Genomic DNA, 62,411 nt, shown 5'->3' on the forward strand with positions numbered 1-62,411 from the left:
CTTTGTTCGCTATTAACTGTAAAAATTACACTTACAAATGTATTAAGTTAGAACTCCAATTTATGATCCTCGCTGCTAGTGATTACTCAAAATCCTCCACCATCCTCCACCTTCTACCTTGCTGACTGAACCCTGATTTGGTTCAGAGAAGCGATGTACCCAGGAGTCTCAGGTGGATCAAAATTGGCCTAAACGAATCATTATAATCTTTTCTTCCTCTTCTACCTTCCTATGCAAGTGGAGGGGCCATATGACCCACTTCCGGCCAATGAGGCATAAGCAGAAATCTGCTTGGGAGCATGGTGTGAGAAAGATTTGGCTTTCTGGATAAAAAAGTTTGGACATAGCTGGTCCCCCCTTTCCCTGCTTCTTCCTGCCTTGTATTTAGCCATGCTGACTACTATTTGATGTATTGCAACGATGAGGGAAGGCCAAGAGATTTATCAGGACAGTGGCCACCATCTTTAGCCACCAAAACACCACCAGATGCCTACTTCCAGACTTCCTGTTGAGTAAGAAATTGAAACTCGGAGTTCCCTGGTGGTCTAGTGGTTAGGATTCCGGGCTTTCACTGCTGTGGTCCAGGTTCAATCCCTGGTCATGGAGAACATCCTGCAAACCACACAGCCAAAAAAAAAAAAGAAATTGAAACTCATGTGCTTAAGCCTCTGTAAACTGGGTTTTCTGTTACTTGTGGCCAAATGAATTTTTAACTGAGACACTAAGTCACCAATATTCTAGGGAAATAAAATGCCCATTATTATGATGTAATCTAAAATGAACAAAGTATACCAGTCCAAGTTCAGTAATAATTGGGAAATATCGATGATACTATAAATCCCTTCAGGATATCATCAAGGAGCATCTATCCTGATCTTTCAGGTTTCTCTTAGATTTGTTTTGGTTTAATTTTTTTAAGTGTCTTTTGGGAAAGATAGCTAACTATAGGGAGAATTTGAATAGGGAGGGGGTGAGTACCTGGTGTAAAGGGATGGACAAACCCAGAAATGAACTTTCATCTGCTTTGACTAGGTCGGCAAGTTCAAGTCCCAGGACTTTGACAGCAACTAGTCACATACCAGCCCCTCTAGATGCTTGGAATTCCGAGTCTGATTCTAGATTTGTGAAGAAAGAACCTCCAGGACACAGATGTCCACTTTGATTAGCTCGGAACTAGGATGAAGAAGCACAGAAATCTTCTGAATAGAAAACATATGTTACATATAGTCTACTACTGTCACTTGTGCCAAGTGAATAAATACTCAAGAAGGATTCTAGTGGACATGTGGTTTATTAGCATTTGATTCGTTTTACCTGGTTGATGTGGAAAGTGAAGAGGTGTGCCCTGGTTCAAGACTGCCTTTTCCTCTTTTCTTTTTCTTTTCTTTTCTTTTTTTTTTTTTTTGGTGGCATCTGTAAAGCATTTCACTTTTTAACTGTGGATCACACAGTGCTTTCATGGCTCATATTACTGTCTTCAACCTCGAGCCCCTCTTTCCACCTCCACTCTTAATGAGAAATAAAAGAAAATGAAAAAGGAAGTCAGTTGGAATTTATTTTCCTCTCTCTGTAGCAGATGTTAAACTCAAACTTTTAAAACGAAGGAATATTAAAAGAGGCCTCTTTTTATCCCAGAGCAACTGCCCCCACATCCTAAGTCCCAGCCTCAGGAGGAAGCCTCGCCAATGTGATTTTTTATCCAGGGTGCAGACAGAGGCCTGGAGCGTGGGCTAGCTCAGCCCCTTTCCTGTCGTGGGCCTTGGGTGAGATTTTGAATCTCTCTGGGTCTCAGTTTACTCATCTAAAGGGGGTTGGATGAAAGAATCTCTGAAATTATTCCAACTCCTAAGAGTCAATGAATTTTCTCAAAAATTCGAATGTAAAACCACTGACCAGGGCTTCGCTGGTGGCACAGTGGTTAAGAATCACCTGTCAATGCAGGGGACACAGGTTCGGGCCCTGGTCTGGGAAGATCCCACATGCTGCAGAGCAAAAAGGCCCCTGCGCCACAACTCCTGAGCCTGCGTGCCGCAGCTACTGAGCCCAAGTGCCACAACTACTGAAGCCCACATGCCTAGAGCCCGTGCTCCACAACAAGAGAAGCCACCGCAATGAGAAGCCCGTGCACCGCAACAAAGAGTAGCCCCCATTCACCACAACTAGACAAAGCCCACGCAGCAATGAAGACCCAACGCAGCCAAAAATAAAGTGAATTAAATAAATAAAAAAACAACACTGACCATTCCTATGAGAAAAGTCACTTTCCCTCTTTTTTCCAGTTCCTTTTCTCAATAACCAGGAATCATCTCAATTTGATTTTACGAGGGGTTTGTTGCTAATCTCAGTCACGTGGGGTGAAAGCTCTCTATTAAAGTAGATGTTTGAGAAGCTGCCCCTTTAATTCAGAGATGTAGTTTTCATCTGTTTAGAGAGCTTCACATGACAAATATCAGTACTTCTCCTCTGCTTCAGTATTTTTGATGTGAGAGCTATTTTTTGTTCATGCCTGATCATAGCACCTGTATGCTATTAAAATTTTCTCTCTTCCCGGAACCTCTCTCTCTCTTTCTCTCCCCCACCCCCATATACATGCACACATGTGTTATGATCCTTCTAGCTAATTCAGTTTCCCAAACTGAGGTCAAAAATCTTTTGACTTCCGTCCTGCCTAGTAGCTCCATCCGATTCACTAGTATCCATTCTGTTTTCTTTATTCACAGTCTGATAAACATCATTACCTTGCATCCCTCAGACTATAGATCTTTACAGATGGAAGTTCTTGAGTGTGCCTTTCTAGACAACCTAGCCAGATGCTTCCTATAACAGTGGGTGGGGGGGAAAATGATGGGTTAAAAAGAACTTGCTTTGCTCTTTCTCCTTAAAGACTAGAATTGTAAGCGTGAGCTCTTTTGCATACAGTCATGGCCCCCCTAGTAGAGGATGGTAAGAAAGAGCAAGATTCACGGTCACACAGTTCCTCTTCTTTTCAACTCAAGGAAATGCCCGAGGCCAATTCACTTAAGACTTATTTAAATTTTATAGCTCGTTTTTACAGCACCCTGAGCCTCTGATTCTGCCCAATTTTGTCATATTTCAACAAATGAAAGGTGATTTTGCTGTTAAGCTGCCTCAAGAACAGAAACATTTGCTCAGGAGAAATACAAGAAGCCAAGGAACTCAGGCTGGGTTCATACTCTCCTCGTTATCACCCAAGAACATCTAGCATGCTCTTTTCTCTTCTTCCTTGTGGGGAAGCTTGAAGCTTCAAGGCCCAACGCAGAGCCACATGGTTTTCATTTCCTGGCCCCCTCCCTCGGGCTCTGCAACATCCGCAGCACACACAAAGGCCCCATCCTCTGTTTGCAGACTCAGGACATCGTCACTTGTACATTTTTCACAGAAGCAAATGAAGCATAAAAAGTCCATACTCTGCATACATATCAGCCCACATAATAAATGGCTGCCTGCCGGCCCCATTCGTTCCCTTGATTTGTACGAACGCTTACGTTTGTTCAGAACTTCACGGCTTACAAAGCACGTTCACATTCATTAATCTCAGAGTCCTCGCCGTAAGCCTGAGAGAAGTGTACACCTTTCTCTTCAAGTTACAGATGGCAAATGACTGTGTGAAGAGGTGAGGTGACTGGCCAAGGTCACACAAGTCAGGAGCAGAGCCAGGACTCAAACCCAGCCTCTGACCCTGAGTCCAGAAATCATTCTTCTCCCCAACAGCTATAACCTATGCAATGTTCTCTCTTGTTAGATTGGAGACATACATGAATGAGGGCCTGACTGGGCAATGCTGGCTTCCAGAAAAGGTTGTCTGGAAAATGCAGTATGAAGAGGTGCTAAGAACCTGGGCTGTGGAGCCAAACAGCCTAGGTGTGAGCTCTGCCTTCTAATAATTCCAGGGGGCTTGTTCACATGGCACTTCATGTGAATGGAGTTCCTAGAGGTCTTCAGTGCAGCTATCCTGGGAATTACTTGGCCTCCCTGTGACTCTGTAGTCCCAGCTGACAAATGGGCATAACAATACTTCCAAGGCTGTTGTGGCAACAGAATAAAATAAGGCTTGGCCTGGCCCAATAGAAGACACCCCAAGATCCCCTGTTCCCCTGGAAGAATATTCCCCTGATCACCATCTCCTTGGGTATGTCTCCACCCATATCCCTTTCTGTGGAAATGTTTGCCTCCAGTAAAAGCCTTCCCCTTGGGCTTCCCTGGTGGCACAATGGTTAAGAATCCACCTGCCAATGCAGGGGACATGGGTTCGAGCCCTGGTCTGGGAAGATCCCACATGCTGCAGAGCAACTAAGCCCGTACACCACAACTACTGAGCCTGTGCTCTAGAGCCCTTATGCCACAACTACTGAAGCCCGTGTGCCTAGAGCCCATGCTGCACAACAAGAGAAGCCATCGCAATGAGAAGCCCGTGCACTGCAATGAAGACTAGCCCCCACTCACAGCAACTAGAGAAAGCCCGTGCTCAGCAACGAAGACCCAACGCAGCCTAAATAAATAAATAATGTAATTAAAAAAAAAGCCTTCCCCTTATATCCTCCACACTGTCTACTGCTTCCATGGCTGGGCCACCCCATGATCCCCCTCATAGCAGTCTACCATGTACTGAAGACAGCACTGAGCCAGACACTGTGCTAAACCTGAATACGCATGCCCTCCCTTAATCCCATGTTTCAGGATCTCCCCTGTCCCATCACTAAACTAGGCCCCACTGATGAATGAGCATGATGAGCTGTTCCAGGGGAGGCTGGATGAGATGATTCTCATCCAGGTTCTGCCAGTAATAATCTAGGTGACCAACAGGGCCAGGATTTCCCCTCTCTGAGTCTCATCTAACTCTTCTAGTAGGAGAGGTTTCCTAATACCTGTCCTGTCCCTTAAGAGAATGGCTGTCTTCTACAAACAGTATGAACCATGAAAGCCAATGTAAAAGCCTCTGAGTTATTATGAAAAGAAATGGCCAGGCAGGCTTTCCTGGTGGCGCAGTGGTTGAGAGTCCGCCTGCTGATGCAGGGGACACGGGTTCGTGCTCTTGTCCGGGAGGATCCCACATGCCGCGGAGCGGCTGGGCCCGTGAGCCATGGCCGCTGAGCCTGCGCGTCTGGAGCCTGTGCTCCACAGCGGGAGAGGCCACAACAGTGAGAGGCCCGCATACCACAAAAAAAAAAAAAAAAAAAGGCCAGGCTCTTATTACTTGCCAAGAGCCCAGCTTTCAAATCTGCCTCCAAGAAGTACAAACAGAACTTAGCAGACAGGGATGGGGAAGAGGTCTAACTACCAACATAATAAAAAATTGGGAAGCTCCAATTAACAAAGGTACTACAGCAATGCTGGAAAGAGGGACATGAGGGAATTAGAGCTGAACTACCCAGGATTTCTAGACTAAAAGGGAGAAGGACAGCACAGAACCTTAGGGTACACGGCCAATTTCTTTTGTGTTCCTAGTTTCAAGCTGACCATGTGGACTGAGCATCAACTTTCTGACAACCAGACCCAGCCCACCTGCATGTTTCTTACCTGTGCACACCCATCTGGCAACCACATGGAATCTCGCTCCTTTTATTTCCCCCACTCTGCTTTTCATGATTTTAAATAACAGAACATTAACAGAGTCCCTGAATTTAGACCTAGGGTGATCACGTTTCTGAATGCAAATTCCTCACCTTGTGTATTTATGGGACAACTAGATGTGAGATACAACTCAGAAACTCCCCTGGAGAACTTACATGTGATCAGGCCAGAGATGCTTGTTCAGTTCCACACGTTTGCTGGGCACCTGCCTGGCCCTGTACTGGGCACTAGACATAAAAAGGCCCTGTACCGGGCACTAGACTTAAAAAGTACGTGAGGCATGAGACTGGCCCCCATGCCATGATGGGTGGGGGAGGGATGATTTAGGCTCCGGCTATTTGCTTTAGTTATTACTTCAATTGCTTTCATTGTTTGTTTTCTTCTTTACTTTATGTCTTTTTTTCCCAAGGCAGGGAAAGGGAAGGTAACCCCAGCATCTGGTAATAATTTGCAAATCTTGACACTCTCCCTAAGACCAACTGGAAATATCTCATGCTCTAGCATCATTTTACAAGTCACTAGCAAAAAAATAAGCACCTGGGCTTCCCTGGTGGTGCAGTGGTTGAGAGTCCGCCTGCCGATGCAGGGGACACGGGTTCGTGCCCCGGTCTGGGAAGATCCCACATGCCGCGGAGCGGCTGGGCCCATGAGCCATGGCCACTGGGCCTGCGCGTTGGGAGCCTGTGCTCCGCAACGGGAGAGGCCACAACAGTGAGAGGCCCGCATACTGCAAAAAAAAAAAAAAAAAAAAAAAAAAATAAGCACCTATCTTTTTAAAAATTTTGTAATTATGAAATAATAGAAAATAAATATATTGACCTTTGCCCCCAGATCCTGACACAGAATCCTAAATCTCTTGGAATTTCCTGGGTGAAAGAAGGCAAAGCTTGGAGGGCTCCTGGATGGGTGATGGTCACACCAGAAAAGTCAGCCATGGTTAGAAGCTTGGAAATTTCAGCCGCATCCCTCTCTAGGAATGGGAGAGAGACTAGAAATGCAGTTAATGGTTGATCATGCCCGTGTGATGGAACCTCCATAAAAATCCCAAATGTAAGTGGGGTTCGGGAAGCTTCCAGGCTGGTGACACATGGTGTTAGGAGAGTGGTGCACTCAGAGGGAGCATGGTAGCTCTGCATCTCTTCCACCTGGATGTTCATCTAGATCCTCTATCATACCCTTTTATAACAAACCAGTAAATGTAATTGTTTCCCTGAATTCTGTGAGCCATTCTACCAAATTATCAAACCCAAGGAGGGGGTCATGGGAACAAAAATTTATAGCCAGTCGGTCAGAAATACAGGTGACAACATGGGACTTGAGATTGGCACCTGAAGTTGGGAGCATGCCATCAGTCTTGTGGGGACTGAGCTCTTAATCTACAGGTAGACAGCGTCAGCATTGAATTTATAGGACACCCAGCTGGTGTCATAGAGAATTGCTTGGGGGGAGGGAAAAAAACGCACACACATTTGGTGACCAAAAGTATCAGAAGTGAAGTGCTCTGTGTGAGTGGTAAAAGGGAAACACATATGAGGAAGAGAGTTTTTCCTACTCAGTAATAAAACGAGGGAGATGATTATTTGCATTAAAAATAAATTATTTTTTCTTTTTAAAAAAAACCCTGTACGGCTTCCCTGGTGGCGCAGTGGTTGGGAGTCCGCCTGCCGATGCAGGGGACGCGGGTTCGTGCCCCGGTCCGGGAGGATCCCGCATGCCGCGGAGCGGCTGGGCCCATGAGCCATGGCCACTGAGCCTGCGCGTCCGGTTGCCGCAGCGGTGAGAGGCCCGAGTACAGCTAAAGAAAAAAAAAACCTGTAAATTATTTATATTGCCTTCAAGGAATATTATTAATAAAAGCCAGTCTTTACCTTAAAGTCTTTATTCCACAGTGAGGTTTGTCCGCTATCATGGGCTAGTTCCTGCTGAAAGTTGTTAAAAGGTCTGGCTCCAAAATTTTGTAAGCTACCAGTTGAAGGGCCAGCCTTTGTTTTCATGGTCTCTGCTGCCCCCTATCAGAAGCTAAGGATGTTACAGGAAATAGAATTTTTTGAACAAAGGTTTTCTCAATCACATGATAAAATAGGATATGCCCTTGCCTTGTGAATTAAGACCAAAGAATTATTTGCTTTAAAATGCACCTGCTTGCTTTGCTGTCTAGAAGTTCTTGCACAACAGTAATAATAATCACAGCAGTAATAATCTGTCTGAAATAATTTGGGGTGGCTGTCACTAATGGAGTCCCTCAGCCTGTGGGCACTGAGTAGCAGACAGGTGCTGGGCCCAGTCCACAGGCTCATGCCTTTCACAGACCACTGGGGAAGACACCCGAGTGAACGGACAACTTCAACACGGAGTGAGGAGAGGTGTGTGGGTACCAGGTGCTGAGGAAGCACACCGAGGCAGCACCTTAGCCAGTGAGTTCCAAACAAAGTAAAAGGACCCATTCTCAAAGAAAGAGCAGGAGCCAGCCAAGAGAAGAAAGCAAAGGGCTTTTCCAGATAGTGGCAACTGTGTCTGCCAGGGCAGGGAAGCCTAGAAGAGGGTGGCGAGTTCAGGCCACAGCAAGAAAGGAACTGAATTATGTGATGAGCTTACTCCCAGCAGCCCAGCTGTCACTCCTCTGCCTGATGACTGCTGGCTGCGAAGCCACTTTATCTCATTGCCTCAGAGTATGGCTGGGTCAGAGCTCAAGACAAAGGAGAGCAAGAGGGATTCCAAGGAGGTCAGTTGAGCAGGATATCCAACCAGCATCTGCCTTGTGTTCTGCATGCATTTGATTTACATCCACAAGAGGTGAAATATTCTGTTAGCTAGCTAAGGACAGTCTCAAGACCTGAGTCGGGAAAGGAAGCCATTAAATTGTCAATAAAGACTTGCACATGATCAGAGATACTGTTCGCAAGACAACCGAAAGCAAAACCAAGGGAAAAAAAAAAAAAACAGTGATCATCTATGGGATTTGAAAACAACCTATGGGAGACACTTACAATTTAATGCTCATTTCCGCTATTTCCTTTCAGTGCTGGGCATATTGCTTCACCTCGTGAAAGCAGTTTTGTCTTTGTCAGAATACACATGTACCAAGGCATTAATCATTTACAGTTTTCCATTATTTTTCTCATTTCCATTTAGTGCATCATCTTTCAGTGAGTCATATGTTTTCCCTTTGAGAAGTCTTTTGGCAAAATTTTTCCATTATTCTTTCCTTTTCCTTTAGTTTACTCTCTATCAAATATTAAATATACATTTATTTCTATACTCTTTAATGATGTTTTCCATTCTCCTGGTCTTCTAGTGACTTATTTGACTTTATTGGTCCTAAAGGATTTTGGTGAAAAAAATGATACCCTTCCAAAAAAAAGTGTATTTCTCATTAGTCTAAAAGAACAGGGTCAAAAACTAATTTCAATAGTTAAAATCATTAAAAATAACACTGAATGGGAATGTAAAATGTAAAACAGCATGGACATTTCTAAAAATAGAAATACCATATGACCCCACAATTCCACTCCTGGGTATATATCGGAAAAATAACAAAAACACTAATTCAAAAAGATAAATGCACCCCAATGTTCATAGCAGCATTATTTACAATAGCCAAGACATAGAAGCAACCTAAGTGTCCAACAACAAATGAATGGATAAAGATGTGAGATGTACACACACGCACACACGCACATAAACACACAGTGGAATACTATTCAGCTATAAAAAATAACAAAATTTTGCCATTAGCAGCAACATGGATGGACTTAGAGGGCATTATGCTAAGTGAAGTAAGTCAAACAGAGAAAGACAAATACTGTTTGATATCACTTATATGTGGAATCTAAAAAATACAACAAACTAGTGAATATAACAAAAAAGAAGCAGACTCACAGATATAGAGAACCAACTAGTGGTTACCAGTGGTGGGTGGAGAGAAGAAATATAGGGGTGGGGGAGTGGGAGGTACAAACTATTGGGTGTTAGATAGGCTCAAGGATGTACTGCACAACACGGGGAATACAGCCAATAACTGTATTTAAAATTTTTAAATTAAAAAGAAAACAAACACTGAATACATGCACCAGTGGAGAGAGCACCGGCTTGGGGTCAGACCAGCCATGGTTCAAATGATAGCACTACCACTAAACCTCTCTGACCTTTAATTTTCTCCTCTGAACAACTGGCATAATAAATACCTACTTCATAAGGCTGTTGTGAGAAACAAATGAAGAAACTGATGCTAAAGCACTTTGGAAATTATGAAATATTAATCAAATGTAAGGCTTGTATAATTGTTTATTCAATAAATGCAGGTTTCATAATTTTTCCTTTGAACACCAAGGTTCTAATCATGACAACATTCTTTATTTGCCCATATCTCACTGTTTTAGAACCTTGCCAAGATCAGGAATGATTTCCTTCTCTCTTCTAGGCCCCAGTTAATTAATTCTTGTTAAAACTAGCACAACAAAAATTTCAGCACATAAGAAAACAGCATTGCATTCAAAAAGGATTTTCCTTCATGTTTTATTTAATCCAAAGTAATATTAAGTAGTAATTACTATCCATCCCTTTTCAGGCCACTTTTTTGTTTTGCAGAAGTCCAAATTGTTTGGGACTCTTTAAGACAGATAACTCTGGTAGGCCATGGCAAACATCCATGGACTAGACTCAGTAACTGCAATAAAGGGATTAAGTAGCTTGATCCCCTTTAATAACATTTCTTGGGCAGAGATGACTGATACCATTAACAGCTAATTACAAACTTATTTTTCTTATTAGAGCAAGAAGAGGCTATTTTTTTCCTCTAAGAAAAATACTAAAAAGTAGGATCCATGTATAATTTCAAGGTGGAGACAGAGAAATATTAAAATTTGCAGAGCATTAACTGCTTCTGTTTCCTTACCCTGTTATGACATGTGTACATGATCTTGTGGGGTGGCTGGCTAGAGCACCTCAGTGCCCCGCTCCAGGAATAACAGTGACAGCTCATCAATCCCAACTCTCCTGTGGAAAATGTCCAGGAAGCCGCTCAACATGCAAGTCAAATTAGCCACAGTCTTTCGGAAGGTTCACTATTAATTCTTCCTGCCTGAAAGATACAGAATATTCTAGATATTTTGTGGTATAAAAAAATCATTTTTCTAACACCCTCCAGACCCCTAAAGATTGGACATCTAGAGAAAGTAGCAAGCAAGTAAGCAACTGAAAAACATGAAACCAGCTTGTATCAATTCCTTCCACAACTGGCCAATTTCTTCTGCTGTGGTTGGCTAGCGATGAGACAGCGACCTGCAGGGCCACAGTGTCACAGTAAAGGAGGTGGGAGAAAGGTGTTGAGTGGGGTCTTTGATTTAATCAGTCTGTCTTCATTGAACTAACTCTGCCCTGAGAATGTTTCTTGGACAAACTCTTTATATACATCTATGCTGTAGATCCAGGAAGTGAACCAGGAATATCGATCTTCCTGCAGCAGAGTTCAAATTTATGCCATTTCCCTACATGAAAACCTTCAGTAAATATTTGTTGAATAGTCAGTGTGCCCACTGCCTATAAAGTTTAAAGAACGGCCTTGGAAGTTCTCCCTAAACTGAAATAAAATTCACCTCATTCATTCATCTGTTCAATAAATATGTATTGGGTACCTGGTAAGGAAGGAACTATACTTGGTGCTGCAGACATTATCAGATACTGGCCCAAACCTCTTGGGGCTACATCTGATCTTCCACTATTTCGTATCACTAGAGCCGTCCAATGGCCCACACTTTCTTCAACACAACCCAGACTTCCACTACTTTGTTAAACCTTTTCATCCTTCCTTCCAACACCATATGTGCAATTCTAACTTCTCCTCAAATTTAAGGTCAAGCACTCCTCTCTCTCCCACATGAAGGAAGCTCTGTCCTCTGAACCCACTGAGAACTTGATGGGCAGCTTTGTTTTGGCATTATCTTCTCTATTACCATTATATCAATATTTTCTTCACCATCTTTAAGGGAAGGACCTTTTCAACTAGAGCAGCTGGCCTTGTAATAGTTGGCACTTAGTAAATGTTTGTCAAATGAATGAATGAATGAATGAACTCGTGACTTAAGTTACAGATACTTCTTTTACACCGCTGAGAATACATTTCTCAAATCCCCTTAAATCCATGCTTTCATAAACTTAAAAACCAAATAGGTCATTTGTTCAAGGTTATTTAATGCAATGAATATATAAAAATGCCCATCAGAAAATGAAAATGTATTGCACTGCATATCTCATCAGTTAAGTATCTGAGGCAGAAGCATGTCACCGTCTCCAAAGAATTAAAATTTGATAAGTGGAGTGTGATTCTAACCACTGAGTGACACCAGTTCCTTCTAAAATGATTTGAAGACTTGAACAGTAAACCTATGCTTTCAGGCCTTCAACTGCACTCAGGCCAATACTCTAATCCTCTCGCTTTTTCTGCCGCACCTGAGATCAACCCAACCAAATACCTTCGCCATCCACCTGGGCTGTTGAGCAACGCTAGAGAACATTCTGCAATTCCGTGGGACTATCAGTTAAATCCTAAAGGTCTCCATTCTCCCTCAAGTGTTCTCCAAAGTCTTCTCCTCAAGACACCTACCAATCTCCATCCCCTCCAATTTTAGCAATGACAAAAGAGGTCTCCTCCCTCGTGATAATAAAAATAATAAATTATATCAACATCAACAGCTGTTACATTTATTAAGCACTATGCTTAGGCATTTTACCTTAAAGGCATTATCTCAGTTAATTTTCACAAAGTCCACCACTTATTGAACAGGTACTATTATCATCCCCTTTCTACAAATTAGGAAACTGAATTTGGGAAACTGAAGCATAGAGAGGTCAAATAACTTGCCCAAAGTCATAGAGCCACTAAGTATCATATCCAGGTTATAAATCCAAGTCCCAGTATAAACTCCAGAGCCAACTGTAAATCTGTACTATGTTGATTCCCTGTTCTACTTTTCCCATAGAATATGGTAAAGGTAGCAAGAGGATTCTCAACAGGCTGTCTGGCTCTTGTGCCAGTCCAGCTCATATGGGCCTCTAGAGAGTGAGCCTCCATCTCTTCAGGTCAAGATTCTCCTACAATGTCAACCAGAAAGTAGGAGAAGCAATATGGATATACACCTATTACATTGACCTAACCGGCTTGTCTTAGTCAGTTTATGTCATTCTAGCAGAATATCATAGACTGGGTGGCTTAAACAACCAACATTTGTTCCTCACAGTTCTAGAGACTAGGAAGTTCAAGATCAAGGTGCGAGCAAGGTTCAGTGTCTGGTGAGGGCATGCCTGCTTCCTGGTTTACAGATAACCATTTTCTCATTGCATCCTGACAAGACAGAGAGAGGGTCAGCTCTCATATCCCTTATTTTTTATTTTTTAATTTATTTTATTGAAGTAGTTTATTTACAATGTTAATTTCTACCGTACAGCAAAGTGATTCAGATATATATATACCCATACACACATATTCTTTTCCATTACAGTTTATCACAGGATATTGAATATAGTTCCCTGTGCTACACAGTAGGACCTTGTTGTTTATCCATTTTGTATATAATAGTTTGCATCTGCTAAACCCAAACTCCCAATCCATCCCTCCCCGCCTCCTCCCGCTTGGCAAGAAGTCTGTTGTCTGTGTCTGTAAGTCTGTCTCTGTTTCGTAGATTTGTGTCATCATATCCCTTCTTATAAGAACACTAATCCCATTGATGAGGGCTCCACCCTCATGACCTACTTACCTCCCAAAGGCCCATCTTCTAATACCATCACATTAGGGATCAGGGTTTTAACACATGAATTTGGGGGGACACATTCAGTCCATAGCACAGCCTTATTAGAAAAAGCAATTCTCTACCATAAAAAACAAACATTTCTCCTTCTTTCTTTCCCTCCCTTTTGATTTCACCCACGTTTCAGCAAGGTACCATCGTGGGGTTGTTCTGACCACCTCTTGGCTATCTGTGTCTATAGGCCAACTTGCTTTCATACCTATAATAGGAACTTTGGCCCTTATTTCCATATCATTACCACATCAGGAATGGAGTGGTACCCTAGACTATGGCTTCTCAAACTTTAATGTACATGTAAGTCACCTCAGGATCTTACTAAAATGCAGATCCTTTCAGGAGGTCTGGGGTAGAGTCTGTATTTCTAAAAAACTCCAAGGGACACTGATACTTCTGATCTCCAGACTACACTTTCAGTAGCAATGACCTAGACATCTGGCATCCGAAGTCTTCCCTTGGTGACCATATTGGAGCTGATTTTCTTCCCAAGTGTGTAGATTATGCTTCGGTGATCAAAAACTATACAGAGCATCCAGTTGCATATTACACAGTATACACATTATATACTACAGACACCAGTTGTTAAACTTCACCAGGTTTTAAAATTTGGGGGGCTTTGAATTTTTTGTAAGTCTGATTTTCCTTACTATGTCTACTTGTTTCTAAAATAGCAGTAAAACTTCTTCTATATTTCAATGCTCTCTGATACGCCATGGACAAACTTTTCATGCCTACATCCCACCACATCGCTGTCTTCCTTATGGACTCAGGGAAAGATGTTTCTCTTCCTGTCCAAGAAAATTCCTCCATCTGTGCTCTGACTTCCAACTCATCAGAAACTCATTCAGTTACCTGTTTTCTTTTGCTAACCAGCCTCCTTTTTATCTGGTCCCAAATTTCTCTGCAGTAATACTGACAGAAAATTGTTTCATGAAATTACATTACTTAAAAAAGGAGAGCAAATGCAGCAAAATTTTAACTACTGAATTTACATGGATATACAGGTGTTCATTGTACTATTCTTTCAACTTTTCTCAATACTTGAAAATTTTTAAGCCTGGCAGGGAGTTAGATACAGGAACAATTAACAATTTCTCCTATTTGTTTTTTCCTAGCACAAAGATACTCCACGATAACACAAATTCCCTCCAGAGCCTGTTGCCCGTTAAAAATTTCCTTCCACAAAAAAACAAAAAAATTTACTTCCAAAAAAATTTAATAAGTCTATTGTCTAACCTGACATGCAAGCTGTCCTTTTATGATCTTTTTGTATTATAAAATGATAAAACCATTAAGAATAAATTTTTAAAACTTAGCTTTTCTAGCACGAACACTAGAAACGTCATTGACCTACTCTCTCGCATTTACTAAATCTTCATGACCGCATCGCAAATCTAAGTTCACCATGAGTCACCTTACATTCCACAGCTTCCTATCCATTTTCTTAACAAGCAGAGCCAAGGGTCTCCGTTTCCTGCCTGCCCTCCTCCTCCAGCCATACCACACACCCCACCTCTCACAGGTGATAACCAGGGCGCTGAACAACTGCATTCAAAGTAGAGCACCGAGAAGCTGACGCTCCTGCCCCAGTGCTGTGCACCTGGCTCCAACTCGGCCACAAGATGCTCTGAGGACCAGAAAGCAGTCAACATTTTACGTTTTCAGCTTCTTGGTCCCAGGTCTGATGCGGAGATTTGCCCAAGGTAGGTGTTTAAGTATTTGTGAAATACTAAATCTAGTTCCTTCCTAGGTAACTGCTGCCGAAAATGAAACACCTTTTACATTATGCTTTGTTGTTTACCAGACATATTTGAGTCCTGCTTAAACAAGTTTCAAAATGGTTTTCAAGCTAGGGAGATTTTGTCCTCCCAGAGTACATGAGACAATATCTGGAGGCATTTTGGGTCATCACTACTGGGGTGGGAGTGCTATTAGCATCTACTGGGTAGTCAGGGATGCTACTCAACATCCTACAATGCCCAGGACAGTGACCCACGATGAAGATGTGTCTGGCCCAAAATGTCAATAATGCCAAGGTTGAAAAACCCTGTGACAGCTGTAGTTCCTGCTTTATGTAACCTTGTGGGATTTAAAAAGCACTGAACACCAAAGAACCCAACAACTGAGCCTACATGACTGCAATTGTCTTTTTCAGTTTCTTTTAAAGAAAAAGTTCTTCGGTTTTTCCATACTAAGTTCCCATATTTGGAAAACAACCCAAAGAGCTCAATATTATTAAAATGGCACAACCACAACAGAGTGTAGTACAGGAACAATACAAAGTCAACTAAGATTAAAAACTGCTCTAAGACTTTAGATATAAGAAGTTTTATTCATCTGGTGGTACTTGATGCTCACAGGGCACCATACAACAAATTTAAAAAATACAATAAGAAAAAAATTGAACAGCCAGAGAGATCATTTCCATTAGAGGGCCCACAGAAAAACCAGCAAAAGCCCACAGAAAGACCCACCTACTGTCCCCTTAAGAACATGAATTTCTTCCTGCTTAAGTTTGGCTTTAAGAAACACCAAAGGAAAGTGCTAAAGAAAAAGTCTTTGAAAGATAGTTACAACTTCACATAGCGTCTTTCACATGAGTATCTCACAAAATGCTTTCCTTATTCAAATAAGTATGTAAAATAATCCAAACATTTGTGAGCCTCGATTTGGTCCCAACTTTCAAGATCGTAGGCCTCAGTATTTGCCTCACCTCTCTGTCCTCAAATTTGTATCAGTAAAAAGTCACTTACAGGTAAAGTCTCCTTTGCTCCACACTGCCACTACAAAGCACAGATGTTTTACATAAAGAGCAAGGGCCCAAGCAAATTCAAGTTATATAAGTACCTGAAGCGAAAATGTAACTAAATTTCCCCAAGACTGGTTTAAAACCAAATTTTCCCTTTGAAATCCATTGTATTCAATTTTCATGATTAGTAATTACTGAAGGTCATCTGACATCGAATACAGAGAAAAGCAAGATTTAAAGTTGTATGGGGGCTCTTATTACAAAAACTTCTAAAAAGATAATTTTGGAAATTTAGTACACATTACCACGTTGTCACAAAGTTATGTCACACAAGAAACGAGTTACAAATTCTGCCTGGAGGGTCAGCTAACGCTCAACATCAATTCTGTACAAGTCAGCCAATTATAAGCTGTCTCTCAAGTAAGCCTCCACAACAAGGAGCCCTAAGTATTAACAGTTCAATCAATAAACCTCCTAGTCTCAGTATATTGGTTTTACTTACTGTGGCAGTCATCCTATGCTCAGGCTGCTGCAGAAGCTCATTTCCCATTAGACTGCACAGAAGTATTCAATACTATTACAGAAGGAGACAAAATAAAATAGCTATGGGAAGTGAAGGACTAAAAAATTTTTAGTGAAGGACTAAGAAATTTTTGACCAGAAAATTAGGGAAAACTGAAGATATACTTTATTATATATAAAAAATTACTGCCTTAATGCTCGGTTCCTCTAGATTTAAATGGCATTTCAGTTTATGCTTGACACCTACAGATCAATTCATTATCTGATTACTAAATGCAAAACTAAGCAAACCTAGACATTTCAGCTGCTACCATTGTATAATATCAGTACATAACTAATCTGTAACTAGATGTCTCCCCTTTTCCATTATACTGCATTTCTTAAGGGCAAGGGGCATGTCAAAAGCACCTTTGCATCCCTACAACTAGGCACAGTGGCTGGTATACAGTAGGTGCTTAACAGGTATTTACTAAATATATTGTTGAATAGTGGCTTATGACATGGGAAAAGAGCCCAAAGATTGTCTTATTCTAACTAGCATTACTTAGGTAGTAGCCTCACTCCCAATAGGTACAAGGCAGTTTTAAAGTAAAGACACTTTCCCCACGTTCTACACAGAATCGTCAAGAGTTGGGTATGACTTGAATCACTTCCCTTAAGCATGTTCATAAAGCATTTTGAGAAATCAAGAGATGAAAGGCGCTATGTAAGTGCAAAATAATATTATTCAAGACAGTTCAGCAAAGATGCTATAGTTTCTATGGTAATGGAAGGGTTGTGCTAGTTTGAGGTGAACACCCCCAAAGCTACTCTTCTCAATGTCATTATCAACAGAACAATGGAATTTTGACAAAGATGCCATCACTTTATATCACTTGTATTCTGCTACTTTCTATAAACCAGGTGACAGAAAATGATATAAAGCCACTTATTCTACACAAACCAGTACTTTATCAAAGTTCCGTATTTTACAAGTCATGTTCAAAAAACACACACAAGTTAGCATTTTGTACACAAATGTTTATTTCTCAATTAAACATTCCCTTTAAACACAAGGAATGAATTCTAAATCTTCATAAAGATGAATTAAAAATGAAAGCCCTCCAGAATAGTGTGTGCAATCACTGTGTTCTTGGTCACTACTGGCGTTTACTGTTTAACATCAAAAACAAAGACAGGTTATTTAAAAATCATGCTACTGGATTTCTAGCTCTTCCTCTATGACCAGTTCTATGCTGATCTGCAATGTTTAAAAGTTTACATCACCAAATCGAAGCAAGTTTAAGGTGTGAAACAGCTGTGCATTAAACACAAACAATAAAGTTACAAGATATAGTCAAGTTCATAACGAATATAGGTGTTCTTATCATCATTGTAGATTCTTGGGTAATGTGCTATGAGAGCATCCTGTGAACCAATGTAGATGGAGTTGTAAATTTTCCAATACACATCTCTGACTTTCCGGGCTGGGTGAAACAAACCCTAGAATAATTAAAAGGCTACATTACTTCAAGAAATACACAACCTTAACACAACTAACAAACCATAAAGAAATGGTTGCAAGCATTTCCCTTTGAGAGAGAAAACAAGATGGCAATTGCACAAAACTGCAGTGGGCAAAGACAAAATCTAATCCTCCCTCCCCTCACAACTGTTCTCCCGTATGGCACAAATACACCCTACTGATAATTAGGAACAGTGACTTAATTCAACTAAAATTACTTTTTTCAATGAGTACTCTTTTAAAAATCTTTGACCTACCTGTAAACAATACTGCAGCATTCTACATGGTCCAATAGCAACTCTCAGACCCTCCAGGGCCCCCATAACTGCCTGAATTACATGGGGAGATGTCTCAAACACATTGGGCCATACATAGTTCAACAAGTGATTCAGTGAATCTTCACAACCAAATCCATAAACCCCAAGTGACATGTGTTGCACCACTGCACTAGCCGTCTGTCTGTGTACAAGGTCCCTGTAACAGAGGGAGAGAAAGCTCTTTGTTAAGATACAATCTTAGTTTCACAGAAGATACGTGCCTGCCCGTTAGAAACTAAATCACAAATTCAGTGCATGGAATGGATGCAGAGTCATCCCCACACCTTATGTATCTGATTCAGAATGCTTTTAGAGTGACTAATGATTCTACTTGAGAACTTTGCTTTAACGACTCAAACCTCACTCTGGCTCAAAAATAAACCATATTTTTCTTTGAAAGTAATATAAGCAAGAAAGCCGAGCACAGTGTACATTTTATATGCTACTAAAAATGAGAGAGAATACATGATTCTTACATACGAGTGATTAACAGTAATATCTCATTTTAAACTCTGTAAACTTAAAACCTTTGAAAGTAATTCAATACAACAGATAACTAAATTGAGACTAAATCTCTTCCCTTGTCAATTTTTTTTAAAGGTTCATTCAAGAACTCAATTTAGGGAAAGGAAGAGAAGGACCAATAATTTTTTCAAACCCAGAAATAAGAACTCTTATCACCTCCCATGTTTTAAATGAACTTATGTTTATGACACGTCATTGAGTTATTTATTCCACAATTATTCAACTGACTACAAGCATCAGATAACGTGTCTATGAAGGGTATAAAAACAAGTTCACACTCTTTACCCTCAAAGGCAGGAAGAGTACCTTAAAGGTATAAGAGAAAAAAAATCTGAACTTAGTTACTAGCATCCTTATTTCTCTTATTTATTGTAATAATCTATTAGGCATAGACTGAAGTGAAGCCGTATTCCCCCTTAGTAAATTTCCCAACTAAAGTAATGTTTCTTGGTATCAGGACTCTATCAATCACTTCAAGCAGTACTTTATCGGTGGTCACCACCTGAATAACTGGGAGCCTGCAGTGGGAACAGTGTGCCTCTGGCAGGCTATGTTCAGTAGTTCAAAAGCCTTACAGAAACCTCTGCTTCATCTGCCATAACAACAAGCTAAAAAGATCAGGTCTCTTTGCCATACCGATAAGCTCATGCTCAACATTTCCTCTAATTATATTTGACTTTAATTTTTAAAACAAAAGTTGATCAGGAATTCCCTGGTGGTCCAGGGGTTAGGACTCAGCACTTTCACTGCCGGGGCCCGGGTTCAATCCCTGGTCAGGGAACTAAGATCCTGTGAGCCGCGCGCATGGCCAAAAGGCGGGGGGCTGTTAAAACAGGGAGGGGCACTTGGAAAAAAAATTGGGGGAACCACTATAGCATCTATCTTATTTAGAGATAATAGTCATATTTATTTATAGTTTCATAAAAATCCAGGCTAGCAGTCCCTTCTTTAACTACATCACAACAAATAGGTCATGTAATAATTACTTCCATAAGTTCTAAAATAAAAGAAGAATTATAACTATTTTCTTGCATTTAGTTCAAGTCACTTACCTATCCATTAAAGCATCTTCAAGGAGTGGTGTTACAGCATAAATGTAGTCCTTTCCCATCTCACCAATATATTCAAACAAGAAGGAAAGTGATTTTAACACTCCATTTTGAACATTCAGTTCAGGAACTCTGTATTCATTCATTAAGGCAGGTAGTACTGTGAAGGGTGAACATGTTTCAGCGACAATAGCTATTGCTACAGTGGTACAAACTCTGTTCTGCCTTTCCTGAACTTTGAGGTTGTTTAAAAGTGTAGCCAATACATCATGAGGGCTGGAAAAAAATAAATGTGTCAGCAAACTGTTAGTTTACAAGTCAAAATTTTTTTGGAGGGAAGAAAAATAATCAAAGGAATGGAACTTCATGCTAAGTAATTACTGGAAACTTAGTAATTTTATGCTAAAATGCAATACTTTCAAGTCACTGGCATTACGGTTTCTACTTAAGAACTTCATTTAAATTAAAGTGTTCATTTTAATGAAAAAATTCAAATGGCTTCATTTTCAAATATAATTTACAGTCTTTAGTATATTTCCTGAAACAAAAAGAAATTTCATTAAATGTTTAGACTGAATAATTCTTTGAGTGGTCAGAACATGGCCACCAGAGCAGGCAACCTTACAGTAGTACATAAACTGTGGTCTCCCATGCCACAACACACAAAATCTGTTTTCCAAAATCTTCCCTCCCACACACCTTTACCACATTTATTCTCCTTCTTTAAGCATTTATTCTACCACAAATTTAAAGGGACACAGGAACTAAAAAGTTAACAACAGCTATTCATTGCCAACTTCTTAACTACATCACAGATGAAAAAATATTATTGCTACCAAAAGGCAGGTGGGGAGACTCTAATTAAATAATCCAACTTTTGTTATGTTTTATTGCTTGAAAATATTTAGTTATTAAGCCACATATACATAAGTATCTCATTTTCTACAACGACTGTTTCTTCTAGTTTGGTTCTGGTGGAGCAGAAGCAAATAACCATAGGTTATCTAATAAAATAGCTATCATTTAGTTGTCTGTGGATTAATTTTAGAAAAATATGTTTAAAACACATAAAGCATTAACATGAAAACTGAATTATGTTAATTGTTTTACTAAGAACTGGCCTTAATATTTTAAGCAATATCCTAAAAGGACCAACAAAATTTGAAATTATTCTGAAATGGTACTGTTTCCCTCTTCTGAAAATAGTGAAGTGTGACTAAATGAAATTTTAAACTGTTCCATCTATTTTAATTCAATTTAACATTTAAGAAAACATTTCAAAAATTGAAGGTCAGTGGTTGAAGTCTATTCTAAAAAACATAAGTCTATTCTAACTGCATTACTCATACCTTGCCTTAAAAGAGATTCTACAGAAATAGAAGCACCTTTTAACACTACAATGGGTCTATTACAAAGAAAAAAAAAAAAAAAAAAAACACAGAAGTAAATAATACTCACCCAATGGCCTTTGCAATATAACCAAATGTGTTGACTGTGGCTCTACGAATAGCTTTTTTGTGAGCTTTTAAGAGCTCTAAAAGCTCAAAGCAAATCCTCATCCATTCTCTTGCAGACACATATTCAGCTCCCCTAGTTTAAAAAAAAAAAAGTTAAATTTTTTGTAACAATAAGTTTTAAAAGGTAAATCTGCAAATTCAGTTCTCAAAACATGATTACCAATTCATTTTAAGCATTAAATAAAATTATTATTACTGCTCAGAAAGGATGGTTTAGTTTTAAAAATATACTGCCACTCCCTCATTACCATTCAAATTTGAAAATATTACTGAAATATTAGCCTGACCATATATACTTACATTAGAAACAATAAGCAAATTTGCAAAGTGAATAAAAAGTGGTTAAATGTGAAAAACAATACTGCTTATTAAATTGTTTAGGTAATCTGCTTACCTATCAGCAATACGTCCAACAAGATCAATACAATTCTCTTGTACTTTTTCATGCCTATTCTTTAAGATGGGGGTGAGTCTAGGCAGCAGATCTTTAATTGGTGGAGTCATCTTATGCATACCTATTTAACAGAAGTCAAACACACTATCAATTAACACATGAACTGCAACCTTTGTTCATTTTACCCTTTTATTTAACAATGTAATATACGTGACTAGGCATAAATACAAACTTACAGCTGCCTATGGAAAGAAAAAGCCCCAGCTTCAGATCAAACGCAGAATTTTTAATTTTATTAACGACTTCTGATTATGCATAAAAATGAAAGAAATTAGTGAAGTGATTTAAAGAATGATGGATACTCAACAACAAAAAAAAGTTTTATTTGGTTCTGAAATGTATTTGTACACTGACATTTAAATATGGGGACAGCTTATGTTCCGGCCATACACAACAATATAAGCCAGAGGTAGACATGTAAATTAAAGCAAAATTTTCCAGAAAGGGCCCCCTTACCCTTTAACTGCAAAACAAACAGATCTCCAGTCTCCCTGCAATGCAGGGCATACTTGGATGGTATTTACACCTATGAAGAGAGAAAAAAGGAGGCAGCTGGCAGGGGCTCTTGCTCTAACTAGAACTGCTTGCTCTGATTCTCTCTCCATTGCTTTTCCCATGTTTCTCTGACCAACAATATGGTTTACAATTCCCTGCAAACCAAAGCCCCACAAGTGGCCAAGTAACTGATTTTTGGCAAGTATCTCCAAGTAGAGAGAGAGGAAAGGGCTGAACTGGGGATTATATGTAAATGCGATGGTTTGAAGACCTCCTATACTGTATAAAAACCCCTTACTAAAATGAGAAAAATAGTGGCTATCACAGCCAGCTATTTCAACCTCTTGATAGGTTATTTCTGTCCCTCTAAACTCTGTAAAAGTTACTTTTGCAATAGTTACATTCACTTATAATGAAGGATAAAACAGGAGACCATTTGTTTGTTCCATCATAATGCCCTTAAAGAGGAAAAGCTTTGTTCTCCACACCCAAGAGTGTTTGTAATACACCTCTGTTTTCACTTTGGATAAAGAACTGAAAGGATAGTTTAAAAGAATTGAATTTAAATAAAAATGAGGTCACTTGATCAATTCACTTTTCTCTCTGGTTATTGTTCCTTGAACTTAATAGCAAGCAGGAAAACCTAACATAACCATTTACTAATTCAAGGTTGAATAAATATATAATATAAAACTTTAGAGTTCTCTCCACCCACCACCTCCTCTCCCATGTATTTCAGGTGACACACAATTTTTTTAGGGCCCTCTATCCCATGACTTCAAAGTTTTTTGAGTGTGACTACCTCCTCCTCTCTTGCAGGTCCTAAACTTGCCCTCTTTCTCTCTTTTAAAGTAAAATATAAATAGATTTTGGGAGATAAGATTCTTGTGACATCCCAACTTAACTGTAATTTTCAGTGGTTAAAAAAAAAGTATCAGACATTCATTAGTCAACTCCTAAATAGGATTCTCTATTTTACTTTCAAAATACCAAAGAAACTTTAAAATACAAACCAAAAAATTCTTACATGACCAACAAATTCCATACCTATTACATTTACAATGGCCTTCAGTGCTCCAAGAATGCTGCCCAATACTTCAGGGTACTCTTCGCCCAAATACTCATACAAAACAACACCCAAGTGCCCCATCAATTTTTCCTGTAATAAAAAAATAATGATGATGAAATGTTACTGTTTACATTACTCCTTTTGGTGAAGAAATAAGAATCTGATATAAAAGTTTACCTCTTGACAAGTCTTCATGACAACAGCCGTTCGAGAGATCAAGTCAGCTGCCTGTTGCCTAACTTTTGCTGATTTGTTATTTAAACGCCACAAAACTGTACCGCAGATCTGAGGCAAGTACGGTTTGACTCGTTTGCCAAGAGCATTGACCACTGTGCCAAAGCCATTCAACATTACTGAGTCCTTAAAAAAAAAAAGCCAAGTTAAATTTAAAACCTACATTCAATGTGAACAAGAATTTAGTTTGTGACTAAACAGTTGAAATATACTTATATTCCGTTTCCAAAAATCTAACCTAAAAATTTGAGGTAGAAGAGTATTTCTTTGTAGCCAACTGCATGAGAACATGAGCATTTAAAAATTATTTCAAATTTAATTACTCTTTGGTGATAATATTTACTTGAAAATATGTTTTACAAATATGAAAGTCAGTGGCAACTTGCCTAGTAATTAGTATCATTACCTCTGTAGTCTGTTCTTGAAAAGCATAAAGAATACCATCAATCAGTTGTTCTTCAAGTTTATGATCAATGTCTGCTGCTCCCAAGTTGCCCATAATTTTCTCAATTGTCTCCATCACCATTTTTCTGTACTGTTCAGCTTCATCTTTCAGATCATCCACAATCCTGGATATAATTTCTGCTGCACCTACTTTGTTTGCCAACTCCACAGTAGTATCAACTAACTAAAAGGAGGAGGAAAAAATCATTTAATTTACTGCTTTTCCAAGGAAATAAAGAGACATCATGAAAATGGAATATTCTAAAGATACTATTTAGCTAGTAAGCATGCTGAGGAGACATGGCTCCTACTATTAAAACTTTAAGAAAAAGGTGGCCAAAAACATTTAAATATGAGTCTAAGTCAAGGAGATTTAAGGTTAAGATTGTATTCATGCTTCACCTAGCCAGATTAAGCAGTTCATTTACTAGACAAAAATGTCAGTTCATAGTTGGCTATCTATCCTAGAATACAAAAGCAAAATGGAAGTTAACTGGCTAACTAAAATGCATCTCCTTTCACAATCAAACACAAACAACCTGTGAGGTTCTCAAGGCAAAAAATAACATGTAATATGCATTCAAACTGACTAAAGGATCAGTTGAAAGAATTTCTGAAACTATTTTATGATAAAAGCTTACCTGCCGGTAATTTCTTCTATCCAAAGCCATTCTGTGTTGCCAGAAGTGTTTAAAAAAAGGAGGAAGGATCTCTGTTTTAATGTAGTTTGCTTCTACACCATCTGTTCCACAACACTGCTTTACCACCTAAAATGTTAAAAAATAATAATAGTAATCACAGTCCTGGTTTAATACACAAATTTTTTAAAAATGATATAAAATTCTCTTTGAACCATGAAACACATTTAGATTAACAAATCTGGAACAGCAACAATTTGGAACAATTACCTTCAGCACAATTTTCTTCATTTCTTCATCAGGAGATTGGAATTCTCGAATAAGAATTAGCATCACTTCTCTAGTATAGTAGTTGGCATATTCTGCATCCATGAGAGGAATAAGATACCCAATAGCCTTTAAGAAAGCAGCCAGGCCCTATTTTAAAATAAAAAATATATATATACTTAGTAAATTAGCTTTAAGTCACCTGAACTTCAATGAGTAGAAATAAAAAGAAAAATGAAATCAAACTGGTAAATCTACCTTTCCTCTGTGTTGGCGGATACCCTTCCATAGAGGCTTTAACACAGAATCAAAAGATTCGATACCATAAGGAGTTGCTGCTTCAGCCAAGGCAGCAATGGCCAAAGCACTAATGGTCCGAACTTTCTGCTGCTCATCCACAAGACCTATAAAAAACCAAACACAGGTTTTAACTAAGCAACATTACCTAACTTCCATAGCATCATGCAGATTCTAGAAACATATCTAACCATTTAGTCAAATTGCAGAATCTGTTCCCATTAGACAAAATTAGGCAAAAGCCAGTATGAACCACAGCCTATTAGCAGCTAATATTACAAATCCAATCATAAACTATATGGTGTTTATGTAGTTTACCTTCCATTTCTCTCTCCAAAAATCAGTAGCCTAAATTTCAGGAAACTGTCTTACAAAAGACAGTTATACTACAACTTACCATGTTCAATGATTTCAACTAAACTTCTGAGATGTGGCAAGATGGCACAGCCCATGAGAATAGCTATTTGCTGTACAATTTTTATACCAGTGTGTCTTGCTTGCCAGGACTTCTTGCTTTTGCACACAGCTTTTAAGAAAGGCAATAATGAAGGAATGCCCAGGGCAGAGGCTACAACAGCAAAAGCTCTAGCTGTTGTGTTACGGACATACTCATCCATGTTATCTATATCAGGTCTCATGGTAGAGATCATAGTAGCCAGACCAGCAGCCTAAAAGTTTAAGAAAAAAGCAACAGTCATGAGTTGATAACATTAACCCTCAATCATTCTATTCTAAAATCAAATAATCCGGGCTTCCCTGGTGGCGCAGTGGTTGGGAGTCTGCCTGCCGATGCAGGGGACACAGGTTCGTGCCCCAGTCCAGGAGGATCCCACATGCCGCGGAGCGGCTGGGCCCGTGGGCCATGGCCGCTGGGCCTGCGCGTCCGGAGCCTGTGCTCCGCAGCGAGAGAGGCCGCAGCGCTGAGAGGCCCGCGTACCGCAAAAAAAAAATAATAAATTAAAAAAAATAATAAAATCAAATAATCCTATCAACATATATAAAACTTTCTTCTCCAGAAACATAAATACCTTTGCCAAATTAGAAATAATCTCTCGGCCTTCCACTCTAGCATAGTAATCCTCATCAATCAACAATGGTTCAATGACCACTAGGATCTGAAAAAAAGAAGGAGCTACATTTTCACAGCAATTACTGATGCAATGCTCAAGTAACAGTACATGTAAGGGAATTTATAATTACCAGGACTTTGTTAATCAAGAGACAAATTAAGAATTTTAATCACACAAGTTTAAACCCCACATAAAGATGAGTATTTGGGAGCACTGTTAACTAAACAAACTATAAAATACACACAGTACACACACACACACACACACACGCCCATCTGCATTTTATAATTCTAAACCATAATTACCATCAGCAAAAAGATGCTTCTTAGTAGTAAATGGCATGGTATAGAAACATACATTTTCTCATTCTAATATCAATAAAAGCAAATTTTAAAATATGAATAATATGAACCCACTATGTAAGATGGCAAAAAGTTACATCTATTTACACATGTATTTGTGTATGTATGCTTGTGCAAAGAAAAAGGTCTGGGAGGGCATGTAAATTTAACATTGGTTAACTGAATATCTTTAAAGGGGTTGAAATTTCCCTTTTTAGAATGTGTAACATCAGCTGTTACTTTTTTAGAATTTTTAAATTTCACAAATACACCTAATAATAAGCTGGTCAAAAAAAATCCACTAACTCCTTTTACTTAAAAAATATCAAACCAAAAAAACAAATAAAATCAAACCATTAGAAACACAAATTGAGAACAAACCTTGTGTACATATGGTCGAACTAAGTCATCAAGTTTGTATAATATTCTATCAATAACTTTTACAAGTAAATGACGCTCTTGATCCTCAAGTGTAGGCGACATCAGCAGAGGAAGAATTTGATTAAACAAAGGACCAGCTCCAAATTCACGAGCTTTATCAGTAATCTGACGCAATGCAGCCTGGAAGAAAAAAGAGCAATAGGCATATTTCTTTATTATAAGCATGAGCCAATTAATTACTCCACGGTTTTCTGTAACTGAATATTTTAGCGTAAACTTCAGATACCTTACAGAATAGCATGAGTTCATTCCCATCAGAATTACTCTGAAGTCTGAACTCTTGCGATAAAGGCTCAATGTTTTCAGTTAATTCAAAAAGGGTAACTGAATGCTGGAGAGGGTGTGGAGAAAAGAGAACCCTCCTACACTGTTGGTGGGAATGTAAGTTGGTGCAGCCACTGTGGAAAACAGTATGGAGGTTCCTCAGAAAAGTAAAAATAGAGTTACCACATGACCTAGCAATCCCACTCCTGGGCATATATCTGGACAAAAATATAATTCAAAAAGATACATGCACCCCTCCCCATGTTCATGGCAGCACTATTTACAATAGCCAAGATATGGAAAACACCTAAATGACCATCGAGAGATGAATGGATAAAGAAGATGTGGTGCATATATACAACAGAATACTACTCATCCATAAACAAGAATAAAATACAGTAAGTCCTCTACATACAAACCTTCAAGTTGTGAACTTTCAAAGATGCAAACATGCCCCTGTATGCCAGGTATTGTACTGTACTACTGTACTTTTCAAGGTACTATACTGTAAGATTAAAACTGCTTTATTTTTTGTTTTTTATGTATTATTTGTGTGAAAAGTATTATAAACCTATTACAGTACAGTACTATATAACTAGCCAATTGTGTTAGCTGGGTTACCTAGGCTAACTCTGTTGGACTTAAGAACAAACTGGACTTATGAATACACCCTCAGGACGGAACTCATTAGTATGTAGGGGACTTACTGTAATGCCATTTGCAGCAACATGGATGCAACTAGAGATTATCATACTAAGTGAAGTCAGAAAGAGAAAGACAAATATCATATGATATCACTTGCATGTGGAATCTAAAATATGACACAAATGAACCTATATATGAAACAGAAACAGAGTCAGGGACATAGAGAATAGACTGGTGTTTGCCAATGGGGAGAGGGGTGGGAGAGGGTTGAACTGGGAGTCTGGGATTAGCAGATGCAAACCGGTATATATAGAGCGGATAAACAACAAGGTCCTACTGTATAGCACAGGGAACTATATTCAATATCCTGTGATAAACCATAATGGAAAAGAATATGAAAAAGAATGTATATATATGTATAACTGAGTCACTTTGCTGTACAGCAGTAATTAACACAACATTGTAAGTCAACTATACTTCAATAAAAAATTTTTAAAAAGGGTAATTTAATAGAAAGAGTCACAGAGTATAATATAAAACTCCTTAACTTCTCCTAAAGGATCAACCATCTTCAAGCCACATATGATACTAATACAATACCCCACATAATTCCACTAATTGCATTAGAATCTTCAGCATATTTTAAAGGCTCTGATGATTAAATGGAGAATCTCTAAAATTATAATGAACATGATGATTTAATAAACTGGTACTTACTTTTCTCATTGGAGGTGTCCCATTCTTAATTTTTAAAAGCAACTTCATTATTTTTCTCTCTTTTTGCTCTTCTGGACTAAGTGTTGATTCATCAACATCAACCTAACAGTAAAAAGTAAAAAGTTTAAAGGTTAGTGGAGATACTGTAACTTCTAAATAAAAAGTAATATTTTATTTCTGGTACTATCACTTACCAAAAGTTTATCAAAGTACTGAATATCATCAGGTTTTAAAAATGGAAGATTTCCAGATGGTTGGTCATTAACACTTTTCATAGTTCTATCTTCAGTTTGCATGTGGAAACCTGTCATACCACCCAAAGGTGTTGGAGTTGCTGTCAGCTTTCGAGCTGGAGTTCGAATAGGAACATATCCAGCTGGAGGGGGAAGTACCTAATACAGTTAAAAGACAGTTTAGGATTTTCTTAACTTTACATAGTAAATAAAAACAAAAATGAATAATATTTGCAGTTAAGATTCTTTTTGCTTAGAGGCAAGAATTAACAATCCCATTTTTCTATCTTATTTATAAGTTTAAAATATACAAGCATTACTATTTCTCATCAAATTTAAATTAAGTGTATTACAAGTGTGGGGAAATGAGGATACACGAAGTGGGCTTACAAATTCTGATCACTTTCAAACATTAGTCTATATAAACATGTTGGTGAACCAATGTCATATAAATGGAAATAAGCTCAAACTGCACATAATGTATAAAATATTATATTTTAGTAATAAATTAAAAATTCATGTAAATCTCTACAAAAACAAATCTTAATATTTAAGTCGTTCTACAAAAATGAGTGACTGCATAAAAAACTAAAACCAAAATATTCACCAAAGCCCTGTAAATACACAACATTTGACTAAACCCAAAAAATTCACTCAAGAGTCACAAAGGAGGGCTTCCCTGGTGGCGCAGTGGTTGGGAATCCACCTGCCACTGCAGGGGACATGGGTTCGAGCCCTGGTCTGGGAAGATCCCACATGCCGCGGAGCAGCTGGGCCCCTGCGCCACGGCTGCTGAGCCTGTGCTCTAGGGCCCGCGAGCCACAGCTGCTGAGCCCACGTGCTGCAGCTGCTGAAGCCTGCGTACCTGGGGCCCATGCTCCGCAACAGGAGAAGCCACTGCAGTGAGAGGCCCACATGCTGCAACGAAGAGTGGCCCCTGCTCCCCGCAACTAGAGAAAGCCCACGCACAGCAATGAAGACCCAATGCAGCCAAAAATAAATAAATTTTAAAAAGAAAAAAGATGTAATGACTATCCTCTTAGGAAAAAAAAAAGAAAAAAACTTGTATTAGAAAAAAAAAGATTCACAAAGGAGGATTTTCCCCCTCCTATTGATACACCAATCAATGAATGCAATTGTGACAGACACTTAGCCAGTCAATAGTAGGCTGGAGAGTGACTATACCCACAGCATTACACGGAGGGTACGAGAAGTTATAAAGCAGTAAGGTCATGCATACTTGAAACAAATACTCTAATACAAACCTAATGAGGGGGTAGGGGGAAATACATACATAAAAACTGTTAAAAAAGCAATAGGCATTGGCAGAAAAGGCTCTGTAAAGGCCATCAAAATGACTTAGGTTCCAGCCCTGGTTATAACATCAGCTATATGACCACTTTTAGACCAGCAAAAGGTCCTTGAATAACAGGTACCTAGAAGATTCTATAGTTCAAAATGAACTTCAAGTTGCTATGGTAAAGAGAGAACATAACATTCTTCGTGTCCACTGGCAACCCATGAACTAAATACACAAGATTTTGTGAGACACCAAGTAAAATAACCATGATCTAATGTTGGAAATGAAATATACCTGGAAACAGCTAAAGAATGAAACGGCAGTAGTAAATCTGAGCAAGGCCAATGCAAACTTGACCAGTTAGTATTTTCAAAGAATATTTAAAATAAAATCCAGGGAATTCCCTGGCAGTCTAGTGGTTAGGACTCGGAAATTTCACTGCCGGGGCCCGGGTTCGATCCCTGGTTGGTGAACTCAGATCCTGCAAGCCACGCAGCGTGGCCAAAAAAAAATCCCTATCCTAAAAACCACCACACTCATTCACTGTTTTTACCTTATATCCTTCTGGGAACATAGCATCTAATTCTTCATCAGACAATGGGCGATTTCTCTCATCAATTTCTCTCTCCCACCGCCAAGCCTGAAGCTGTTCAGGAGTCATACTCATTATGTGACCTACCAAAAAAGCAAATTTCTATAACAATCTATGTAGTGCAAGACTTTTATCATTACACAGATCCTTGGGATATAAGATAGTTAAAATCCATTCTAACATTTAATTGTTTACATTATAAACTCAAACCAAGACTTCTTTTTACATCCTGTTATTCTTGCTAAAAATATGCATTAATGGCACACAGAAAAACCACAAAGAAAAAATTCAAAATACTAACAAGGGGAAAAAATTATTTCCAATGATAAAGTTTCTACCTGGGGTAGGGGTAGCCATGTTCATGGCTGGCGTGCCAATTGGTGTCTTTCCAGGAGTCAGAACAGGAGTGCTTCCACCCATCTGACTAGCTGGTGTTTCATCCCAACGTGACTTTCTTTTACTGGCTCCAGGAGTTGGTGTTTCACCAATGGAATCTCCACCTCGATCTGTTCGAGGAGTCTCAGCCCATCCACTTCCATGTCCAGGAGTATCTTTAAAGAAAAGGAGTGAATAAGCCTAAAATTTTAACCACTGTCAAAAAATGACTATTTTCAGACAACTAATATACTTAAACTGATCAACTTCAGAAACAGGATATTCCTAAAGTGGAGACACATTTAAGTTTTAATGTTTCATTTCATATTTATTCTCCTTGACTGTATCTTTTCCACGGATTACAAAAACAATAAATGATAACCATCGAGGAACAGGAAAACAGAGCAAAGGATTTTTTCAACTACCCACAACATCACAACCCATAGACAGCCACTTTATGTATCTTGGGCCACCTTTCATTTCTCCATGGAGTGAGATTACTCTGCATGTACAATTCTATACTGCCTCTCTCATCCATTGTATTTTTTTCCGGGTTTTTTTGGGCTGTGCCGTGCAGCCTGTGGGATCTTAGTTTTAGTTCCCCGACCAGGGATGGAACCCGGGCCCGTTCAGTGAAAGCACCGAGTCCTAACCACTGGACCATCAGGGAATTCCCTACATTACATGTTAAGCACTCTGCCCAATCATTAAAAATTCTTTATAAAATTTTAATATAGCAGATGTAATGTTAAATCTTAACTTCCCAACGCTAATCTCATGAACAGTTAATGAAATACAGCTTTAGAGAGTTTACACAAAAAACAAGGTATTTAGGCAAATTTACACAGACAGAAAGTAAATGAGAGGTAACCAAAGGCTGGGAGAAGTAAGAATGGAAAGTTATTGCTTAATGGGTACAGTTTTTGTTTGGGATGATAACAAAGTTCTAGAAATGAATAAAGGTAATGGTTGCACAACACTGTGAATATACTTAATGCCACTGAATTGTACACTTATAATCGTTAAAATGGTAAATTTTATGTTATATATATTATACTACAATAAAAAAGAAGTTATGGCCTACAAACTTTACTTTCTTCTAATGTTCTTCCTAAAATAAATCTTAAACCTCTTCAAGAAGGGAAAAGAATTAGGTATATCATCTGCTCAGTTCTTTACCTGTCCCGAAAGCACCTGTTTATCTGTCTTCCTAGGACCAGAGAGAACAGATTTTGGCCATAAACATACCACTCATCAAATCAACATTTTACCCAAGCACACACCCAAACTCCACTAGAAGTACCTCTTTCTGTTTTGGGGGTCTCATCCCATCTGTTTTTACGAGCACTGGAAGTTGCACCTCCATGGCCTGGTGTCGCGTGGCCTGGTGTATCGCCTCGTCCAGGGGTAGCAGCTCCCGCAGGTGTGTGACTAGGTGTAGGATCCCATATTTTTGAGCCTGGGGTTGCTCCAGGAGTCTCACTTCCTTTTGCACGACCTGGTGTCTCATCCCATCTTAAGGAAGGGGTATGTCCAGGGGTCTTAACAGAGCAAAAAAAAATTTATTTCATACACCCACATAAAAATTAGAAAACCTGCTAAGCAAACAAAAAAAATGTTTTAGTTCATGATTAAGAGAATAGATTATCCTTCTGCTTAAAAGATACCTACTTTCTAGCAAATATGTTTATGACAAAAAATAACTTAAAGATTTAATTTGGAGCAATGAAAAAAGCCCTAATTTAAAAAACAATGTATTTTGGTTATGCCACTAATAGCTCCGTAACTTTGGGAAAACATTAAGGTTTCTCTGTCAAGATCTCAAGAATTTCACCTTTAATTATACCAGCACATCTCAAAACTGGGGCTTAGAGACAGAGACTCATGAGTTCCCACTAAGAATATTTTTGTTTTTGTTCAATTTTGTGTGTGTTTAATTAATTTAAGCATGTTTTGGATCACCTGGGTAATTATAACTAGATACTGCGACATTATTTCAAATCCCTGAGAAGAGGTTATATTTATAATCACATCTATAATACTCTTGCTCTGATGCTGGCAAGATTAGTGAAAAAAGATTAGAAGTTGACTTAAATGACTGAAGGTTCCATGGTAGTTGAATAGAGACAAGTAGTGAGCAATGTAGGACATCAGACAGTATGAAAGCAAAAGAACCTGCCGAGTGCAGATAATACCATATGAAAAACAGCAGGTGAATTAGTGAAGCAAAACAAAATCTGTATTTAAATAATTCTGTAAGTTTTGTAGTATACTTTTACATATTTCTTTTAAAGTTAGATGCTCTATCCAACCCAAGAGTTCTATTTAGCTTTATGTTTGCAAATAAGACTCAGTATTTTTTCCTTTCAAAAGATTCTATATAGGGCTTCCTTGGTGGCACAGTGGTTGAAAGTCCGCCTGCCGATGCAGGGGACACGGGTTCGTGCCCCGGTCCGGGAAGATCCCACGTGCGGCGGAGCAGCTGGGCCCGTGAGCCATGGCCACTGAGCCTGCGCGTCCGGAGCCTGTGCTCCGCAACGGGAGAGGCCACAACAGTGAGAGGTCCGCGTACCGCAAAAGAAAAAAAAAAAAAAAGATTCTATATATTACCCAGGGTTGAGAAATTCTCAATTAGATGAGTAAAGAACATAAATTGTTCAAAAGTCTCATTTTCAGCAACTGCTCTTCCTGCTCAATCAGGGAGGAAAAGATGCTTCCTAGTATCCGCTGTAATTCCCACAATCATAATTAAGATGGAGTTGTGTTAAATGAGAAGTGTGAAAGAAAACATGGTCTGAATCTCTACAGCTTTTATGAGATAGACATCAACTCTTGGGTCTCCTTTTCAGTTAAACAGATACCAAAAGGACAAGTTTCTCTTTATTTTTAAAATTTGCACTGAATGTCAGTTTTTAAAATTTGCACTGAATGTCAACCACAGAATTTAAGTTAGTAATAACATATTATACAGAACCAAATCCTCTCATATATCAGCAAGCAAATGGAGAGTCCTCAAGATCTAAAACTAAACTGCTTGGAAATTATGTGCTAGGTTTAGTGTATCTCAATTCTGGGTTTGGGAAAACAATGCCATGGCCTGACACATTTTTCCTTATTTGTAAATAAATCTGCAGTAGCCTATGCTAGAGTCAACAGTGACTTAGACTAGGGTGGTGGGGTCATGAAAAGTGGGTAGATCCTGAATATATTTAAAGGTCGGGCCAACAAAATGCATTTGTGGATAGGATGCCAGGGAAGAGAATAAGAGGAGTATAGGATGATCCTGAAATGATTTCTAAGGGTTTGGTTTGAGCCAATAGACATGGGAGCAGGCTGGAGGGAGTGAGTACAGAAAATCAATTATAAATACTGATTCTGAAATGCCTATCAAATACACATCAAAGTAAATGTGTCAGGTCTGAGGAACAGAGAAGTATGGATGGATTTGTAAATTTGGGAGTTGTCTTATAAAGATAGTATGTAAAGATATGAGTGAGAACCTAGGGAGTTGGTTTAGATGCAAAAGAGACCTGAGGACTTAGCATTAGAGTACCCCAAATTTTAGGAAGCTGAGGAAGATCCAGCAAACAAGACTAAAAAGTAGCAGTCACTGAGGTGAGTATTACAAGAATCAAGAAAGACTGAAGCTCAGAGGCTAGGAAAGAAAAGGGTACCAAGGGACTTCCCTGGTGGTCCAGTGGTTAAGACTGTACTTTCAAAGCAGGGGGCGTGGGTTCAATCCCTGGTTGGGAAACTAAGATCTCACATGCCATGAGGCGCGGCCAATAAATAAATAAATAAATAAATAAATAAATAAATTTTTTTTTTTTTTGGGTTTAAGAGGGTATCAAAGAATGTCGAATGCTACTGATACGCTGCGTAATATGAGGGTTGAGACTTATCTTTGGATTTAGCAACGAGGAGGCTAAGTCATCTTGACAAAAGAGGATTTGGTGGAGCAGTGCAGGCAAAAGCACCAGAGCACAAGTACAGATACACAACTCATTCAAAGCATTCTGTGGTAAAAAGAGCAAGAAATGGGATGGTAGCTGGAAGGGGAAATTATGGTCAAGAGAAGATTTCTTGTGGTATTTTGTTTTTAAAGATGAAGATCAGTAAAATGTGTTTGCTCATGATAATAACCTAGAGTACAGAGAAAAAAACTGATGTTACATGAGAGTCCTTGAGTAATAAGAGATGGGAAATGGCACATAAGCAGATGGGTTAGCTTTAGATGGTCAACCTGTACCAATAGTTCACATTATAAGAGAAGGAAAAGCAAAGATGAGAATATAATACAGGCATACCAGTAGATTTCACAGTGGGAATATGTATACTTTTTTCTTTTTAATTGTTCTTACTTGGGGTAAGAGGGAAATAGAGAGCAAAGTCATAAACTAAAAAAGAAGCAGCTGGGCTTCCCTGGTGGCGTAGTGGTTGAGAGTCCACCTGCTGATGCAGAGGACACGGCTTTGTGCCCTCGTCCAGGAGGATCCCACATGCCGCGGAGCGGCTGTGCCCGTGAGCCATGGCCGCTGAGCCTGCGCGTCCGGAGCCTGTGCTCCACAACAGGAGAGGCCACAACTGTGAGAGGCCCGCGAACCACCCCACCCCACGTCCCCCAAAAAAGCAGCAGCTAAGGAGGTACTACAGGTTTTACAGAGAAAAGCATAAAAAAGTCATCTGAAGGGGAGGGGGACAGAGTTATTGCTTAATGATCACAGAGTTTCCTTGAAGTGATGAAAAAGTTTTGAAAATAAATCATGGTGGTAGTTGACACACACTGTGTCATCAATACCACCGAATTGTACACTTAAAAATGGTTAAAAATGGTAAATTTTATATACATTTTACCACCCAAAAAAAAGTTTCTAGGAAAATCAACTGACGAAGGAAACGTGGTAGCATTATGTATCTGACACCTGTGGTCAGAGACTTAAATAATCCATCTAAAAAATGAGGAAGACCACTGTTATACTCAACCTCCACATAACGTGACATACTTACATATGTATAATTAATATTCCAAAAGGAACATTCCTTTACCCCATGTTATGAACTAAACTATGTCTCCACCAAAAGTCATGTCGAAGCCCTTATCCTCACTGTAACTGTACTTGGAGATTGGACCTTTAGTGAGGTAATGAGGCTAAATGAGGTCACAAGGTTGGACATGAATCTGATAGGACTGGTGTCCTTATAGGAAAGAGACACCAGAGCTCCCTCGCTCTTTCCACGTGTGCAAAGGCCTCTTGAGGACACAGCAAGAAGGCAGATGTGTGCAAGCCGGAAAGAGAGCTCTCACCAGACACTAACCCTGTTGGCACCTTGATCCAGAACTGTGAGAAAATGTCTTCTGTTTAAGCTACCCAGTCTGTGGTTATCTTGTTGTGTCAACAAAAGCAGACTAATATATTCCATGAGAAAAATAAATTTAAAATAGTAATAATAAAAAATAAAAAAAAGAAATTACCTCTGCTTGATCCCAACTTGATAGCTTTTTTGGAGTGGCACCAGGAGTCTGATCAGCTGTTTGATCCCAACGCCGTTTTCGTTTTGAGGGAGGCTGGGATGCTGCTGCTCCATTGACGACTTTTAGTTCTCCAGCTTTAGCTTTTTCTGCTAGCTGTTGCCTAATTTCTCTCTGAAAAATATTTGAATAAACAGTGAGCATCTTTAAAACATTTTCAATATATTCTTATATCATTAGCAGAGTCATTTCTATATAATGCCATTTTATTTTTCACTCATTCTCCTTTCTATGCTACTGTGGACCCATTCCTTATTTTCCCTCTCTTTCCTGTATTTTCAAGTTTTATATACTGTCTTTCCGCACAATAGATGAGCAAATACAGAATTTATTACATAGAGCGCACTGCTTTATATACAGTTAATGAAGTAAAATCTTCAGTCAATGGTCGTGAACCAAAATGCTTCCAGTGAAAAACAGTTTTACATAAAACTCATATAAATAGTAATTAAGACTATGTAATAAGTTAGAAAAGTAATAAAAGTGAAATTTTCAAAATTTTGTTATAAGTATGAAATATTATATATAATATAGTCACAAAAAATACACATTTATTTAGCCTATGATTTTAAAGTAGGGTTCCATTACCGCATTTAATTCATCCAACAAATAAATCTATTATATATTTATAATAAAGTTATGAAAATTAACTATTAAAACAAAACACCGCAATCTCTGCAGGCCAGCAGGAATTCGTTAGAATTCTCCACCCATATTCAAACTAAATTTTATGGAAGAATTAGAGGCTTTTCAAAAAATGATTTTACTCTTTGACTTTTCCCTTACACACTGACTTCAGGCACACACCATCAATCCACCCCCAGATATATCCACTGTAAGATATATATGCATATACATGTGGCCAAGGGGCCAGGCACTAGAAAAGGATAGTATAGAAATATGAAAAGCTTAATTTGGGAGGTGTTAGAATTTTGAATAAGGTTCTTTCTCAACTTAATTTTTATTAATAATGTTAAAATATTACTTGTGCAGCAAATAAAAAGGAAACATGAAAGTCTCTTAATCTCAACTTTCTTTACATACTTTCAAGACCATTAAAATAAAAAGCAGGTTCACAGACCTCTTCTTTAGTTAAATGTTGTTCTCGCATTACATCCATGTAAGTCCTAGCATTCATTTTAGGATCAGGGGTCTTCCCTCCTGCAGAAAAGAACAGCAACAGGACAAGAGTACAATAAATAAAAGATAATTAGGTTCAACTGATTTATCTGCCCTGCTCTAATATTACATTATTCCATAATCATTTAATTTATTTTTTGATGGAAAACTTTAATAATTACACATCTTACTTTTTATTGAGTTTGCTGATCAATTTAACCTGTTTGAACACAAACATATCTACAGCAGTTTAAAACAAATATTTTAATGCATATAAAAACAAAATGACAGCACAGTTTAGAGTCTTCAGAAGTGATGGGTTCCTGGGTTGCTAATCCGGAATACGTACACTTTCGTGCCTTTGTCTCCATCAGCAGTTCTGACTTCAAGCAGCAGAATAGAAGCCTAGAAAATTATCTCTTTACCATTAGTAACACTTTGGAAAGATATTTATATTCAAAACATTACCTGTTGCAAGCTGTTAAAATCCTGACTACAAGTAACTATGACTAGATAAGTTCTTCATACAATGTTCTAAAACAGTTATAGTTTAGAAAATCTGATTTTTAAAAATATACCTCTAATCTTATTCTGATGTCATGTTACTAAAAAGGGCTTCATGATTTTTACTTTTTGTTGACCCAGAAACATATTTTTATTTTCTTAGAAAGTATAAATAACAACTGGAAACATATTACTTGAAATATATTACTTCTACCAGTTATTATGATGCATACAGAAAAAAAGTGGTGTACAAAGAGATGTGTTAGTCTCTTGGCTAAAGTTTCAGTATTTGCTTTTCAAACTTCAAAATATCTTAAAGAAGCCCAAACAATATATAACAAGATTCACAGAGGCACACTACGTTTTAGAAATGTGATAATTAGCTATACAAGTAGTATAGCATCACAATTTAGGAAAAACTAATAAAGGTCTAAGACATTTCCTATGCTGAAGATCATGCCCAATTGGTAGTGTCATTCTTTCTGACACTATCTCTGATAAGACTTCCTTTGGAATACTTTTTCACCATAATCTAGAGAGGATGTGTTGAACTGCACCCTTAAGAATGCAGACAGGACTGGCATATAGCAGTACTGCTGTAGGAAAGAAATTAAGGACAGTTAGTATGGGCCTGTGAATTCTGACATACATGTTTAAATCAATTACAATTATGCAAGTAAAAAAAAGAATATCCCTAATAATTCATGCAGGCTGAAAGTCTAATATGTAAACCTGCAGCAGAATCTAATTTTAAGAAACAGGCACCTAACTTTGATCTTGAAACTCACTCACCTGAGGAAAGCTTCCATCAGGCTCACTATGCCCCTTGTGCTGACCTGCACACTAAAATTAGCAAAACAGACTCCAACTATTAAAAATATCAAAGTCTTTGTATACATACTTTTGTTTTAACTTTAAGTATGCTTAGAGCAAAGTAGGTGCATTTACTAAACTATATTTAGAGCAATATGAGGGGAGCTCTAATGTGGAAACAGTTTCTCAAAAGTAACAATCCTAAAAATCTAAGACTTGGAATGAAAACTTTCAATAATTTGAAAGTATTTTGAGCAGAAAAACACATTTGTTCAAAGTAAAGAAAGCGTACCCAAAACAAAAGTAAAAGAAAAACCTTTAACCCTTTGCGTTTCTATGGCATTGGCTCATTAGTTTCTTGTCCTTCTACCTGGAAAGAAAACTGGCATTATAAAGATGAAGAATATGGCATCTGTGACTTCAACCAAATCTATACAAATCTATAAGGGGGATTTTTAAAAAGAAAAGCAAATTCATAAGCATGCCAAAAAAAATCAAAGGGCTAAAGACAACTTAACACAAATAAATTTCTGAATACTTATAGAAAAGTGGGAAAGAATTACCATCTGCAAAAGGATCAAGACGCTCTGGGGAAATTATCATGGTCCGCCTGTGCTTTTTGTATTCATCTTCCCGATCTGCAATCTTCGGAGGTCGGTGCTCAGCAAATGGATCATACTGAAAAGAGTATGTCTCACTTAACACTCACTTATTAAATAACCAAAGAGAATGTCACAAACAAAAATCAGAACATTATAAAACATGTAAAAATGTTTAATAAATACCTAATATTATGTATCATTTTTCAGATAAATGCTAATGTGAAAAAATAAGGCATATGGAAATGAGACAATTTCCATAGTTCAATCCTTCATGAAATGATCACCTTTTTGAAATAAACTACTAATTCTCCCAAATCAACTCTCCTCAGACACTGTAATAACTTGATTCCTAAAATATGTGACTTTCCATTGGAATTGAGACGTTCAGTTTTCTTTAGCTGAATAAACTTTGGTTTTAACTTAAAAAGAAAAAAAAGTCACCTGTTCTGTTGACTGTGGTATATCATTAAGCAATGCCACAGGGGCATGATATCCTGGCTTCTTCTGACCAAGCAAACTTGTAGATGATGAGTAGTCATCGTCATCCTGCAACGAATGCCCCCAGAAAGCCACAAACAAAAACGTCAGAACTTAAAAACTAGAAACAACACACAAAGATTCAATATGAAATCAAAAGACAACGTGATGAAACTTGTTAACACTTAGGGTTTTTTTTCAACTCAAAAAGTTAATAAAGAAATTTAGTTCTCTATATTCTTTTAAAAATACAAAACAAGGAATCCTTTCTGTAAATAAAGTAGGTATGGACTAGAAAAACCTGAGCATTTCATCTTCTCACAGAGCGCATAATGAAATTTGTTTTCAAATTTGGAAAATACAAACAGCTTATTTAGAACTCTCCAGTTTCCTTGTCTTTTTAACTCTTTTTTAAAAAACATGATTTAACCACAGAAACAAGTAAAATGTAATTAATTGTAAACGTATTTATTTCCCTAATAGTAGGTTTAAACAGAACAATGTTATACTATTATTTTACTAAGGTAAGAAGTGCAACAATGGATGGATCTCAAGAAGATCTTAACACCTCATTAATTTTATTCAAAAATGAAATGACAACTTCCCGCTCAGCGTCTAGAACACAGAGCCATCACTGCCTCTTACCATTAAGGTACGATAATGCAAATATAAGACTGATCAGCTTCTAGAAATTTTGCCTTTGGAACTTTAAAATTTTTCTTAAAAAAAAAAGTTCTAACCATAAAATTAAATATGGCTTGAATTTCATAAAAATAACAAGTTTCATAATCTATGTACATAGATTACTGAACCACACGAAAATGATCAGCTATTTCACCAAATTTGGATGTTTGAAAATGGTGTGACGAAGTATAAGCTATGTGGAATATATGAAAACACTTTAAGAGATGTATTTCAAAATGAGAGGCAAGTCCCCCTTCAGAGTAACTAAACTAGGCATGAAAAGCCCATTAATATGAGTAACAAGAAACAGTCCACTCATGTTAAGATGTCAAGGGGGGAAAAAACAGCACCAAGTTTTTTGGAAACAAGTCAGAAATCAAAAGTCACAAGCACAGACGGCTGTTTAAAATGAAGTCACTTCTCACTGGGCTACTCTAGATAGAGCTCAGTAGGTAACAATAAGGATTTACTTTACAATGGTTAATGATTTCCAGGTGCTTTGCTGGATAAACTAGTTTTAATAAAGATTCAGAACTGAGCACTTCCAGAAGTTTCTTAGAAGAGAAGGACGCTTTCGACAGTTTTATCCTCCCAAAGGAAGATCTCCCAATCTCCAAGATGTCTCCCCAGATTAAACCAGATGACTCAAAACAGAAGATTCCTTTATATTTCTTGCTCTCCTTCAAAATAATGCTTGGACTGTTTATATACTTTGTAACTTACATCTTCAAGTTCAGTTGCAGCAATAGATGTCACGTATCCAGCAAACCTGCTGTCACTTCCACCATAAATTTCCTGGTCATAATAACCTGTAGAATCAAGGCCCACTCCTTGAGCTTCATCAAGAGCTGCCTTCTTTCCTTGAATTTCTCGAATCTGTGCTTCAATATCTATAACAAAATTAATAAAATCTTCTTAATCTCATTTTCCAAAGAGCACTCAACACAATGCATTTTTCTACTGAGTATTATCAAAAACTCTTCTAAACACAGAAACTTCAAAATAATCATTCCATAAGGGGTTAGAGTAACTATACAAAGTATTGATTTTTAATAAATTTAATACATCTCCACCCAACAGACAATACTTATGCACACAGAGGAGATGCTTACTACTTCACCAACTACAAGTTACTCTCACCTTAAGAATGGGTTACCAAAGTTCATTATACTACCGCTGAATTCTAAGCTTTTCCTGCTTGAAAAAATAATACTGTTAATGTTGATTAAGGGACCAAGTACAACACTCAAGATTATTTAAACTCAACACTACCAGAAAGGTAAAAACAGTACTGTGGAGAGTGGTTCGCAAACTTAAACGGGCAACAAATCATCTACACGTTCTGATTTTGTTAGAATGCAGTAGGCCTATATCATATCAGACCCAAGTTTCTGCATTCCTAACAAGCTCCTAGGTGATGTCCTAAACATCTTCAACAGCAAAACAATAAAGGATAAAATCTAAATTCTTAAACACGTAATACAGAGCCTTACACAGTTTGGCTGCAACCACCATCACATTAGATTTATGATTAAGAGTCTGAGCTTTAGACTCAAAATGTATGCCTTCAAAGGCTCTTTCTCTGCTAATTAATACGTTATTTAACCTATGTATCTCAGTTTCCTACAACATAAAGTTTTGTTTTAAGGACTGAAGGACATAATGAGCATGAAACACTTAAGCATTCAGTGAATGAATTAACTCTTGCCATGTCTCACTCCCCAAACACCGTGTCTAGCCATAGGTCTGACATTCAGAAGATGCACATGGTTGACTTCCCTGGTGGCGCAGTGGTTAAGAATCCGCCTGCAATGCAGGGGACACGGGTTCGACCCCTGGTTTGGGAAGATCCCACATGCCGTGGAGCAACTAAGCCCATGAGCCACGACTGCTGAGCCTGAGCTCTGGAGCCCGGGAGCCACAACTACTGAGCCCATGTGCTACAACTACTGAAGCCCACACGCCTAAAGCCCATGTGCTGCAACGAGAAGCCACCCCAACGAGAAGCCTGCGCACTGCAACAAAGAATAAGCCCCGCTCGCCGCAACTAGAGAAAGCCCATGCACAGCAATGAAGACCCAAAGCAGCCAAAAAAAAAAAAAAAAGATGCAAATGTGGTGAATGAAGTATCAACTCTTTTCAACTGCTTTTTTAATTTTTCAAGACTGAAAAAAATTAAAGCAGTACAATGAACACCCACTCTCTTCACTTACATTCATCAACTGTTTATGTATATAAGACATAAAACAAATAACGTGTGTACATGCAACTTTTCTAAACCATTTAAAACCCCTAATATTTCAGCATGTATTTCCAGATCTAGAACATTCTCCTACATAACCACAATAGTATTAACAGCTCAAGAAATTAAACCTAGATATGACATCATCTAAAATACAATCCAGTTTCATATCTCCCCAATGGTCCTAGTAACATCCTTCATAGATGGTCCCTTCTTTGATCCATGATCCTATCAAGAACCACACATTGCATTTAGTTGTCATGTCTCTTCAGTCTCCTTTGAATACTGACTAGTCTTCCAACCTTTTTTTAAGTCTTTCCAGACAACAGATAACTTTAAATTACAAACTAACGTTTCATTTTAATAATATGAATAACATATACATGTGTAAAGAAAAAGAGTTTCTACTGCCAGTGATCTGTGGCCTAACAAATCGATGTTTCAATTTGTGCTAGCTTGCGCTAGCTCATTACCTTCAACTGAATTAAGTCATTTAAAAAGTTTTTAAAAGCTCATTTACTAGTTTGCAAGGACCAAAAGGAAAAAATTCAAGTGGCACAAATGCCCAACCCCCTCCCCCAGCTAAGGGAGAAAACCTTCTCTAGTTCCTCAAGATGGGGTGTGGTTTAAAGTAGAAAATGTAATAACATTATCTAGTCGGAGGCACAGCTTGTGGGAGCAAGTCTCAGAAACTCAATATAATGCAACAGGGTTAACACTGAAATTAGCAGTCCCAGTTTGTAAACACATCTCAAAATTTTTATACTGTGTCACAGCACCGCCAGCACCACGCATTTTTCCTGCATTTCTCCCTTCAAAACTGTTACAGCAGCACAGGCAGCCAGGGACCTCCACCACGATTAATCACAAACAGAAATATCCTCACTTGAGCTGGCTGATTCATTTTACTATTCTCTCTACTGTTGCTTCTGTTTTAAGTATTTATACATATATATATATGTAAGTTTTAACCCGTATTTGCTCCCTTCCCTCACCCCCTAGGAACACTTTTTCCCCGGTATAATACAAGGAAACCTCTCAGGGATTAGTAGATTGGCTAAAGGGTGAGTGGAGATCTACCCTTCATTTTTTCCTTTTTTGAGCATTTCCATTTCAGCAATGTATGAAGCTTTTTTTTTTTTTCCAACCACTAGGTACATGTATCACTTTTAAGTAAATAGGTTCTTTTTAACCACAAAAACTCAATATAATGCAACAGGGTTAACACTGAAATTAGCAGTCCCACTGCTACCACAAATGCTACCGCCATCAGGATCCAGGCAAGAAACATAAACGGGTCAATCAGGCCAGCCAAATAGTATGCCATCTCCCCTCTACAGCATCAGTGTGGTCTACTGACCACTTACATCGAAATCACCTGGGGCACCTGTTACAAGGACAGACTCCTAAGCCTCAGACACACTAAATCAGAACCTCCAATGTATGAGCCCAGGCTTCCACATTATTAATAAACACCCCAGGAAACTCATACCTAGCCCATCATCCCTCCATTTCCAGCCCCAGCCCACTCTCACCAGAATCACCAATTTTATACTTTCTTCTAGGTCACATACAACTAAAAAACCAGGAAGGGGAACTGTTTCATAAAAACTGCATCACACCACACCTACCATTGTGCAGTGTTCTGCCCCACCAACACATCACAGTTTTATTTTCCTTCTAAAGAACTTTTCCATTATAAGTTTTCAATAGCTATTATCCTTTCTTGGAAAATATATTTATTCAGAACTACTTTCATCTACTGAATTTTACCTACTGATTTTATGTCCTTACTGATTAGCAACAGTTTTCTTACAAAGGTACACAAATACTGAATTAGCATTTGTATAAAGCCTGTATGAACTGTGACTGGATACTTATTGAATCAAATGGGGCTAGGCAGCTGTTCATGGTTAAATTCTGAGGGCGAGGTTCATTACTAAATTTCAACAGGTTATGTATATGGTTCAACCAGTTACTATTTCTGTATCTTTATCTGTATGGATTAAAGTCCAAAAAGTTAGTGGATTTTGTTTTGCATTGTAAACTGCAGCACATTTACAAAAATCGTGTTATCCACAAAATTACAATAGATTCCACAAAACTCAGCAGTTACACAAGTGACAGAATTAAAAACTAGAAAACCCTGTAATTATTTCTTAATAAAACTTGTGCCAAAATACCAAACATAATACAATCAAATATTTATGAGCAAACAAATGTATCAATATGTTCATAAATAAGGTAACTTTGTTTTGTTTCCAAAATAAATTAAAATTTGTGGAATACAGCAAAATATTAAGAATTGGTAAAGCTGGGCAATGGGTTACACTATGTTCACAACATTTTTTCCTACACTTCCCTGTATTATATGTCATAATAAAAATGTAACTTTCAATCTGTAGAAGTCATTAAAAGTAATTTTTCTGGGCTTCCTTGGTGGCACAGTGGTTGAAAGTCCACCTGCCGATGCAGGGGACATGGGTTCGTGCCCCGGTCCAGGAGGGTCCCACATGCCGCGGAGCGGCTGGGCCCATGAGCCATGGCCGCTGAGCCTGTGCGTCCGGAGCCTGTGCTCCGCGGCGGGAGGGGTCCCAGCAGTGAGAGGCCCGCGTGCCGCAAAAAAAAAAAAAAAGTAAATTTTCTAATTTTTCTCCCAGCAAGGGTTTATAAAAAACTGGGAAAGAGAAAAAAGTTGTCTTTAACTCCTTACTTTCAAAGCTAACACTAAATTACAGCTACTGATATGCAGGTATTCCTGTACTTTCTTAAAATACGAACTAAAAATAATCAAATAGATAATTTCTGACAGCAAACGATGAACGCATAAGACTTGATACCAAGTATGAAAAAAAAATGAGGTGGAATATATTCAAAAGAATAACCAGAGGTCTAAGATATTAAATTAAAAACTTGGACTTCCCTGGTGGCACAGTGGTTAAGAATCCCCCTGCCAGTGCAAGGGACACGGGTTCGAGCCCTGGTCCGGGAAGATCCCACATGCCACGGAGCAACTAAGCCCATGCGCCACAACTACTGAGCCTGCACTCTAAAGCCTGCAAGCCACAACTACTGAACCCAAGTGCCACAACTACTGAAGCTCGAGTGCCTAGAGCCCGTGCTCCACAACAAACAGAAGCCACCACAACGAAGAGCAGCCCCCACTCCCACTCGCTGCAACTAGAGAAAGCCCGCACAAAGCAAGAAGACCCAACACAGCCAAAGGAAAAAAAAAATTTTAAATAAAAGACTTGAGGAGGCAAACAAAGAAGGAAATGTTTATGCTAATCTGTTCCCACCTAATCCCTTTCCAATTTAGCATCTCTGTAATTCAAGACATTCAGATGTGAAAATAAAAAAAATGGACAGTCTGCTAGACACCATAGACTAGGACCTCCTAGTGGCCACACATATGATTGCCAAGAGCTGGCACTGTAATCCACCCAAACCCATAAATATTCCAGGCTTCATGTTGTGCACATCAAGTTTGTGCTTTTTTATTACCAAGTAGCATTCCATTGTACTACAGTGTGTTTACCCATTCTCTATGGGGCATTCAAGTTGTTTGAGTTTGTAGAGGCTGCTGTAAACATCAGTGTACAGGTTTTTGTGTGAACACAGGTTTTAATACCACTTGGGTAAATACCTATGAGCAGGATTGCCGGGTCTTATAACAAGTATTTGTTTCATTTTATCACAAACTCTTGGTTTACTTAAGCAAGTTTAAGGACAGAGGAGAACTGAATTATTCTGTACAACAGAAGAATTTTGAGAAATGAAATGGAGAAGAGGAATTAAGAGAACAAGTAAAATGAAGAAAAGCTGGGGTAAGTGAAATTATAAAATTCCAGTTTTATGGTGTTAAAGAAAGGGTAACAGAAGGTAGAAACATCTAATACGGATTTCTAAGTTATCTGATTATCTGAATGAAAGCCTCACTTCTGTTCTCCACCCAACCCTACCCCCATCTTCAGTAAAGTCTACTGAGGGGGAAGGAGGCTTCTATAGTAGGACTCTTGGTTACTAATGCTGAACACTTAAAAAGAAAGCAGGGATTCCTTATCTTAACAGCAGACTTGGAATCCTAAAATTAAAATTATGCATAGTCCTTCAAATACCCAGAGTTGGAAGTGGTTAAAAAAAAAAAAGCCTTAGACAAGAAATCAAAGTACTAGTTAAGTATTAGACTTGTATTTACCAAAGAGCCTGAAAGAGCCTCACTAAAGGAGGATCCTTGAGGGTAAACGGTCAAGGGGTTTTGACCGGGGTCAAAACGGGGTTTTTCTTAAGTTGGTATTCGTATTTTAAGGCATGTCTATCACTGGGAGTCCAGAAAAAAATGACACACACACAAAAAACTATTTCAGGTAGCAGTTAAGCTTATTAGAAAATTTTGAGATTATATTCATTGCCATTAAAATTATAGTGGGACGGGCACCTGAGTTTCCAAGTCCTTTGTTAGAGCTCCTTGCCATGGCTAGTCCAACCTAAAGCTGAAGTATGATTTCAGAACTGTGCTCACTTCAAAACCCAATAATATTCTTGGAGCTTCCCTTGCTTGTGGGCCTACTGACACCTTGACTGCAGCAGTAGTGGTGGGAGAGTCTAAGAGAAAGTTGTGTTTTTATTGCCATCTTCTCTTTTCCCTCTAGACTGTGGGAAACTCTACAGGACAAAGATACTGCAACAAATTAATGGCAAGAAAAAGAGATGGAGGAACAAAGATTTTAAGACTAATCACAATGTATGAACTTTATTTGGAACTTGATTCCCAACACTGATGGATATTTTATTATATTAATTTTAGGTGCAATAATGGTTTTTTTTTTTTTTCTTATTTGGCCACGCCACACAGCTTGTGGGATCTCAGTTCCCCGACCAGAGACTGAACCCGGGCCACGGCAGTGAAAGCACAGAATTTTAACCACTAGACCACCAGGGAACTCCCAACAATGGTATTTTTTAAAGTTGTTACATTTTAGAGATACACACTGAAAAATGTATGGATAAAATGATACATCTTGGATTTGCTTCAAAATAATGGGAAAGGTGGAAAAGACCAGTGAAGAGATTAAACAAAAGTGGCCTTGCCTCTACAACTGTTCAAGCAAGATGATTAGATGATGGGCACAACGTGGGGGTTTATTTTATTATTCTATTTTTGTATATGTTTTCAATTTTCAATAAAAAGTTAAAATTTTTTAAAAGCATAGTTTTAAGTTTCTCCCTTTTTCCTCATTCTTGGTTCTCCTTTCTTCTAACCCTTTGAAACCACACCCTCTGACCCCATGCAACAGAAAATAAAATCTCTCTCTTCTCTGAAATGGAGTCCTCTGCTACATATAAACAGAGTTTTTTTAAGTTCTTTTACGTAATAACTTTAATCTTAAAAGTTCCAATTCTTTTTCTTTGTCATTTTCTTTCTTTTCCAGCCTTACTGATCTTGCAAATGATGGTAACGTAAAATCTTCTAAATGTTAATATATATTTTAAAAACTAAATTTGCTCCAATGATCTACAAAAAATAAATGTCATTATTCAATTGAAACCCCTCTTTTTGGAGAGGAATTCTGATCCTAGGAATATTTTCAACTATCAGAGAACAAATCCTTCCCTAGGAGATAAAAATTAATTGTGAATTAATGAATAAATTTATGAACTGGCCCATTTGAAATCTCCATTCAATAAATAAATTTCCATTTTTCATTTACTTAAAAATTACTGTATTACTTTTATAATCCAAAAAATGTGATAACTTAAAATTTTAAATTATAGACATTTTTCTGACATAAATACATCAAATGTTTTATCTGGGAACTGAGTTTGACATCAAAAGACAGTACTGCTGGAACTAGGGGTCTTTTAAAAGATGGGCAACATCTAACCTACTGTTTGTATTTTAAACTAAGACCTAAATATCAAACTCTGAGATAAACCACCACTGGTCACATCTTATACACCTGTTTAACTGCTCCCCACCAATTCCATTCTACTACTGGTTTCCCTTTCTGTGCCTTTTCTTTCTTCTATGTCTCAACATTGCTAAGTCCAGCTTGCAGCACTTCCTCCTCCTTGATACATCTTTATTCCTCATTTTTAATCTGTATTATTTGCAACGTTCTAATTACTGTTCATTATGTGTTACACAGACACAGCCTTTGGATGTTAATCACTCACTGACACCTTTCAGTCTGGCCCGTAAGTGACATCTAATCTCCACCAATCAGAAGCAGGTGGTGAGCAAGGATTTCTCAAATATGAGACTTCCAAAAGACATCCAGAAAAATAGAAAGTATATTCTGTATACCAACACTCAATCTTTTCCTTCAACAAAACCCCACTAGGACAACTAACTATACGGTAAATTATCTTACTAAACACTACAGATAACAGTTCCTAAATGATTAATTCCTAACTAATATCAATGAAATTAATTCTTAAATAATTCTACAGGAAAAATTTTTTTCAAAATCTTTAAGCAATTTCTTTTCCTTTTTATTTTGACTAGCAACATTCATCCTGAATATCTACAAAACCAAAACAGTAACTATTCTGGACACAGGAAAATAAAAATCTCAGAAGATTCAGAGTAACAAAATGATTATTCCAAGCCATTCTGCAAGCAAGAGACTAAGGGAGAAAACTTTTTCAGCCTTGTGATGCCCCCCAAAATCCATTCAAGGGATAGAGTGGCAAAACAAGCCAATATATGGGATTTTTGGATAATCCATCTATTTTCCTTTCCGAACAGAAAACTGTGTATTCTCTCATGGGCCAAAATCACCAACAGCTGAAGAACTGCTGAATGGCAAGATTATGCACATTAATAACTATATACACTTGACACAATTTAACATGCAGAAAGGGATTATATTCGACTTGAATAAGTCCAGCTCTTTTTATATTTCAACACTGGAAAGCATAAGCCACACTGACCCAGGATAAAAAAATAATTGGGTTGGTTAAAGAGGATGTTCAGGCTTGATCTTAACAGAAATATTTGAAAGGAACATGACAACACGAAAAAAAAAGTTATCAGTTTGGTTCAATGATGGGAAGTAATAGTCTGTGAAAAGAACCACATTGGAAGGTACAACAATAACCTACTGCAGTTTGAAGACAATATTACTTACTTCACAAGACTCAATTACAAAGTACTGATGCAGCCATTAATTTAACAATAAATTATAAGGTACAACAGAGCAATGTCTTTACCAGCAACATTATTTAGAAAAGATTATATAATCTTTATTTAAAAAGGCAACATGATAGACAACTCTAAGACAAAAATTAAACAAGTATTACACATTGTAAAAAGTTTCTCCAGGGAGTTCTCCAGCAGTCCAGTGGTTAGGACTCGACACTTTTACTGACGTGGCCCGTGTTCAACCTCTGGTGCAATAACTAAGATCCCGCAAGTTGAGCAGCACAGCCCAAAAAAAAAAAAAAAGTTGCTCCACTGAGGTTCACATTCAAGACCTCCTCTCAACTGCTTCAATAACCTAAAAAGTTGCCCTTACTCCCTTTAGGTCATCCTTCACTCTGCAACCAATGACTTTCCTAAATCACGTAAGTAATCTGTTACCTGGGAGGATGAGGAGAGCACTTTATCCTGTAGATATCCGAAGGCCAAAGCGAAACCTAGCTCAGCGTCCAAAGCCTTCCCTAATCTGATGCTAACCTAACATTTCCTCCTCTGAGCTCAGGAGGTTCCCAAAATATAAGTCCTACTTCCCACCTATCTTAGCCAAACAGATGTATCCAAACCTACCCAATCGTTCAAGTTTGTGTCCCCTTTCTGTGACACCCTTAATACTTACGGTATAAATTAATCTCTCAATAGTGTTGATAAAATATTCAGCACTCATCACGCACGAGGTACTGTCGATACCAAAGTACACTTTCTGTACACAGCTTCAAAGTGGAAGAGAAAACCTTAACACAATAGAATATTCTAAGTAATAACGATTTATAGAGTGCTGCAGTAGCAGCACAAAAAACAAACACCAAGAAACTAATTCTGCTCCAGGTTATCAGACATGGCTTAACAAGTGAAAACAGAGATGGACCTTGAAGGACTAGCGTTCTCCAGGAAAATGTCATGAGGAAGGAGCAAGAAACTATGTAACATTCATCACTAACATTCATCCCACTGTATTATACTCCTAAGTGATGGACAATATCTTGTATACAGACAGTATTCAGATGTGAAACTGAACGCTCCAATACTTTCTTTATGGCCTCAGCTAATTCATATTGATAGGAAGCATAATCCCAAATAAGAGAGCAATTTTGGTAAATGAATTGCAATCTTCTGTAGACCAAAACTTTCAATTGGGTTTCTAAAACGCAGGAAAACTAATCATAACTTTGATTTTCCTATCCAAAAGTATCTTATGATAAAGATACCAATAAACAAGTAATCAAAGACACAAAATGCCCCAAATAAATAATCTACTCCTGAATAAACAAGAATAGCCAACATCCTTACTTTTTCTAATTATTTTGCAAAAAGTATGTTTGAGATAGTCTAAAGACAGAAATGCCTAAAAAACACTTCAGGGTTAAAACAGTGTTTAAATCCCAAATACCTAACAAGAATAATAAAAATATTAAAGTTATTGCCACTTCATTAGCCTGTTTCTTAAGTTGCAGAAAGCTAGACTTCAGTTCCCATAGGTGATACAATTATTAATAGCCCCAACCAACATTTCCAGATGCATCTACTTTTTCCCTCCTTGCACTCTCTTTTCCCGCTACAGCCAACCACTCAAACACATCTTTCACGACTCACTGCCTAGGTACAAGATGGTCTCTCGGGCTCAAATGTCCTCCCCTAATTTAAAACCGATTGATCCTTTTAGACCAGGGACACCTCACCTCCTCTATGAAACAGCCCTAAGTATAAATTAATTACTCCGTTCGTTACCCAGGTTCCCAGAACATGTTGCTTATACTTTTTTTAAGCATTCATTTGCCTCATATAATAATGAAGATGTATACATATCTGTTTCCCCACTAGGCTGTAAAACTTGATGGCCTTAGTCTTTATTACCTCTCACAGACTAACCCCGAGCCAGGAACCTAGAAACGATGTGTGAAATAGTGACTCTTGGAAGCTCGTGTTTGATGAAAATTTCAGATTCCAAGTCAGAAATCAAGGAATGCAGCTCCAACTTCCCATGCCTCATCTTTTCTCAACAGTGACCCTACTTCCTGTCATTTCTGGATACTCCCTGACGGGGGACTCCAGCCTATTCCCAACATTTTCCTAATGCATACTCTGTATTCCACAAAACGACCAACTACTTCAAATGCTTTGGCCATTAATGTGCCTTTCTCTCTTCCACCAATAATATGGTGGGAAGAAAAAGACCTTTGCTTTCTTTGGAGGAAGAAAACGACCCATATTACACTAAAAGTGATCCAGCGAGGGAAAAACTACCAGATTTTATTCCCAAATTATTTCGAACAACAACAACAAAAAACCTAGATAAGTATCTTGGACGCATGAAGTCATGCAGATTAACCAAGGTTAAGAGTAATGGGCCGCAGTCTGACTAAACTCGACTGAAGGCTGCCCGGAAAGCGGCTGCCGTATTTCAGTGCTTTTCTGGCTCTCCCATGCACAAACTATGCCAACGGCAGTTCCGAGAGGCGAGGAAGACTTTGTTCCCACGCGCTCTTCCCCGCTCCCTTGCCCAAGAATCTTCCTCAGAGGGCCGTTTAACGAGGCCCCCGGGTCAGAGAAGAATGCAACGCTGAAGCAGCAGCTCCCGAACACTGAACAAAGCGCCTGTCGGGGGTGTACGAGTAGGACGCCATTACGCGGGGCAGTGGCCTGCGCCGCTGGCGCCGAGTAGACGACGCGGGCCCTGAAGAGCGGGTTCGGGCCCCCAGAAAAGGAACCACAGGAAGAGGCAAAAACCTAGGAAGCCAAAGTCTTAGCAGGTTGGGCAGCGGAGAACCTACGTAACAAGGAAAAGACCGCTTACCTTCGTGGGTTTTCGCGATCTTCGCCATTTTGTCCACTCGAACACACAGACGGAACTGGCGCTCCCAAGAACTTCCGCTCGTCGCCGCTGCCACGGAGAAAAACAGCTGGGGGCCGCTCTCCACGCAAGCGCCAAGCGGGAGCGCGCTCCGTCGATGACACGTGACAGAATAGCCACCTAGATAGAACAGAGAGGTGCATTGTGGGTGGAGGGAGGAGCCAGGGTGGGGCCCGGAGGCGGTTTTCCCGGTAAACCAGAAAAGGGCTAGGTGAGCCTTGGTGCCTTAAAGTGGGTATACTCTGCCCTGGAGTAAAGTGGATTACACCAGAGTATACCAGGGCAGTTAAAAACAGTCACTGAAAGAAACATTACGGTTTCAGGGCTGGGAGAAGCCTCAGGCCTTCAATTCCCTTCCTCCAAATTCACCGGACCGGCGTTCTGGAGCCAAACAAAAGCTTTCTTTAGCATGTCTCAGATGTTGCAGTGCTTAGTTGCAGAAACAGTTACAACAGTCTCATCCCTCGCGCTGTAATTCAAGGTCATTTTTCTTTCTTTCTAAATACCATTTGGATAGGAGTTTCGTCTACAATATAGGTTCCCAAACACTACTGTAATTCACATAAAGTTGGTAAATTGTTGCTAATCCCGTAAATCCCATAAAGTGGAAAACTGTGGCTAATCCCATTTAAGAAATGAGAGAAAAAACTGGGGCGGGGGGTATATATAAATTGTGCAATATCACACAGTTATTAAGTTACACAGCAGGAACTCTGCCAGTCTTTTAAAGCCTTTTTAAACTTTCTGAGTTCTTAGAAAAGCCCTGGTCGTCAGCATTAACACTAATGAAATGCCTCTCTTAATCCTAAACGTCATTCCTAAATCAGGAATTTTTAAAAGATAAAAATACAGCGGTGGGGTGGATAGGGAGGGTGGGAGGGGGACACAAGAGGGAGGAGATACGGGGATATATGTATATGTATAGCTGATTCACTTTCTTATGAAGCAGAAACTAACACCATTGTAAAGCAATTATACTCCAATAAAGATGTGAAAAATAAATAAATAAAATATATGCTAAAAAAAATACAGTGGTCTTTTTTCTTCTAAGCATCAGCTATACGAGGAGAGCATAAGCTTGTATTGTCACACTGGCCTTGGACTCTGAAGAACAAAAGAACTTAAGAGGGAAGTTGGTACTGGAAGCAACCTTGTAAAGCAGGTAAGGGTCAGGTTATAGCTATCACAAAGAAAACAGTTTACCTTGCTGTGTGACTGACTCAATACAAATATGTAGTAGAAACTTTAGTAACAAAAAAGTGAGATTTTTTTTATTAGCATCAACGAAAAAATCAATTTGATGGGTTAAAGTTTTCATTTGTTTGATTTAATTGTTTTAATTTAGGTTAAACAGTAGCCGGAGGAAGAAGGGGATGAGATAAGAGAGGAACATGTAGATTATGCCTATTGTTGATAAGTTCTACTTCTTGGATTGTCAGAGTGTCCACAGACATTCCTTAAATGGTTTATAACCTACACATAGATTACGTATATTCTTTTATAGATACAAAATAGCATATTTTAAAATAATAAAAGAAAATGAATAAGAAATAATGAATTAGAAAAGGGTGTTATATGTCCATCAATAACCAACAAGCTAAAAGAATTCATCCATGTTGGCAAAAAGATTGCAGGTATGTTGCATTTCTTGATTCATGATTTTTTATCTTAAATTCGTTTATACAAGACAATCACAGTCATGTAAAAATATATGAAAAGGAAATTCACCAAAATGTTAATAGTGGATATTTGTGAATGATGGAATTTTGAGTGTTTTTTTCTTTATAATTTTTAGTATTTTCCAGATACTCTGCTATGAGCATGTACTATCTTTATGAACAGAAAAAAATAAATGAAATGAAAAGCATTTGTAACACTATGTTTTGTCACATGTCCTTTGTCTTTCCAAGATAAAAGCTGTGCCTGCTGGCCACTTTGTATTATGTGCATATTTCTCTAGGTTCCTAGGTATTAAGTTACTTTTGTAGGGCAAGGACATATATTGGGTAGTGAGGTATGAGAGACTTTGCCAAAGATCAAGTGAGACTCCCTTCTCTTAATCTTCTAAAAGATGAATTGTCTTTAATAAAAGAATGACTTGGATTTTTACACAGTAAGAAACAAGAGTTTTTTAATAAGTACCCTTTACTTTCCATTCCCAAAATTAATAAATAATAATCAGATATTATTTAAAATGGATTTCCTACCCTTTTCTGGTGAGGTTTCTTAATTTCAAAAGTCAGAAGGGGTGATCTCCCCTCCCTTTTATAACCTAAACCATTGAGAGTGATGACACCCAATTAAAAGGAAAGTCCATTCCTTTTCTTATCAAGGACACTTGGAGGCTTGCTTTTCCTAATCTCAAAAAAATATTGGACTTCCCTGGTGGCACAGTGGTTAAGGATACACCTGCCAGGCTTCCCTGGTGGCGCAGTAGTTGAGAGTCCGCCTGCCAATGCAGGGGACACGGGTTCGTGCCCCGGTCTGGGAAGATCTCACATGCCGTGGAGTGGCTGGGCCCGTGAGCCATGGCCGCTGAGCCTGCGTGTCCGGAGCCTATGCTCCGCAACGGGAGAGGCCACAACAGTGAGAGACCCGCGAACCCAAAAAAAAAAAAAAAAAAGAATCCACCTGCCAATGCAGGGGACATGGGTTCAATCCCTGGCCTGGGAAGATCCCACATGCCACGGAGCAACTAACCCCGTGCGCCACAACTACTGAGCCTGGGCTCTAGAGCCCACGAGCCACAACTACTGAAGCCTACGCGTCTACAGCCCCTGCTCCTCAACAAAGAGAAGCCTGCGCACTGCATCAAAGAGTAGCCCCTGCTCGCCACAACTAGAGAAAGCCCGTGCACAGCAACAAAGACCCAACACAGCCAAAAATAAATAAATTTATTTTTTAAAAATATTGCAAAGTAGCAAGTATACATAATTTTTCTGGACAAAAACCAAGATATAATAATTTTTCAGAATGTTAACTGCTAGCTGTAACTGCACAAATTACCTTTGGAGATAAAGCTATAAAGGCCTGGAAGCGCCATGCTATTGGAAAACCAGTGACAATTTATCAAGCCCATCTTTTCAGAGATAAAGGGACTGTCACAGGATAAATGGACCACAATCTTGATGTGTAATGTTGAGCTTTCCAGAAATCTATATCAGAGGGACATCAGTCTCTACCTACCCCAGGCCAAAACTCTACTTCCATTTGCCTTTCAGTTATGTCTAAACTTCCAAAACTATAGTTTTATTTCTGAATATGCCAAATTCTGAATATACCAGTCAATGTGCCTGTCATGCCTGACTTTCCCTTCTAGCTTCAACTGACCTGACCAAACTCTCTATTTAGGGGAACAGCACTGGGTTGTTCTGGAAGAGACAGGCACCCGGCCAGCTACCTAGAACCTGGCCTGGAATACAGTGTGTACACCCTGTCCATAAACAAAGGAAATTATTGGCTAAGCCAAGATTCCTTCTCCTGGAAACTTTAACTTGAAGTATGAAATGAACTTGCTAGTTGCTATTGAAACAGAAAGAATCAGAGGAAATTGTCACTTCCTCTGAAGAATCATGAACTCCTGTTGCTTGAGTCCCCACCACTACCTTGAATCCAGAATCACCTCCAGCTCCAAGCTTCCAAAGGCTCATTCTTTAAATAATACTGCTCTTCTTGAACTAGCTTGGGTGATTTCTCTTCCTTTCAGCTATACCAGGCCTAACCAGAACAGAAGAGCATATATTAATATATGTGTGCCAACCTCCTAGAGAAATAGAAATAAAAACAAAAATAAACAAATGGGACCTAATGAAACTTCAAAGCTTTTGCACAGCAAAGGAAACCATAAACAAGACCAAAAGACAACCCTCAGAATGGGAGAAAATATTTGCAAATGAAGCAACTGACAAAGGATTAATCTCCAAAATTTATAAGCAGCTCATGCAGCTTAATAAAAAAACAAACAACCAAATCCAAAAATGGGCAGAAGACCTAAATAGACATTTCTCCAAAGAAGATATACAGACTGCCAACAAACACATGAAAGAATGCTCAACATGGGCTTCCCTGGTGGTACAGTGGTTGAGAGTCCGCCTGCCAATGCAGGCGACACGGGTTCGTGCCCCAGTCCGGGAAGATCCCACATGCCGCGTAGCGGCTGTGCCTGTGGGCCGTGGCCACTGAGCCTGCGCGTCCTGAGCCTGTTGCTCCGCAACGGGAGAGGCCACAACAGTGAGAGGCCCGCATACCACAAAAAAAAAAAAAAGAATGCTCAACATCACTAATCATTAGAGAAATGCAAATCAAAACTACAATGAGATACCATCTCACACCAGTCAGAATGGCCATCATCAAAAAATCTAGAAACAATAAATGCTGAGGAGGATGTGGAGAAAAGGGAACCCTCTTGCACTGTTGGCGGGAATGTAAATTGATACAGCCACTGTGGAGAACAGTATGGAGGTTCCTTAAAAAACTACAAATAGAACTACCATATGACCCAGCAATCCCACTACTGGGCATATACCCTGAGAAAACCATAATTCAAAAAGCGTCATGTACCAAAATGTTCATTGCAGCTCTATTTACAATAGCCCGGAGATGGAAACAACCTAAGTGTCCATCATCGGATGAATGGATAAAGAAGATGTGGCACATATATACAATGGAATATTACTCAGCCATAAAAAGAAACGAAATTGAGCTATTTGTAATGAGGTGGATAGACCTAGAGTCTGTCATACAGAGTGAAGTAAGTCAAAAAGAGAGAGACAAATACCATACACTAACACATATATATGGAATTTAAGAAAAAAAAAATGTCATGAAGAACCTAGGGGTAAGACAGGAATAAAGACACAGACCTACTAGAGAACGGACTTGAGGATATGGGGAGGGGGAAGGGTAAGCTGTGATAAAGCGAGAGAGAGGCATGGACATATATACACTACCAAACGTAAGGTATATAGCTAGTGGGAAGCAGCCACATAGCACAGGGAGATCAGCTCGGTTTTTGTGACCGCCTGCAGGGGTGGGATAGGGAGGGTGGGAGGGAGGGAGACGCAAGAGGGAAGAGATAGGGGAACATATGTATATATGTAACTGATTCATTTTGTTGTAAAGCAGAAACTAACACACCATTGTAAAGCAATTATACTCCAATAAAGATGTTTTTTAAAAAAAGCAAAAAAACCCCAAAAAATATGTGTGAATTCATTAACTAGCTTCTGTTTCTAGCTAAAAGTCAGCTGAGAGCTGTCTTTGATTCATAGTAGTGAAATACCTAGATTCAGAGCACACATAAGTCAAGTATGTGTTCCAGATAGCTAAGAGGATTGTGTCTCAGAAGCATCAGATACCTAGAATGCTGTGATGGTCTTCTAATGTGTCAACTTGACTAAGCTACAGTCCCGTTATTCATACAGATACTAACATAGGTGTTGCTATGAAGGCCTTGTGGGTATGCTTTAAGTCCATAATAACTGACTTTAAGTAAAGGAGATTGTCCTAGATAATCTGGGTGGGTCTAATTCAATCGGTTGAAAGGTCTTGAGAGCAGAACTGAGGTTTCCCTGAATAAGAAAATTCCATCCGTGGATGGCAACTTCAGCCTATGCCAGAGAGTTCCAGCCTGCCCTTACTGATGGCCTGCCCTATAGATTTTGGACTTATTAGCCAGTGCCCACAATTGTGTAAACCAATTCCTTGCAATAAATGTCTTAATATGTATCTCCTACTGGTCTGTTTATCCAGTTGAACCCTCATTAAAACAAATGCTAAAGGTAAATTTCACCATTCATTCATTCAAAAAATATTTGAAGACCTATCAATAAATATTCAGCAAGAACCCATCATATATCAGACATTACTTTAGATGCTGGGAATACAATGTTGAACAAGATACTGTCCTCACTGGGACTTCCCTGGCGCTCCAGTGGTTAAGACTCCACACTTCCAGTGCTTCCACTGTAGAGGGCGCGGGTTCCATCCCTAGTGGGGGACTAGGATCCCACACGCCACACAGCACAGCTAAATAAATAAATAAATAAAAAGATACTCTCCTCACGGAGATCAGATTCTTTGAGGGAGAGGGATTAAAAATCTATGTGTGATTATATAATTTCAGATACTATCAAGTGCTATGAAGAAAAATAAGGCAAAGTAAGGGGGGAGTGGGCAGGGTGGCAGGATAGACAGGAAAGGCAAGATGTCTGTGAGGATGACATCCGAGCAGATACCTAAATGAAGTATGGGAATGAGTATGCCAGACATAGCAAGTGCCAATGTTCCAAGGTGAGAGTGAACTTGGGGTGTTCCAAGAACAGCAAGAAGGCTGGTGTGTCTAGAGTAGTGTAAGGGGGAGAAGAGTAGCATGAGATGAGGCCAGGTACCTGTGGTACCTGGCAGTACTACATTGCTGAATGGTTAAATTAATATTGAATGAAGGAATCTGCCAAACTTTCCTGTTCTGTACTGTCTCTGCTAGCTTACAAAGAGACCTGCCGCATAATTTTTGCTACTGGATTCTCAATGATAGATGTACCATACAAGGGCAGGAAACACTGTCACTAATGACTCAGCTTAGGATGGCTGTTTTCACTAGCTGAACTAAGAAACTGGCTGAGGTGGGAGGTCAGGACCAGAGAAACAGGATTTGTGAAAGAGGGTAAGGGATGTTGGACAGACTAGGGTCCTTAGGTCAATGACAGGTGATCTGCTGTAGGCAGGTACCAGAGTCAACCTAGATATGTTGGCAGTAATAACAACAATAGTAGTACAAAGCTGGCAGTTTTTGATGTCACCCCAAACCCAAAGAGACCTACTAGGCAGAGTATTCTTTCCTAGTGATGGGAGGTACAAGATGCAATCGTTTGTCCTTTACTTTGGAGGGGATGTCCAGGGATGCCCCAGACCACTATGCCCCTAACACAGTGGTTCTCAACTGGGAGTGATTTTGTCTTCCAGGGATACTTGTCAATGTCTTCAGATATTTTGGTTGTCACAACCTAATCCTCTTTTCCTAGAAGGTCCTCCTTCCTATTCCCACCCCCATCTCCTGTACTCTCTTTCACCTGGCTTACTCCTCATCCCATAAAACTGACCCAGTGTCGCCCCACCCAGGAAATCTCACCCGAGGAGTGAGATATAGATAGCATGCTTTGATACTGCCCTCCTCCTTAAATACCACAAACATCTCTAACTACTCTAGCCATTTTGTATTATAATTGTTTCTATGTGTCTTTCTCCCTGAACTGGTTTGTAACACCTAAAGCAAGGTAAAGTGAACAATTACTGGCATCTAGAGCATAGGATACTGCTCAGTATCATAAGTTCCACAGGAAAGCTCCCCACAACAGAAGTTTCTGGCTCAGAATGTCAATAGTGCCACCCTGGGAAATCCTGCCCTAAAAATATCACTAACGAAGCAGACCTTAATTTTCACTGGGTTTATCTCCTACCCTCTGGAATATATATGTCTTTCCAAGGCCTCCAATGTACCTACCATTTCCTGGTCATTTAGTCTGATTAACATGATTAACACAATGCCATCCATACGACGGACTGATATGACGTTCTGCTGTCCAGGTCCTTTAAGACTATATTATGATAGGGACTTCCCTGGTGGTCCGGTGGTTAAGACTCTGTGCTCCCAATGCAGGGGGCCTGGGTTCGATCCCTGTCAGGGAACTAGATCCAGCATGCCACAGCTAAAAGATCCCACATGCCGCAACTAAAGATCCCACATGCAGCGACTAAATATCCCGCATGCTGCAACTAAAACCCCACATGCTGCAACTAAAGATCCCGCAATCAACAACTAAATATCTCGCATATGGCAATGAAGATCCCGCGTGCTGCAACTAAGACCTGGCACAGCCAAATAAATAAATTAATATCTTTTAAAAAAAGAAAAACTTTTAAAAAAAGGACTATATTATAATAGAGTTATTATGATAGACCATATTATGGGAGAGTTAACATAATCCAGGAGTAAAACTTAAAATGTATACTCCTGTGCAGTTCAAGAAAATGAATACTGTTATAAATCCTTATTGTTAGGGATGGAAAACAACTCTTTCATCAAATCAGTACCTGCTTACCATGTACTTGAAGTCACATTAATCTGCTCTAGCTACCACCTCTAGCACAGCAACTGCAACTGAGGCTACTACTTGGCTGAATTTGTGATAGTTTACTGCCATCCTCCAGGGTCTGTGCAGCCTTTGTAAGGGCCAGACTTCAGTTTAGACATGATGAGGACCACGACCCTTGCATTCTGCAGGTCTTTAAGGCACTGATCTCTGCCATACTTCCTAGAGTAATGACAATGTTTTCTATCTACTATCATGGCAGAGTGTGAGGGAAGCTGTTCACTAGCCTTCCCTACTATGTTCTTATTCCAGGAAACAATACAACAGTTTAGCCAACTTCTAACTATATTCATTCCAATTAAACATTTGGGAACTTGGGAAATGACACTTGGCACTATGAACCAGACCTGGGCCCGGACTCCATTTATAACCCTAGATTCCCACTCTAACAGGGACTATTATGACTCTTTGGGTATCAATGTCAACTTGTACAGGGTCCACAGCACTCAAACATTTAGTGATTCCACTTTTCCCAATGAACAGTTACCAGAGCAAATGATAGGTGCCTTTGGAGAAGTACAAGGGGATTCATTAACACATCCTTACCATAGTGTTACATGGTCCTGCTTCCTGCGGACCTAGCTTCTCTTTCAATCAAATGGTCTAAAATCAGAGTCTACATCTGAAAACTAGCTCAGGCATGGAAACTATTAAAGGATCAGTTTTTGAAAAATTTTTACTGGAATAGCTGCCTCCAGCCTCCTGAACATCCAACCTTGATTTCCCTTGGTTGTATAGATTGAGCAACATCGTTGTGGGCTGCCCATCAATCTTGCCTCTAAGGACAC

General features: G+C 38.8%; 1 protein-coding gene across 1 annotated transcript; it reads right to left on the bottom strand.

Annotated features, from left to right (window-relative positions):
• Nucleotides 1-15,538: 15,538 nt before the first annotated feature.
• On the bottom strand, nt 15,539-53,499 carry SF3B1 (splicing factor 3b subunit 1). The gene is made up of 25 exons (XM_065880259.1): nt 53,417-53,499; nt 41,903-42,069; nt 40,460-40,564; nt 39,980-40,094; nt 38,062-38,141; nt 36,924-37,094; nt 32,754-32,991; nt 31,414-31,626; nt 31,037-31,158; nt 29,145-29,342; nt 28,951-29,052; nt 27,265-27,444; nt 26,501-26,587; nt 25,870-26,140; nt 25,434-25,579; nt 25,179-25,325; nt 24,912-25,037; nt 24,233-24,454; nt 23,770-23,952; nt 23,571-23,682; nt 21,969-22,089; nt 21,516-21,647; nt 20,061-20,333; nt 18,424-18,640; nt 15,539-18,144 (listed from the first exon to the last, which is right to left on the bottom strand). The coding sequence occupies exons 1-25, from the start codon at nt 53,442-53,444 to the stop codon at nt 17,986-17,988; spliced, it is 3,915 nt and encodes a 1,304-aa protein (XP_065736331.1). The 5' UTR covers nt 53,445-53,499; the 3' UTR covers nt 15,539-17,985.
• Nucleotides 53,500-62,411: the final 8,912 nt, after the last annotated feature.

This window comes from Phocoena phocoena, chromosome 7 (assembly GCF_963924675.1).
Source record: "Phocoena phocoena chromosome 7, mPhoPho1.1, whole genome shotgun sequence".
Taxonomy (NCBI): domain Eukaryota; kingdom Metazoa; phylum Chordata; class Mammalia; order Artiodactyla; family Phocoenidae; genus Phocoena; species Phocoena phocoena.

Bases quoted from the DNA above. Each gene is read 5' to 3' on its own strand.
- SF3B1 (XM_065880259.1), bottom strand. From the start codon at position 53,444: ATGGCGAAGATCGCGAAAACCCACGAAG. The intron at 27,445-28,950 runs GTAAGTACCAGT...TTTTTCTTCCAG, and splicing joins GGACACCTCCAATGAGAAAA to GCTGCATTGCGTCAGATTAC. The intron at 20,334-21,515 runs GTGAGTATTATT...ATTTTTTTCCAG, and splicing joins TATATTGCAAAGGCCATTGG to CCCTCATGATGTATTGGCTA.